We start from the raw sequence: 72,089 nt of genomic DNA on the forward strand, positions 1-72,089 counted from the left end.
AGAGTATTTGCATAGTATACTTGTTATGTTCTATTTGGGAATTTTTTAAAAATTGGGAATTATTAGTTTTAGCTTTTGCAAATTATCCTCCTAAATGAGGAATTTCTACCAAGCCAAAAGACTTAGATATAGAAAGAGGGCTTCCCATCTGGCTTCCCAAGTGGCATAGTTGTAAAGAATCCATCTGCCAGTATCAGAGATGCAAGAGATGCAGGTTTGATCCCTGGGTTGGGAAGATCTCCTGGAGTAGGAATTAGCATTCCATTCCTGTATTCTTGCCTGGAAAATTCCATGGACAGAGATGCCTAGCAGGATACAGTTCATGGGACCACAAAGAATCAGCACAATGACTGAGCACTCACTCACTCCTAGAAAGACAAGTTTGTGACTTGACCAATCATGATTTGTGGGAAGGAAGATAGGTTCTATTTTTGTAAAAGCTTATTCTGAATACTTCTGGCCCATTTAAAATCTCACAGCACACTGGTGCAGGCCTGTAGCAGCTGCACATTCATGGCCAATTCAGCATAATCTCTGAAAGGTATCATCTAGGAGTAACCAAGTCACCAGTCAACTGCTTCTTTCGGTGGCATGATGAGGGCAGACACCAGATTTCATAGAATTAAGATGGCCATTGGGAGAAAATCCTGAGTTGAAGAGATTCACTTTACAGATTTCATCAATGAAAAGAAAAGAATGAAAAGATAAAATCAGTGGTTCTTCTAAATTATGTGAATATTTTATATTGAGAATGTAGATATATGCTGTTTATACCTGTGAAAAAGTTAGATATATAGCTGATGGAGTCATTTTCTTATAGAATGATAAATGTTTGGGGACAAAACAGAAAGAATACCAGAAAAGAAGGTAGATATTGAAATACTGAAGAGAAGGGAGATTTTTATGGGAATAAGACCCTAAGGAAGGGGCTCCTCGTGCTGGGTCATTAGATTTGAAAGGTATGGAGAGCCTGTAATTTGTGCATATCAGTTAAGATTGTTGCTTTGCTTATGTAACAAAAAACCTACTCCAGTGCCTCAATCTAGTGACTTTTTTTTCTCCCTCACATAAGACAAAGTATGTAATTAATCACCTAGGGCTGGCGTCTTGACCACACATCAGCCAAGCCTTATCCACCTTCTCTCACTCCACTTTGCTGTTTTTTACTTGTGGCTTCTCCCCTCACATTTGTCACCATAAAAACAAGAAAGAAGAGGAAGGATAAACAACTTCATCAAAGAAGCAACATAACTGGCTGATTTTTGCTTAAATTTCACTACTTGAACTATATAACATCACCATCTCCCAGGGAATCTGGGAAGACAACTGTATGGTTTTGCGCATTATTGATCTTCCCTCCAAAATTGAGGTGCTTTTAAAGAGAAAATGAGTGAGTATGTATACTGATCAGACAAATAATATCTGACATATTTTAAACCTTTGTCTACTCAACACTGATATATACATTTACTCCTTTTCCCCAACTAACATAATCCCAAATTCTTATACAAGCTGGTATATACCCAGTTCAAATTCCAGGTTCTTTTGGTACTGTAGCAGGTCTGCATGTCTGATAACCTCGAATGCATAAAACTGTTATCTGCTTTCAACATACCCAGTAAGAAAAGTACAGACAAATGAAAACTTTCATCCATAAACAGGGATGTAGCTAGGAAGCACATCAAGTGGGCAACCCCCTGGTCCTGGGGTTACACTTCTTCACTATCTCTGCCTCTGGACCCCCTTTGTCCCTTGCCCTGGGGACCGGTCATCCTTAGAATCTTCCTTCTATCATCCTTCATGACCGCATCGGATGTGAGCATTTTGGAGGAAGAAGCCACTTCCTGGAGGCTACAGAGGTTTAGCAGAGGACTTCCTCCTGGTGCCTGTTCAGGTACCTAAGGACTGCCTGCCCGGGTTGAATAGTTAGACGCCAATGACAACTGCAAAGAGCTTTTTCAGCCACAGTTTGAGGACTATGATCTTTCCATCTCGGTGGCAGAAGTGACTAGCTCTAGTTCAAGTTCATCCTTTTTGTTGGGCTTTCCTAAGAGTGTTAAGAACAAGCAGCATCCAGAAACACACATTTTTCTACCATTTCTTCTAAAACTATAGTCTTGGTCAGCCCATGGTAAGTTTCCTAAGGAAAAACAGGCAGCAGTTTGGTCAAATAATGAACAAGGATTACCAGCTCTGTCCAACATGCAATGTGGACAAATAGCTTGTAGCCCTGTCCTCTCCCCTTTTCTACCCTATTCAATCCATTGTTTGTTTTTTTTTTTTTTTTCAGTAAACTTTCAAAACCTTAAATACAGGAACCCACTCCTATACATATTGGAGCTTTTCAGGGATTACATGGCACAAAATCCCAACTGTGTATATGTGTATATGTGTGTGTGTGTTTGTGTGTGTGTGTATGTATATGTATATATATATATATATATAATCTAGAGAAGATGAATGTATTCTGTATATTTTTCTTCCAAGTTTATTTTTTCTCCACAACACATTTTGCTTATATAACAAGAGCTATCCTCAGGTAGACAGTCCAGGTTTGGAGCTCTGGCTTCGTAATATCATCAGTGTTCCAGGCCATTTCCCTGCTTTCTACTCTGCCATCATTATAGACTGTTTTTATGCTGCCACCTCATTGTCACAATGGCTATTCCATTTCAGGCAAGAAGAAAGGTGGAGAAGAAATGGATAGCACTTAAAAGAAAGAAAAACCTTTCCCAGAAATTTCCAGAAGATTCTTACTGACACTGCAAAGGTCAGAATACTGCACAGCGGTCTATCTCTAGGAAAACTCTGGTAAGGCAAGGCTTTCAACCAGACACATTGCTGCTCCAAACAAAATGTGAGCTCTCTAATGAAGACAGGAGGAAAGAATGGTTATTAGGTTAACAATTAGTGGTGTCTGTCATATTCTGTCTGCCCCTCAATAGGGCTGGGACATATAAGAAGCACATGTCAGCATTTGTGGAACTGAATGGAAGCCTTAAAGAAAATTCCCAAAGCCATACTTGTAGGGAGGACGAATGATGAAAGGATAGCTTCAGGCCATTAATAATTCAATGAGAAGGTGAATGTTTATGAAGAAACGCTCTGTATAACTTCAGTTATCTCCATGAATTAAAAGGTAAGGAGATTTTTGAATAGACAAACCAGGTTGAAGTATGGAATGTCCAGTGATGTGAATATGAAGTAACTTCAAAACGCAATGAACAAAAGTATAAGAATTTGTCCCCAAGTATTAACATCTTCCAAGCTTGACAGTTCCCTTCAATAGCAACTGTCTCTTCTCAGAACAAAAATGTGTCCAGTGGTACTTCCTGGTACCAGTGGAAATAGAAGATCATCCAGTATCTCTGGTCTGCTTATCATGTCCCCAAACATTCGCTGCTCACTCTCCGCAACTCTCTTTGGTTTTTGTTCTCTTTCATTTAAAAAAAAAAAAAAAAAAGGAAAGTACCTTAGTCATGTTTTACTCTTTGAGACCCCATGGACTGTATCCTGGCAGGCTCTTCTGTTCATGGAATTCTGCACACAAGAATAGATATTATTTTCTGTAGCCGGCCCTCCATTCTATTGTATTGCTCATGCTTTTTCCTGAAGTCACTTCAATTATCCTCCCTTCCTTATATCTCAGTGTGGCTCAGGCTTATGTTGCTATGTTGCTAAGGTGGTCATGAAAAAAATAATGTCAGTCTAATTTGGATAATACCATGGTCAAAAGCAACAGCATGATATAAGTAAGTTGATTAAAAATTAATTGGGTTAAAAATTCTGATGTCAGGACCCCCAGATTAAAAATTTGAGCTGATAAAGACATCTTGCCTCATTACATCTTAAAATACTATGTTACTAACAATCTAGTTAGATTTGTAAAGCATGTGATTTACAAAGATAGTACTTCCCTTTTGAGAAAATCTTTCACATATGTAAGTTATCTCTCACATATTTGACAGATGATTTCATCTGGATCTGAATCTTTTTCTTGGTAAAGAAGAATCACTATATTTTCATTATGGCATTGGATTCTTCCTCTTACCTCTCAATCATATTACACTTTACATTCTAATCATATTAAAATGATTAATCTCCATAGGCCCATAATGTTTTAAAAAACTGGACCTTGCCTAATGCTCTTTCTTCTGCTTTCAATGTCTTCAACCAGCTTGATTCTCACCAGCAAGTTAATCCTTAGAATTTGTTCTCTAATAAGGAGATGGCTCTGACTGAGAGATGAGGATCCTGTGCAAACCTGCCTAAACTTCTCACATTTTTATTTTCAAGCAAGAAATAACCTTTGCATGAAGGTTTCACAATTTTCTTATACCGAGAGATAAAGAACAAAGAGACAATTTTATTACCATACAATTTCCATGGGGGAGCTTTTTGGACATTTGCTGTGACCTTACTGTTAGAGCAAAGAAGAAGCATTGCTCTTGAGCCTGGGTTCAACCAACAACCCACAGTCTCTGAAGCTGATGAGACAGTGACTAATTTTTGAATCATATTTATTAAAATGTAGATGCCCTTTTTCAATGCCTTAAGTCAGTCTTAAGTCACAGAAATTCATCTTTGCCTTCAGTGTGATCAATCTTCCTGAAGACACCTTAATCCCTTTCCAGTTCACAAAGATATTATTACATGGCGGCTGGGGTAGGGGAATCCTCTGGGGAGTAAAAGACTTCAAAAGTGCATATCTCTTTTTCCCTCCTATAAATCTAAGATCATTTCCTTTCCACAATTATTAAGCAACTCATCTGTCAAGCAAATGCAGAGAAATCATACTCCTTAAAAGTCTAAAGTTTCTTTAGTCTTTTTTAAAAAGTTACATGATTCTGCTCATTTCACATTCTTTAGTTCCAAAGTAAATACCAAAATGTCTTCAAAAGAAAAAAAAATAATAAAGAAAAATAAAATATCCTCAGTGGTACTCCATGACTATACACACACTTTAGAAGAGAAAAACTTGATTATGTAGTTTTAATATTCAAACCAATTACTATTTGCTGTTAACTTCTCTGCAAACCAAAACTGTAAGCAAAATAAACAGGTTTCAAGAGAACTAAATAAGGCAGAACAAAGTATCTGATCCAGAGGCTCATTCATTAATTCAAAAAATACTTGGAAATAGGAGTTGACATATATACACTGCCACTGCTGCTGCTGCTAAGTCGCTTCAGTCGTGTCTGACTCTGTGTGACCCCATAGATGGCAGCCCACCAGGCTCCTCTGTCCCTGGGATTCTCCAGGCAATAATACTGGAGTGGGTTGCCATTTCTTTCTCCAATGCATGCATGCTAAGTCGCTTCAGTCGTGTCCGACTCTGTGCGACCCCAGAGACAGCAGCCCACCAGGCTCCGCTGTCCCTGGGATTCTCCAGGCAAGAACTCTGGAGTGGGTTGCCATTTCCTTCTCATATATACACTATTGTGTATCAAATAGCTAGTGGGAACCTGCTGTATAGCACAGGGAGTTCAGCTTGGTGCTCTAGATGACCTAAATGAGGGTTGATGGAGGGTAGATGGGCAGGAGGTTCAAGAGGGAAGATATATGTATACAAAGAGTTGATTCACTTAGCTGTAAAGCAGAAACTAACACAACATTGTAAAGAAACTATACTCCAATTAAAAAAAAAATTGGGGGCACCAAATATATTTCAGCTACTGAATAAAGTATTAGGAACACAAAAGATTTATAAGGTGCTATCCTGTTTCTCAAGGTTCTTTATCATTCTCTTTTCCTTCTCTCACATCTTCCTCTCTCTCATTCTCTTACAGGGAAAACTACTTCTTGGAAACAGGACATCAAAACCAGGACCAGTACTCATTACTGTTTTCTGAGTAGATCTTGTTAAAGAACAATCTGATTACCTCACATTCCAAAAAGACTGAAAAATTTATGACCTCAAAATTAGTTTTAAAAGACAAATTTCTTTTGATGTGGCTTTTATTAAGTTGTACCCTTTTCAGAATACTACAGTACAAAACAAAATAATCATTAATATTTAAGGTGACAATTTGACACAGCTTAAAGTAGATTCTCTTCAAGGACACTTAAAGCCTTAAAATGACAAGTGAAGATATGATAAAATCTTTACAAGAAAAAAATGCCATCAGTATTAATCGGCAAAGTCAATTATTTATAGTGACATAATAGCGAGCAAAGGTAAAGAGTACACACACATACTAAACTCTTGAAGACTATCAAAAACATGGTCTTATAAAACTCACTATCACAACAAATAATTTTGTATGAAAGGAATCAGACTTAGGCACCTGGCTTCTTATGCATATGAGTTCTTTGGGAGCAATCTTGAAGATGTATTATGCAACCCTTTCCTTGGCACTGCTCATCAAGTTGACCACCACCATTTATCAAGCCCATTTTCCTACAGTGACTGACGCTGTACATGAAAAACCACACATGGACAATTGTGTATCCTTTTTTTTTTAAGTTTGAAATAAGAGACGAGCAGTGTAAATCAAAGGCATCTCTAGCCTTCTCTATATATATATTTTAAATGAGACTGCATTTTTACTTTACTTGTGTTATCAGTCCTGAATATTCATTGGATGGACAGATGCTGAAGCTGAAGCTCCAGTACTTTTGCCACCTGATGCAAAGAACTGACTCATTGGAAAAGACCCTGATGCTGGGAAAGATCGAAGACAGGAGGGGAAAGGGACAACAGATGATAAGATGGTTGGATGGCATCTCTGACTCAATGGACATGAGTTTGAGCAAGCTCCGGGAGTTGGTGATGGACAGGGAAGCCTTGTGTGCTGCAGTCCATGGGGTTGCAAAGAGGTGGACATGACTGAGCAACTGCACTGAACATGTATACAATGAAACATTACTCAGATATGAAAAGGAATGAATTTGAGTTGGTTGAAATTAAGTGGATAAACCTAGAGCCTGTTATACAGGGTAAAGTAAGTAAAAAAGAAAGACAAATATTGTATATTAATGCATATATATGGAATCTAGAAAAATGGTACTGATGAACCTATTTGTACGGTAGGATAGAGACCCAGATGTAGAGAATGGATTTGTGGACACAGTGCAGGAAGGAGACAGTAGATGAATTGAGAGAGTAGCATTGACCTATACACACTACCATGTATAAAATAGATAGCTAGTGGGAAGTTTCCATACAGCACAGGGAGATCAACCTAGTGCTCTATGTTGAACTAGATGGGTGAGAAGGTGGATAGGAGGCAGGGAGACTCAAGAGGGAGAGGATATATGTACACTTACAGCTGATCCATGTTTTGTAAGGCAGAAACCAACACAACATTGTAAAGCAATAATCATCCAATTAAAAATAAAGTTTAAAAACAAGGAAAAAAAAGAAACTTGGTGGGTTGAGAGAGGCAGTTTGTCTCCCAATGTTGGTGCTGGGTATCATCCAGCCTGTGGAGGGCCTGAATAGAACAAAAAAAGTAGAGGAAAGTTGAATTCTTTCTCTAACTGCAGGAGCTGAAACACAGATCTTCTCCTGTGCTTGACCTGGGACTTAAATCTTATTATAATATCAGGGCTCCTGGTTCTCTGTCCTTGGGAATCAGACTAGAATTTACAGCACAGCTTTCCTGGATCACTGGTTTCCATCCTGACCACAGATTGGGAGACTTCTCTGCCTCCATAATTGTGGGAGCCAACTTCTTACAATAAATCTCACATATGTATTCTATTGGGTCTGTAGAACCCAACTGAAGAACAGTAACTAATATAGACATTGATATTGAGAAGTGGGGTGCAATTATAGCAAATACCTAAAAACATGGAAGCAGTTTTGGAACAGGGTAACAAAAAGATGAAAGAATTTCGAGGTACATACTAGAAAAAGCTGATATTGCTATGAAACAACAGCTAAGACCATTCTGGTGAGAACACAGGAAAAAAAAAAAAGAATTGTAGAGGAAGCATCTATCTTCTTAGAAAATATATCAATCATCAACAGAATGGTGGTAGAAATATGGACAGTAAAGGCCATTCTGAGGAGACCTCAGGTAGAAATGAGGAAGATATTATTGGATAATGGAGAAAAGGTAATCCATGTCACAAACTGGCAAAGAACTTGGCCAAATTGTGTTTGTTTTACACTGTTTTTGTAAGGTACAAGTTTCAATTAAAGATTTTGGATATTTAGCTGAGATTTCTAAGCAACGTGTTGAAAGAGCACTCTAGTTGCTTCTAATTCCTTGAAGTGCAAGAAGAGAGAAATGAATTGAAGACAGAACTGCCAAACAAAAAGAGCCAGAATGTAAAGTCTTGGAAAATTGCTAGCCTATCTAGAATGCTGAGAACACTAAAGATGTGGTAAGGGAGTGAGTAAGGGACTGGTAAGGAAGTCAATATTGGTAAGAACCAGGGACATAATCAGCCACCCAAGTAGAAACACTGATAGCTTGAGCTGAAGAGATTAGAAACTAGATGAAATGAATGAGGGCTGAAGGACTTCTTAGATCCTACAGGACTGGAATATATTGCTGCTTAGCTGTGCACTATATCAAAAGGAAGGATCCCAAAGATAATCCAGAGATCACCAAGGCTGCCACTCCCACCACAGGCCCAGTGAGAAAGGTTGTCTCTGCTTTTGTTTCAAAGGGCAGGATCACTGCCCAGCAGAGCTGTGGAGATATGACCCCAACCCCAGTGGGTCCTGAAGGTGGGACTGCCACCTCAGTGGGCCCAGAGGGAAGATCATCAAGCCAAAGAGGATTATTTTCAAGCCTCAAGGTCCAAAGGAGTTTGTTTTGCTTGAGACTCACTCTTTTCTACATTCTGATTTCTCTCTTTTAGAAAGCCTATCTCACCATTTGGAGAAGGAAATGGCAACCCACCCCAGTATTCTTGCCTGGAAAATTCCATGGACAGAAGAGCCTGGCAGGCTACAGTCCATGAGGTCACAAAGAGTCAGACATGACTGAGCAGGTACACATCTTACCATTGTATTTTAGAAGCACACATCTACTTTCATAGGTTTGCAGGAGAGGAATTTTGCCTCAGGAAGGATATCTGATTTAGATGCTATTTAGATAAGACTAAGGACTTCCCTGGTGTGGCTCAGACAAAGTGTCTGTCTACAATGTGAGAGACCTGGGTTCAATCCCTGGGTTGGGAAGATGCCCTGGAGAAGGAAATGGCAATCCACTCCAGTACTATTTCCTGGAAAATCCCATGGACAGAGGAGCCTGGTAGGCTACAGTCCATGGGGTCGCAAAGAGTAGGAAACAACTGAGCACTTTCACTTTAGATAAGACTCTGGACTTTAGAGTTGATGCTGAATGAGCTAAGACTCTTGAGGCCATTCAGTTCAGTTCAGTTCAGTTGCTCAGTCGTTAGGGTGTACTAAATATATTTCACAGGTGAGAAAGACATGAATTTTGGGGCTGAATGCTATGGACTGAATGTTTTAGTCCCTTCAAAATTCATATGTTGAAATTCTAATCTTCAATGTGATGTTATTTGGAGGTGGAAAGTCTGGGATACTAATTAGGGTTCAGTTCAGTTCAGTTCAGTCACTCAGTCGTGTCCAACTCTTTGTGACCCCATGAATCGCAGCACGCCAGGCCTCCCTGTCCATCACCAACTCCTGGAGTTCACCCAGACTCACATCCATCGAGTCAGTGATGCCATCCAGCCATCTCATCCTCTGTCGTCCCCTTCTCCTCCTGCCCACAATCCCTCCCAGCATCAGAGTCTTTTCCAATGAGTCAACTCTTCTCATGAGGTGGCCAAAGTACTGGAGTTTCAGCTTTAGCATCATTCCTTCCAAAGAAATCCCAGGGCTGATCTCCTTCAGAATGGACTGGTTGGATCTCCTTGCAGTCCAGGGGACTCTCAAGAGTCTTCTCCAACACCACAGTTCAAAAGCATCAATTCTTCGGCACTCAGCTTTCTTCACAGTCGAACTGTCACATCCATACATGACCACTGGAAAAACCATAGCCTTGACTAGATGGACCTTTGTTGGCAAAGTAATATCTCTGCTTTTGAATATTCTATCTAGGTTGGTCATAACTTTCCTTCCAAGGAGTAAGCATCTTTTAATTTCATGGCTGCAGTCACCATCTGCAGTGATTTTGGAGCCCCCAAAAATAAAGTCTGACACTGTTTCCACTGTTTCCCCAATCTATTTCCCATGAAGTGATGGGACCAGATGCCATGATCTTAGTTTTCTGAATGTTGAGTTTTAAGCCAACTTTTTCACTCTCCTCTTTCACTTTCATCAAGAGGCTTTTTAGTTCCTCTTCACTTTCTGCCATAAGGGTGGTGTCATCTGCATATCTGAGGTTATTGAGATTTCTCCTGGCAATCTTGGTTCCAGCTTGGCCTTCTTCCAGCCCAGCGTTTCTCATGATGTACTCTGCATATAAGTTAAATAAACAGGGTGACAATATGCAGGCTTGATGTACTTCTTTTCCTATTTGGAACCAGTCTGTTGTTCCATGTCCAGTTCTAACTGTTGCTTCCTGACCTGCATACAAATTTCTCAAGAGGCAGGTCAGGTGGTCTGGTATTCCCATCTCTTTCAGAATTTTCCACAGTTGATTGTGATCCACACAGTCAAAGGCTTTGGCATAGTCAATAAAGCAGAAATAGATGTTTTTTTGGAACTCTCTTGCCTTTTTGATGATCCAGCAGTTGTTGGCAATTTGGTCTCTGGTTCCTCTGCCTAATTAGAGTTGAGTGAGTGAGTGAAGTCGCTCAGTCATGTCCGACTCTTTGTGACCCCATGGACTGTAGCCCGCCAGTCTCCTCTGTCCATGGGATTCTCCAGGCAAGAATACTGGAGTGGGTTGCCATTTCCTTCTCCAGGGGATCTTCCTGAACCAGGGTCGAACCCCGGTCTCCCACATTGCAGGCAGACACTTTACCCTCTGAGCCACCAGGGAAGAAGCAAGTCCTCATCATGATGGGATTAATTCCTTATAAAACAGGAAGAGACATGAAATTCTGTGTCATATGAGGATATAGCAAGAAGGTGTCCATTTACAAACCAGAAAAAAGGACCCTTACCTTAACCAAATTGACCAGTGCCTTAATCTTGGACTTCCTAGTGTCTAGACTTGTGAAAAATAAATGTCTGCTGTTTAAGCCACTCAGTCTATTTGTTATAGCAATTCAAGCTGACTAACATAGGTCCCTATCATAGTGATATTTATAAACTGTGTTAATCCACTAGAGGGTGTTAGTGTGTGTAGGTTACTTAGTTATGTCTGACTCTTTGTGACCCCATGGACTGTAGCCCATCAGGCTCCTCTGCCATGGGATTTTCCAAGCAAGAATACTGGAGTGGGTAACCATTCTCTTCTTCAGGGGATCTTCCTGACCCAGGGATCAAACTGAGGTCTCCTGCATTTCAGGTGGGTTCTTTACCATTTTAGCCACCAGGGAAAGTTATGCACACTATTTTATGCTCCTTAGGAATCCTTAGAAGGATTTTAGCGAGTCTTTTGATCAAATTTAGAGTTGACACTGATTACTTTGCCAACAATGTAGATGAACAAAACAGGAGGAATCAAGATGAATCAAAGCTATTTTAATAGTTTGGGTAAAAGTTGACAAAGCTCTGAAATAGAATAGCAGCTGTAGAAATGAAAATAAAATAAAATAAAATAAAATAAAATAAAAAATAGGACTTGGTTCTGTGTAGGAGTAAAGAGGGAGAGGGGAATGTAAAAAAATCCCAAGTTTTCCAGCTAGTGTGACTAGATAGTGGAATTAAGTGAACTCTCAAACAAGAGGAGCAACAGTTCTAAAAGAGGAAGTCCATTAGGCTCTTGAGACCAGAGAATATGTCTTGCACACCATTTTATCCCCAGCCTCTGCTATAGTGCTAAGTATGCAGAAGCATCATAGGCAAAGATCATTAGAAAAGTGAGGATATTGGAGGAAGTGAAATTCAAGGATTTCCCCTGGAATTAGTGCATTATGCATTAAATAAGTGAGTCCTGCATACTATAGTACTCTAGTCCTCTGAAATCACTTCTTGCAAACACATCTGTAGTGCACAGCACTTTAGAAAAAATGATCAGGGGACATATTATAGAGACCTTTCAAAACTACAGAGATGCCCACAACTTCTGCAAAGACTTGATTCCAATAGCATTTGTCAAATGTATTTTAACCATTTTTAAAGCTTTACTTCAAAACACACACTAAACTGTGAACTAGACTCGTATCTGAGCCCTTGAGAGATCACAAATATTAATATAGTGCTTTGTGTTTTTGACAGAGAATAAATGTTACAAATTTTTAGTAAAATGCGAATCTACAATAACACAATAATTTCTTTCTTTATTTTTTACTATCTTAGGGTTTATTTGAGAATTTATATAAAAACTGTTATGTTGCTTTAAAAGATACCAATTTAGCCTTACCTCTTGTTCTTACAGATAAAGAAGTTTAGGCCTAGAAAGGCAAATTAATACTCCGGGGAGACTGAGTATATCACTGGAAGAAAAAGCTAGAAACCAATTGCCTCAAAAAAGAGTACTCTTTCCATGGTAACGCACTGCTGGGACGAGATGGAACTTTCACTCAGAGAACTCCTTGTTCCCGCTGCTGTGCAGTTACCTTTTGTGTGTAAGTGCTAAGTTGCTTTAGTTGTGTCTGACTCTTTGCAACTCCACCAGGGTCCACTGTTCATGGGATTATCCAGGCAAGAATACTGGAGTGGGTTGCCATGCCCTCCTCCAAGGAATCTTCTCAACCTAGGGGTCCCGTTGTAAATAACATTATTGAGTGTTCAAAAAGCACTTATGTGACATATAATGGTCAAGAAAAATCCTTTCATTTATCTAGGAAGCAAAAACTAAAGTCTATAAAATAAACAAAGTAATGACTCTGATATAAACAAGAGTCACAGTAAATGAATTAAAATCCATGAGTCTGTAGAAAGAGATTGATGACAAACTTGTTGCTGAGCTAAAGGCCAGGCTGGTGAATAAATGGGGGGAAAAGGTTTTCTGCTTCTTCTGTTTTCTAAGGAAAATACCTCTTACTTTTTGTTTCTCTTTCAGCCTTTCTTCAGGGATTGAACCTTCAGAGGTTCTTCTCAACCTTTCAGGGGCCAGCCAAATGGCATTCACCAAAATGTTCATTGCAGAGTATTCAGCTAAGGACCTAGTGCTAAACACTAGGCCCTGAAGTCACAGGGAGAAAGAGGCAGACCCTCCCCTTACAGAGCTCACACCTCCGAGACAAAGATAAGGTTCACTTTTACCCCCTAATTATTAGACTGTTTCTATTTGCTCCTGCATTTTTTTTTTGCGAAATATAATGGGAATAAAAAATAGTGAATTGATTGCTTCATGAGGCACAGCCAATATAAACATATTCATTTTCACCTTTCCATGTTTCTTAAATATCTATCCATGGTTTTTATTTTCAATTTTGCTAAACTAATTTTCCTAACTGCTTCCTCCACAGAATGCCATAATCACAATAGACCATGTGTTAATTTGATTCTTCTTCACCTTAAAATGACATACTATTTTTCTCTCTTCACAGTAGAATATGTGGTGAATAAGACAGAGAACAGACTTGTGTTGCCAAAGGAAAGGGGGGGTGGGGGAGGAATGGAGTGGGTACTTTGGGATTAGCAGATGTAAACTATTATATGCAGGATGGATAAACAGCAAGGTCCTAGTGTATAGCACAGGGAACTGTACTCAGTATCCAGTGATAAGCCAGAATGGAAAAGAATATGAAAAAGAATATGTGTGTGTATGTGCATGTGTATGTACAATGGAGTCTGTTTGCTGTATATTAGAAATTAAAACATTATGAATCAACTATATTTCAATAATATAAATTTAAAAATAAAAACAAAATAGGGTGAGTATACTTTTCCTATAGAAATTCAGATAGTGAATGTTTCAAGCTTTGCAAATCATGGTCTCTATAGTTTCTACTCAACTCAGACACTGCTCCATGAAAGCAGCCAAAGATAATATGTAAATAAGTGTCTATAGTTGAATAAAACAATTATGAATACTAAAATTTGAATTTCAAATAATTTCCATGTGTCACAAAATATTAATCCTTTTCCTGATTGCTTTCATCCATTGAAAAATATTAACCCATTCTTAGTTTACAGCTTGCATAAAGCAGGCCAGATTTGATGTGTGGGATATAGTTTGCCCAACACTAAATTAGAATTTTAACTTTATTAACAAACTCTACCTTAGAGATTAATTTTGATTGAAAAAGCTTTCAGAGAAAGGATAATATCTCAGAATATAAATTTGGCTTCATGGAAAGTTTGAAATCATTTCCTGTCTGGGCATGAGTTGGTCAAGAAATAACATCTTTGGAAGAGTAGTCCTATTAGGGAAGAGCCCAGTACAACCAGAAAAAGATGCTGATTATGTTAAAAGTAACACACAGTGCTTCAGCCTTTGTTCACATTTTGTTGTTAGTGGAAAAGCAGCCAAATCTTGTTCATGAGCTTGCCAGCCCTATCGAGATATTATAAATCATTCCAAGCTTACTGGGAAAAGGCTCCCTAAAAATATTTATTTGAGCATTTCCTGGTCATCAATTCTTGGATGGACTCTGTGAGAGAGGGAGAGGGTGGGAAGATTTGGGAGAATGGCATTGAAACATGTAAAATATCATGTATGAAATGAGTTGCCAGTCCAGGTTCTATGCACGATACTGGATGCTTGGGGCTGGTGCACTGGGACGACCCAGAGGGATGGAATGGGGAGGGAGGAGGGAGGAGGGTTCAGGATGGGGAACACATGTATACCTGTGGCGGATTCATTTTGATATTTGGCAAAACTAATACAGTTATGTAAAGTTTAAAAATAAAATAAAATTAAAAAAAAACAACCACCACCACCACCACCAACAACAAAAAAACCTCACCTACAAATTAAACACACTTATTTATCACTCATCTAATACCTTGGTTATACCAATAAGAAAATTATACTATGGGAATTCAAATCAAAATTCTGTCTTGGTTCACATAACTAGAACTCACAGAGAGGACAGCTCATAATTTGACCGAAAGCTGTCCAAGTTTTAATTTCATAAGTCATGCAAACATCTTTAAGTGTTATCTAAATTCACACATTTAGGGAAGCCAGTAGGAAAATGAAGCCATGCCTACATCGTGGCTAGGCTCCAAACTCCAACTAAAGGCAAAATATTTTTATCACTTCACACATCAATGAAAATTCTTGTATCTTAGAGGAACTAACAGAAATCTGTTTTACCATTCTCTTTAATTAGTACTTTGAAGAACCAGGTGTTATTAGCACTTAGAAAGACACATCTTCTCAAGCCCTGCTAATAAACCAGCACTCTATTGGCTCTTGAAAGATTTAACATCAACCAGCTGTTCAACAGTAATGTCATCTGTTTATCTCATCCTTGGCTGGAATTTCAATTTCAATTATAGCATCAATTATAGAGATTAATTTTTAAAATTTAGAATCAATTCACATTAGGGTAACTGTGATTTTTCCTTTATAGCTGCTGCATCAAAAGAAATAGTCCTCTGCTTCAAATAAACTAAAACCACCACAAAGCTTATAAGTGGCAGAGCTAGAATATGAACTCAAGGAGACTGCCCATTCCAATGCTCTTAGTCATGCTGCTACCCTGCCTGCCTCTCTGCAGAGCCGGTTATCTATGCGTAAGAAAGCAAGAACATCATGTAGGAAGCTCTAACAGTCTAAGACACAGATTGATGAGGACCTCAGGTTGGACTGTGACTGTAGAAATAAGAGATAAAGCTGATAAATATTCCTGTGGATGAATCAACCAAACTTGCTAGGTAGATTTAAAGGCCTGAAAAAGAGAGATTATAGAGACTAAATATCTGTATTTTATCCTGTAAATATTTACTGAACGTAATCTACTATGAGCCTGGGACTGTGTTATATGTTGGGGAAGAAACAGTGAACAAAATAGACCATGCCCTGATCTCTTGAAGCAAGATCATGTTATTAATATAAGACAGTCCATACACTATGCACTATGAATAAAAGGGTTATGCTATTAAGTCAAGTCGAGTCTGACTCTTTTGTGACCCCACAGACTATAGCCTGCCAGGCTTCTCTGTCCATGGGATTTCCCAAGCAAGAATACTGGTGTGGGTTGCCATGCCCTCCCCCAGGGGATGTTCCTGACACAGGGATTGAGCCCACATCTCCTGCATTGGCAAGCAGATTCTTTACCACTGAGCCACCTGGGAAGCCCTTTAGAAGGGTATATTGGGAACTTAAGTTTTACATGTGAATATGTTATCTATTTAAAAGTTCGTTTTAAAATCAGGCACTTAAAAAAAAGAGAGACCTCATTCATATTCAGAGTTTCTTAGGAAAGTATGTCATTCTGGGCATTCTTTCACCTGAATGAGGATGATCTTAAATTTATATTTTCAAGCACATTTGCAAAAATATTTCAAATATTTTTGAAATATTGTAATAGTTGGGGCATTTACAAATTGTCACTTCACTTTTTAATTTTGTAGAGTATTTTCTGGCCAGTTTTCTTTAATTTGGTAAAGAGTGTGAAATGACAAGGCTCTGGTCAGCTCAGACTGGGGGAAAAATAAAATCTATATATAGAGAGGTATTTATGTCTCACTGTCTCTCATATGGCCAGAGAGAGGTTTTAACTACTGGGGCCAGTAAAAGAAGGTGAAGTTAATACTAGCAAGACTGTTGCCTAGAGCCAGAGAACTAAAAAAGCAAGGTGGGTTTGGTACAGAACAGAACAGAGCTGAAAAACAGACCAAGGCTGATACAAAGACCAGGAGGCAGTGGCAAGCTACAAATTCAAGTATCTACAGACACAAGGTCAAGAGCAGACAGAGAATGAGAAAATGGGTAAAGTGATTTCCCTGAACACAGCTAGATACTAGATGTCCACAGCTATCTTTAAGCACTGATATGCATATATTTACATGGTGAGTTCAGTTCAGTTCCTCAGTTATGTCCAATTCTTTGCAAACCCATGGACTGCAGCAAATCAGGCTACTCTGCCCATCACTGACTCCTGGAGCTTGCTCAAACTCATATGCATCGAGTTGGTGATGCCATCCAACCACCTCATCCTTTGTTGTCCCCTTCTCCTGCCTTCAATCTTTCCCAGCATCAGGGTCTTTTCCAGTGAGTCAGTTCTTTGCATCAGGTACTCAAAGTATTGGAGTTTCAGCTTCAGTCCTTCCAATGAATATTCAGGGTTGTTTTCCTTTAAGATTGACTGCTTTGATCTCCTTGCAGTCCAAGGGACTCTCAAGAGTCTTCTCCAACACCATAGTTCAAAAGCATCAATTCTTCAGTGCTCAGTCTTCTTTATGGTCCAACTCTCATATCCAAACATGACTACTGGAAAAAACATAGCTTTGACTATACACTGGGGCAAAAAAGACAGTGTGGTTCCCAGAGACCTCAGGTTTCAAAGAGAAGAACACTATCCAAGATCCTGAGGACCACTGGGAACAATTTGCTCAACTTGCACTTCACTGGAATTACTTACATGTGCTATATGCTATGCTGCATGGTTTTATCTCTATTCTAAGTTCAGTTTTAAATTTTTAAAATATGTTTTATACCTCCCACTGGGCTTCCCCCATGGCTCAGTGGTAAAGAATCTGCCTGCAATGCAGGTGATGCAAGATATATAGGTTCAATCTCTGGGTTGGGAAGATCCTCTGGAGGAGAGCATGGCAACCCACTCCAGTGTTCTTGCTGGAAAAATCCATGGACAGAGGGCCCTGGTGGGCTACAACCCATGGGGTCACGAAGAATTGGATACAACAGAGCAACTGAGCATGCAAGTTTACCTCCCAATAGCTAGTTGTAAAATTATTGGACACCACAGAACATCTCAGACAGTATGCCAAATGATATTAGGACTATAAATATATTAAGAGTAAGAAACACAAAACCTCTTTGCCCTGTTAAGCACATAATGTTTTTTAAAATATTTTATTTTTCTAACTTGAGTATAATTTTTTTAAAGCTTTTGTATCGACCATGACTAAATACAGGCCCATCAGTAATCAGTAGGGGGAGCAAAAGGAAGCAAAGAGGAAGAAAGAGGGGAGGGAATGAAGGAGGGAGAGAGACAAAACATCTTAACTGGTCAAGTTATGGTTATCTCATGTTTCTGTTTTTTAATTTTTTATATTCATGTGCATGATTTACATGGATAGAGGGATGAAATGCTAGGTAATTATGCATCTGAGAGTTTTTTTTTCACTACACCTAGATACTTTTCTATTTTACCATAAACTTTTCCTTAAAATAATTTTAAATTCTACATTAGAATCCACTAATTATAGGTTTTTTGTAGGTTGTACATATCCATGGCAGATTGGATTCTCTAGGAAGCTGACGCAGACTCAGTTTAGGGTGTAGAATATTTTGGAAGGAGGGTTTTAGGGTCCACACCTAGGGGAGGAAGAAAGCAGGTTGAGCAGAGAAAAAAAATCAGGCTTCAGTGCTCGCACCGCAACCAGCATGGTCGACAGCACACTGAGTTCTGTCTAACATTTGTCCCGTTATAACCCCAATTCTATTCTACAAGTCATAGTATATGGGCTGCCTCGGGAATGGTGGCTTTCTGCAGCCATCTGAACTCCATTTATTTGTCAAAGTCACTGTCACCTGCAACTGTTGAGAGCAACCCCTCAGCTGAGTCAACAAGTTCTTCCTCGTATGAGATTTCAATGCATATTGCCGTGGCTATACCCCAATACAAAATAAAAATGTTGAGAAAAGTCAGAGCAGGGAATGATTGAACAGTGATAATATATAAAACATTTTAATTTGAAAAAATAAAAAAGTTAAAATGACTATCTCACAGGTTAATATATTAGTTCTTTTACAACTTTCTTTGTATAGATTATTAATGAATTTTAACATCAATTTATATTTCTCCAATCAGTAATATAACTTCTGTCACAAATTGTGAGTTCACTCACTTTGTTTATGTTCCTACTGGTCTATTAGTATCACTATTATTAGATAGGATTTAAAAGTGTTCTCCATTAAAATATTCTAGTTTCAAAATTTGAAGTTGATTACTTCAATATAATCAATTCTTCTCTCCTACCCAGACCACTTCATTCACTCACCTATATTATTTGAGACTATATTTTTCTATCTGGCAAACAGAAGGAGATGAAGATGATGATGCAAAATGTACAACAGCAGTAGAACACAGTACCACAGCATGTATTCCAGAAAAAGCCTTAGAGAGATCCTCAATGAAGTTCACAGAAACACCATTCATTGAAAAAGAAAAAAGAAAAGCAGCATTCATTGACTATATAAATAAAATATACCACCTACCAATACAGTACTTATCAGCAGCTAAGATATAAACTGAAGAATTGAATGATTTTCTTTTAAAATATATGAGCAATTTTGGGATTATTATTAACTGACACTTTCAGCATGCTTTGGAAACCAGGAATAAAAAGTCATTAGTAAATGTTTATTTTCTCCCTGGAAGCTTTTCATTTTGTCACAAGAGCCTATCTTCTTGAAGCCTTTCCATTTTAATTCAATCAGTTGCAAATTAATTTTCTAAGGAACAAAAAGTATTCCTGACAGATGTTGTATGATTTCCATATTGCTTTCATTTTTATCTTTAGGTTTAAAAAATAAAAGCTAATGAAGTCAATAGTAATAATCTTCCTTTCATGCAGTTTTCTTAGGTGTCATTATGAATTTTCTACAGTTTTCTTTTTTTTTTTTTTAATAGTCAAGATTCACTGCTATTCAAATGAACACCAATATGTTAATCATGGCATAATCAAATGATGTGATAAACTCTAGGCATCAAAGTGAGTTAGTTGTAATCAGCAGTTTCTATATGGAATCTGCTTTACAAATATTAAATGCAACACTGGTTTCTTTTCTTTAGGTGTCCAAGTTTCATTTGTGTTTATATTTTGTTTCATTTCCTACTCTTCCAAACTTTGGTTAACTTTTACTTCTTATCAATTTTTCAGAAGCAAAAGAGTTCATCCCAAGTATGTCACTTAATTAGAGGGTTATACAATTCAAAAGTAGCCAATTTCAAGACAACTGAAATACTTATTAGCAAAGTAGGGACTGTTTGTGTAGACTTAGCAGGTTATAATGGTCTTAATGAGTTCTCACCTTCTTGTCATTGGTGCACATTGGTCAATGATTCAGAATCTGTCTACTTAAGGCACAGCTAAAAATGAGAATTCAGAGGCCAGGCATCTCCACTCCTAACAACAATAATTTCAAACAGGTTTGAGGGGTTTGTCTTTACAGAAGTGTAAAATGCTCATTTAAAACATTTATGCACACTTACTTATAGCTCAACTGATACAATTGTTCATTTAACCTCTGGTATCAATAACCTCAGATATGCAGATGACACCACCCTTATGGCTGAAAGTGAAGAGGAACTAAAAAGCCTCTTGATGAAAGTGAAAGAGGAGAGTGAAAAAGTTGGCTTAAAGCTCAACATTCAGAAAACGAAGATCATGGCATCTGGTCCCATCACTTCATGGGAAATAGATGGGGAAACAGTGGAAACAGTGTCAGACTTTATTTTTTGGGGCTCCAAAATCACTGCAGATGGTGATTGCAGCCATGAAATTAAAAGATGCTTACTCCTTGGAAGGAAAGTTATGACCAACCTAGATAGCATATTCAAAAGCAGAGACATTACTTTGCCAACAAAGGTCTGTCTAGTCAAGGCTACGGAGAAGGCAATGGCACCCCACTCCAGTACTCTTGCCTGGAAAATCCCATGGACGGCGGAACCTGGTAGGCTGCAGTCCATGGGGTCGCTAAGCGTCGGACGTGAGTGAGCAACTTCACTTTCACTTTTCACTTTCCTGCATTGGAGAAGGAAATGGCAACCTACTCCAATGTTCTTGCCTGGAGAATCCCAGGGACGGGGGAGCCTGGTGGGCTGCCGTCTATGGGGTCGCACAGAGTCAGACATGACTGAAGTGACTTAGCAGTCAAGGCTATGGTTTTTCCACTGGTCATGTGTGGATGTGAGATTTGGACTATAAAGAAAGCTGAGCGCTGAAGAATTGATGCTTTTGAACTGTGGTGTTGGAGAAGACTCTTGAGAGTCCCTTGGACTGCAAGGAGATCCAACTAGTCCATTCTGAAGGAGATCAGTCCTGGGTGTTCATTGGAAGGACTGATGCTAAAGCTGAAACTCCAATACTTTGACCACCTCATGTGAAAAGTTGACTCATTGGAAAAGACCCTGAAGCTGGGAGGGATTGGGGGCAGGAGAAGAAGGGGACGACAGAAGATGAGATGGCTGGATGGCATCATCGACTTGATGGACGTGAGTTTGGGTGAACTACAGGAGTTGGTGGTGGACAGGGAGGCCTGGCGTGCTGCAATTCATGGGGTCACAGAGAGTCAGACACGAATGAGTGACTGAACTGAACTGAAGCAAGACGGGGCAATGCAGTTAGCTATTAGGAGAGTGGGAAGTTCTGATATTCTGTAACCATTGCTATATCACAGTTATCACAGTGGTAGTAAAACATAAATCATAAGACAAAGATTTAATATTGTTTGGGGAAACATGGACAGAAACCACATGCCCTGGCCAGACAAGATCATAGTCACATGCATGAGTTATCTTACAATAGGAGGTCCTGGTAAGGAATGCAGAACTAACAAGCCACTACCAATTGGAAGAATACCAGAAAGGTCAAAAGCAGAGAGAAGCCAGTCTGTAAGTCCTACCAACCTCCCAGAATCCTTCTCGCTGGAATCTATCTTTACTGAGTGATGCAAGCACCACCAGGAAGGACCCTGAGTCAGAATGATTGGCCAGAGACAACCCAGAAACTAATTCCATCATCATAAACCCCAGGACTGTGAGCCACGTGGCAAAGCAGTCCTAGTTTCCCTTACCCTACTGCTCTCTGCCTGGATGCCCCTTCCCAGCAAAGTCTCTTGCTTTCTCAGTATGTGTTTTTCCTCAGACAACTCATTTCTGGGTGTTAGATAAGAGTCCACTCTTGGGCCCTGGGAAGGGTCCCCTTTCCTGCAACAGTATCATCAAAACCAAAAAATCTCAGGGGAACAACACACACACACTCTCTCCAAAACCTCTGTCCAATTTTTCTTTAGCCTAGAAATGGAAGTGCTTTTCCTGGTTTCAAAGACACATTGGTACTAGGACAGAAAGCAGCCTTCCTGCTCCGCCTGAGAAGTTTATATGACAAACACTGTGTATGCCCACATGCCACAAGTGTGTCTCTAATGCGTTCGTTCCCAGGCTTCACTTGCCTGACTTCCCAGATCATCATGGTTATGCTGAACTTGTGGTATGACAGTCCTGTGGCAGGAGACTCTTCATTTCTCAGCTTCAGTCTTGGAGAAGCTGCCTCCAACAGCCTTAAATGAGAGTGTATGCTTGGCATCCTTGGAAGTAAACCAGGTCTGTCTTCTTTAAAATCACAGATCATTAAGACTATTTGAATAGTGGTCCCAGAAACTCAGCAATTCTTTTTTTTTTTTTTTTTTTTGAACATGGCACTTTTACTGGCTGCTTAGCATTAGCATTCTATAATAGAAAGCAGTTAAAAAGCATTCAAGATTATCCTTGATATTCAGAACCTTTTTCCTAACCATATATATATCCCTCGGACATCTAAAGGGCATAAACCACATTTATAGGGTTCTTTCTTGCTGAACCAGTCAGAGCACTGGTAAGGAGGGAGGGAGAGCTCCTCTGAGGACCTTATGACCCATACCAACTTATCTAATAAGTGAGTGTTAGGAACAAAGCAATTCATTCCTCAGGATACAAGCACAAAAAGCATGTCAGGCTAAAACAAATATCCTTTTTTTTTTTTTTTTTTGCCTTAGAAAATACAGAAGGCACAAGGTTGATTTCAGAAATAAAACAAGTCCATGAATATTTTATACACACACACACACACACACACACACAATCCATGGGGTCACAGTCGGACATGAATGAGCAACTAAATACACACACACACACACATATACATATACTGTGTTTAGTCACTTCAATTGTGTCTGAGTGTTTGCAACCCTATTGACCATAGCCTGGCAGGTTCCTCTGTCCATGGGGTTCTCCAGGCAAGAATAATGGAGTGGATTGCAATTTCCTCCTCCAGGGGATCTTCCTGACCCAGGGATCCAACCCATGACTCTTAAGTTTCCTGCATTGGTAGGCAGGTTCTTCACCACTAGTGCCACCTGGGAAGCCCAAATCTGTATCTATCTATTTATCTATCTGTCTGTCTGTCTGTCTGTCTATCTATAATACATGGATAAGAGAGAGAGCTCTATATTCTGGGGATACATTTATGGCTTGTAATTCCATGGACAAGGGGATTTGCATGAGAAAGGAAAGACATCAAAGGCAAACCATTAATCTCAGTTTTTTGGAGCAGCCAAGACCCAACTGCTTTCAAACTGAGGTGTTGGAAAAGACTGTTGAGAGTCTCTTGGACTGCAAGGAGATCAATTCTAAAGGAAATCAAGCCTGAATATTCATTGGAAGGACTGATGCTGAAGCTTCAATACTTTGGCCACATGATGTGAAAAAACTGACTTTTTAGAAAATACTCTGTTGCTGGGAAAGATTGAGGACAGGAGGAGAAGGGGACAATAGAGAATGAGATGGTTGGATGGCATCATCAACTCAAAGGACATGAATTTGAGGAAATTCTAGGAGATGGTGGACAGGGAAGCCTGTCTTGCTGCAGTCCATCGGGTTGCAAAGAGTAGGACACGACTGAGCAACTGAACAACAGACCCAGATCATAAATTCTGAAATAGAACAACAAAATGGAGACTTCCTCTGAAAGTGAAAGTCGCTCAGTTATGTCCTACCCCATGGACTATATACAGTCCACAGAATTATCCAGGCCGAAATACAGGAGTGGGTAGCCTTTCCCTTCTCCAGGGGATCTTCCCAACCCAGGGATCGAACCCAGGTCTCCCACATAGCAGGTGGACTCTTTACCAGCTGAGCCACAAGGAAAGCCCAAGAATACTGGAGTGAGTAGCCTATCCCTTCTCCAGGGGATATTCCTGACCCAGGAATCAAACAGGGGTCTCCTGCATTGCAGGTGGATTCTTAACCAACTGAGCTACCATCACCAAATTCCTAGCAAATATGCTCAGTAGGTAACAGGTTTCTTTTTTATGTCTCATTGACCAAATGACAATGCACTAAATGCTCCTTGATGCCAAGCCATTAAATGTGTGTGCTTTGCATTTGGCGAGTGTTTCATGAGTGCTCCTAAGCAATTAGGCTCTTCTTTTCATGTAAATGTTCAGATAAGGGGATACTAGGAAGCGCTGTCAGCAACACGGTGAAGTGGGTGGACCCCCTTCTTTCCTCTGCCTTAGTTCCCGCTGTCACTTTAAGTGACTTTCATTTTCCGCTATCAAAACTGTTCCTTAGAAAATGATATGTGATAGAGGGACGTGAATCCCTGCAATTTCTCCTCAGAATGACTTCAATCAACATCAAGTGAGTATTTTTGGATCTAAAATCCAACTAGTTAAATTCTCTCTGATTAAATAATGTGAAAATGATTTCAGTGGTGATGAAACAGTCACCAGGTCATACCCTGTACTTCTTGTGTCAGGAAACATCAGCTTTTACCTAGTTTGAAATGCAAATCCAATTTGTCACCACACGCAAACGCACACACATATCCCACAGAATTCCCTTTAAACCCATGCTGAAAGCCCTTTAATGTGCTCCCTTTGGAAAGGGAAGCCTGGTGTGCTACAGTTCATGGGATCGCAGAGAATCAGACATGATTGAGAGGCTAAACAACTTGCTTGCTCGCGTGCTCAGTTGTGTCCAACTCTTTGCAACCCCATGGACTGTAGCCCACCAGACTCCTCAGTCCATGGGCAACAAGTTGCTTATGGCACGAAATTTAAAATCCTTAATGAAGCTACAAGATCTCACTTATCTTACCAGCTCATCTCAGCCCAAATGCCCTGGTTATCTGGGTTCCAGCCACACTAAGCTTTCCTAAAATTCTTCAGCGGAAGATTTGTTTCTCATCTCAGGCAAAACAAGGAGAGCCTTTTCCATCCTACTACTGCCTCTGCCTACTTATGCTATCAAGTCTGCTTTTAAATATCACTCTCAGAGCACATTGAACTCATTATAAGTAGAGGAACAGGATTAATAGGAAGATGTTACAAAAATTCTGGTTTGGGAAATCACAGTGTATTAGGTTTAGTTAATACAAAAAAAAAAAAAGAAGAAGAAGAATGAACAATGAACTTAAAGGAAATACTGAGAAAAACATACAAGGAGAAGATATTAAAATTTTTGAAACCTTAAGAGAGTTTGGTCAAGGACAAATAGCCAGGGGAGTGCAGAGTCCAGCCAAGACTGAACTATGTCTAAGAGCACCTACCCTGTCCAGGGCCCTCTCTGCAATGTAGATAATGAAAATGCAACATACAGATAAAGCCAATAGGAATTAAGGGCAGAATAACATGTGGACTAGCCACCTCCACTTTGAGGAAAGCTCAGAAGGGGCATTTGTGAAGGATTTATCAAACGCATAAAGTGTAAGTTGACAAAACGATGGACTTGGGCTATAAATAAGATCGAATGAGAGCTTTTGATGTTGTCATGGTCAGACTTATCCACAATGCCCCACCTATTCTGCCCAAGGCATTGTTTCCTAGAAGGAAAATCTATGGTTAAGTGATTATAGAAGTGATGTCGCTCAGTCCTGTCCAACTCTTTGAGATCCCATGGACAGTAGTCTGCACCAGGCTCCTCTTAAGTGATTGTAGAGAACATTAAAAAAAAAAAAAAATGTAGTGAATCAGCTTGGGCTACTAGAATGCTCTTAGCTTACTAAGAGACTTTACTTCCTCTTACTATCAACAAAGAACCCACCCAAAGGAACTGTCATGTTAGACTGGAGAGCAAATGAAGCATTGACCACAATTTTTATTAAATGGTAATGCTGAGATTTTTTAAGCTCTGTCTCACCAAGTAGACTGTAAATATCCAATGCTTGCTGCTGCTAAGCCACTTCAGTCGTGTCCGACTCTGTGCAACCCCATAGACGGCAGTCCACTAGGCTCCCCGTCCCTGGGATTCTCCAGGCAAGAACACTGGAGTGGGTTGGCATTTCCTTCTCCAATGCATGAAAGTGAAAAGTGAAAGTGAAGTCGCTCAGTCATGTCCGACTCTTCGCGATGCCATGGACTGCAGCCCACCAGGCTCCTCCATCCATGGGATTTTCCAGGCAAGAGTACTGGAGTGGGGTGCCATTGCCTTCAATGCTTAGAGTGTGTTTTAATCATTATTGTATCAATTGCTTATCATGCTGCCTGGAACATAATTGGGAGCCAATATATAATTGTGGCTATTTTCTTAACCAATTTATGCTAGTCACAGAGGCCTATCCTCAGTCCAAAATAAGCACAAAAAATGTGATGAGTGCCAGCAAGTAAATAGAAGATAATCTAGAAAAAATTTTCTACTTAATGGCAGTCATAGGTATAAGACTTCTATCTCATAAAAATGTCTACCCTCAACCATCATCAACATACCACCTTTTCTTAATATGTTTTGAGTATGGAATTTGTGCAGTGAGAAGGGATAGTTTTCTTTCATAAGTCTTATGTGGAATGACTGTTTTCGAGATGTGTGAGACATACACACTCCCTTGGTGCTGCAATAATCTAATATCAGTTAAGGGACTCAAAAAAAACACACCAAAACCCTCTAAAAATGGCTGCACTTTATTTTAACAAACCCTTCCAAATATCAGGGCAAGTGAAAATGGGTGTGTAGACAAAGGTCTTGAAAGGAAAAACTTCTTCTCTGTCTTTAAACAAAGAAAAAAAATTGCTTGATTTCAGAGTTTACCAAGCTGAGTAAAGGAAAAATATGGGAACAAGAAATCTGCCCTAAAGTTTCAAGGCCTATTCCAGCATCTAGGTCTGGCATTTTCTATCCATATAGTCACCTATTGCCTTGCAATAGATGTGGTTCACAGATTAGCAGCATCCACATCGCCAGGGAGCTTCGAAAATACAGAATCTGAAGCCTCACAACCAGATCTACTGAAATTAAATCTATGTTTTATCAGGCAATTCATGTGTCCATTAAAGCTTAGAAAGTACTGACCTGGAACCTATGGTATATGATGAAGACCTAGGGTTAATATGTTAAACTGTACGTTAGAGTATGTTTAAAGCTAAAATTTAAAATTGACGGAAAAGATGATTCTTGAGACACACATGATGAAAGAATTTCTTTTCATATAAAGATACTAAAATTCAGAATAGGTCAGAGACTACATCCTGCAGTTCCAAAAGGCAGATTCAAACTGGTTTAAGCAGAATGAACAACAAAAACATTAATCATCCCCTTCCAGGTTTCTACCTTTAGATCTGCTTACAGATAAGAAAGACAGAAGGAAAATGTTCTGTCCCCGGAGGAAAAGTCAAAAAGTCAGGCACAGCCTGGTGCTTAAATATGTTGGAAGAGAAACTCAGAAATTAGAAATTGTACCCCTGATAATATAAAAATAGTAATTCTATTTTCAATCCCTACTTTTTACCTTCCAATATGCTTTAAATTTCTCTATTTGTACATAGTTTTACATGTTTACTATCATTCCTCATTTTCTCCATTAGATTATTAATCCCATAAAGAAACTGACAGCTTCTCACCTGCTCAAAGTAATTTTCAATTGTTCATAAACACCTATTAAGTACTTTATGACCACTCACTGTCTAAAATACAAGGAACGATTAAATTTACCCAAGTGGAAGCATGTGATTCAATTTCTTTTGCAATATTCAACTAATTCCTTTATCTCCCTAAACCCTTCAGAACAAACTCAATGTGTTCTCACTTTAGAGAGATCTTCCCTGCCCTACCCCCAATTTCTTCCTTTCTCCTTCCCAAGCAATCTGCCCTTTCCTCCACTATAGACCTTATACCATGCTGTGAATTGCTTGGTGTCTTCATATTTAACTATGACATCTTTGGATTCAGCACCATAACTCAGATTTAACTAGAGCCTTCTGGCTGGAATCAAATTTAAATCAAATATCTCATTTTGCAACCTACATGAGTCCAATACTGTCCTCATTTTCAGTAAACTTCTGTTCTTTTTTCAGTGTTGCTTCAGCTTATGGGTTAACCTCTGAGGATGAGATCTCTATCCAGTGTTTATGCTAACTAGTACACACAGACCACAGTTTTATGGACATTTGCCAAAAGAACTCAAAACATATTCATGACTGTAGGAACTTTGCTCAAGATTTGATGACAGCAGAAGGATTTGATAAAAATCTAACTTTTCAACCCAGCAGTGCACAATTTTTCTCCATCGGGTGACTAGTCCCTTTTTATCCTTCCACTGTACACAGCCTGAGCTCAATTATATGATATAATCCACCACCTCCTGGATACACAATACAGACCCTGGCCCCAACACCAAAGCCCAGGTTAGTCCATCTTCCCCAGCATTCACAATATCTCTTAGATGTTCTTACTCTAACCCTTTGGAATGTAAATAAATCTCTCCATGGAGAGCTAAGACTTGAGCATTCAGCTTTGCAGTCTATGGATTGCTCCCTGATCCTGGGGTTATCCACTTTGAAATGTAACTATATAGCTCCTACCTCTGCAGAGCCAACTATCTCTGGAATCCTTATTATTTAATTAGTCATCAATTAACTTCCAGACTTATTTTTAGGGTGCTTCCCTGTTGGCTCAGTGGTAAAGAATTAGCCTGCAATGCAGAAGAGGCAGGAGATGCCACAGTTTGGATTCCTGAGTTGGTAAAATCCCCTGGAAGAGGAAATTGCAACTCACTCCAGTGTTCTTGCTGGGAGAATGCCATGGACATAGGAGCCTGGTGGGCTGCAGTCTGTAGGGTCACCATGAGTGGGACATGACTGAGCGACTGAGCACGCACATTTGTTGTCATAGTGCAGGTCTCAAGTTTCAGTAAAATTAAGATAGCCCTGTTGCTGCTACTGCTAAGTCGCTTCAGTTGTGTCTGACTCTGTGCGACCCCATAGACGGCAGCCCACCAGGCTCCGCCGTCCCTGGGATTCTCCAGGCAAGAACACTGGAGTGGGTTGCCATTTCCTTCTCCAATGCATGAAAGTGAAAAGTGAAAGTGAAGTCACTCAGTTGTGTCTGACTCAGCGACCCCATGGACTGCAGCCTTCCAGGCTCCTCCGTCCATGGGATTTTCCAGGCAAGAGTACTGGAGTGGGGTGCCAACTCTGCAGAAACAAAAAAAAAGTTTTTCCCTTGTCCGTATATGTATTTATTCTTTATTCACATGCCTTAAGAGGTTTCTCTGATTCTTAGAATTTAGAATTTTGTCAACCTACACTCAAGAATATATATATATATATATATATGTATATATGTACATATATATAAAATCAAATCTTACCAGAAGTTGCTGCAATCTCTTAATCTGCAGTTCAAGTATTTATGCAATATGAGAACTTTCTCCCCAATTATTTGTTTGAATAGTTGCCTCTCTTTCATCTGATCCTTTTTCTCTTTCTGGAATAGAGGTTATTCACACATTTGTTCTCCTAGATGCATCTTCTCAATCTTTCTTCCATCATGGCTTTGAACTATTTCTTCCACCTCATCTTCCAAAGTATTAGACAAATATCTAAACATTCACTAAAACAAAGCAATGTTTTAAATATAAAGAATTGGGTTCTTCTGCTATATGTCAGTCTTTTTTTGCATGCTTATGACCTTTCTTACTGTTAAATTGTTACTAGTCTCTTTTAGCAGATCTATTTGATGCTTTTATCTCTGGCTGTGAGTCTCCCCCGCTAAAGCTGTTGACATCTTCTTTGTCAGCTGTGTGTCAGGTATGGTAGCTGGAGCATTCTATATAGCAGAACATCTATAAGTGGGAAAAGGTTAAGTCTTTCATATCCCTATGGGCCAGCAATATGACTCCCAGCTCCTCAGTAGATCACATGAGTAATCCACCTTGTTGCCCAGATTCCCTGCACAGCCTCACCTCAAGTGTGGGAGAACTTGACTCATTCATTCCTCTCCTCCTGGATTCCTTGAGAACTTAAGAAACTAGGCAAGCACACATGGGGCTGATATTAACCTTCTATCCATGGTCTAAGACCTGTTACGTTCAGAATCTCTTTCGAGAGCTCACTGGCTTTGGCCCATGAAACAAAAAACATTTCAGCTATCCTGTCTGAATTCTCCCAGGGAATACGGCTCAATAACTACTAGCCCCAGTAGCTGTTTTGTCCAAGAGAAGAAACTGGATTAGAATTAGGGAGTATAAACAAAGCACCAAGGTATGATTTGAACCTATTTCCTGAATAAAGGGACCAGCAGTTGAGTCCAAGAAGCTAGAAAGTTTCCAAAGATATAAGGCAGGTGGCCAAATGAACAGTGTTTCCTGATGAGTATAGGTTGGGAGTGAGGAGGGGAGACCAAGGATAATCAAAGGGTTTTTTCTAGTTTAGAAAATTAGTCAGATAAAGTAATCAAGAGATCAGCTGTTTCAATATAGCAAAATTTCATTCCATCTCCTAGTTCATTGCCATTGAATTATCTGTGACTCACATATTCTTTGAAGGAAAAAAAACGACTGTCAAGAAGAAACAAAGGATATTTAAAAATACTTATACCCACAGGTCAACTTATGGTCATGATTGCCCTGACTCCATTTTCTAAATATATCCCATATCATCATCCTTATAATCTTGCTGCCATTAGACTGATGCCAGTTAAGGGCTAGACAATCCAATTCTTAGTATTAAAATCTGATCCCAGTTTGAAGTTCAGTGGTTGTTTTATTTTTTTAATTTCAAGTAAAGATGCAATGGCACCCCACTCCAGTACTTTTGCCTGGAAAATCCCATGGATAGAGGAGCCTGGTAGCCTGTAGTCCATGGGGTCGCTAAAAGTCGGACACGACTGAGTGACTTCACTTTCACTTTTCACTTTCATGCATTGGAGAAGGAAATGGCAACCCACTCCAATGTTCTTGCCTGGAGAATCCCAGGGACGGGGGAGCTTGGTGGGCTGCCGTCTATGGGGTCGCACAGAGTCGGACACGACTGAAGCGACTTAGCAGTAGCAGCAGCAAAGATATATACCATGACACACCATGATAAATTGCTTGGCATAGTGGTACTCAGGGTGAAATTTTATAAGCCTAATTCCAGTACTTCAAAGTGTACTTTCAAATAGGGTTAATAAAGTCAACTGGATTACTGATACTTCATCACAAAGAGGAGCCTTACTGTTCATGGTTTCATAATAGCCTGTTTTACCTTGTTATTTGTCACTATTTGCCTGAGAAAGCATGGAATTCATAGCACTTTTCACTCTGAAAATTACAAGACTACTCTATTAGCATACTTAAAAATTATATTCATCTATGTTCTTTGAACAGGAACTGTTTTTGAAGTGGAAATACATACTATGCTCTTTCCGGTAGTCAACTCTCAAAACATAATAATGACAACAACTACAACAAATAATAATAATGTTGTAACATCAAAAATGCTAAACAACACAGGAAAAGATTAAAGGCTGAGCACTAAGAGACTCAGCTGAAGGAGGGAAAGATAAAAGCAGAAAAAAGTAGCCAAACAGACAAAATTCATTGTTTACTGCAATGAATGCTGAGTTAGAGGAGAGCTGAATACTCTCAGTTATTTGCTTATTCTCCATGTTATTCCTGAAAGAATTTAAGACTTCTTACACAAACTGGGCACAATGACAAAGGAAAAAACAGATTAAAAAAGAACACAACATGGTTATGTGTGCAAAACTGAGTTAGAAATAAGTGTAATCTAAAAATGCCTGCTATAAAACCAACACACTTGCTATAGAAAGTTAGTCATAAATTTGACTCTAAGCTTTTCAGTAGTCAATTCTAAAAGGGAAACATTGTAATCAGTTGCACAATTCCCTGTACCTGTAGATACAAACTGTCCAATTGTTCAGGAGCCCCACCATGATTCTGGTGGGTGAAGTCAGATAGGAGTATTTCCTGGAAATCCCTGGAAATACAATGTCATGACCTACGTCTTCAACAGCATTCTTACAACAAAAGAAATAGGAAGATTCATAAAACTGTTTCTTATCTTGTCCCTCAGCCAGTGTAAGGCAAAAAAAAAAAAAAAAAAAAGCACATTTTACTTAAAAAAAAAAAAAATTGTTTACAGGGTGTGTGTGCATGTTACTGGCTTAGTCGTGCCTGACTCTTTGAGACTCCATGGACTGTAGTTTGCCAGACTCTTCTATACATGGAATTCTTCAGGCAAGAATACTGGAGTGGGTAGCTGTTCCCTTCTCCAAGGGAATCTTCCCAACTCAGGGATTGAACCCAGGTCTCCTGCATTGCAAGCAGATTCTTTCTCAGATTCATCTGAGCCACCTATTGAGTGGTAAAAGAAAGTTATAGTTCTTAAATGTTCAAAAATTCTTAGTAAAAACAATATAATGCTGTATTGTCCCAAAGCTTTCAGGTCTCTAGAGAGTTCTCTCCAGAAATAGCCCATAGACCCCACTGGGCACCAGTGGTTTGGAAATAGTAAGAATAGATGTTAAGGGGGCTCAAGAAAAAAAAAAATCTGATGATGAACTAATGACTTGACTAAACTTTCAGTTTCTTTGGACTCAGTGGGACATGTTTCTGACTTTCCTAAATTGTGAAAAAGCTTGGGGCTGGCACCAGGATTAAGGGTGAGGCAGACACTAACAGAGCCTCATGAAATGTTTATAACCTACAATCTCTAACTCAGAAAGAAGTTTCACCCTTTTTGAAGGAAAAGTCCTAGTTTGGGGTTCAGGATCATTTCATGAATATCTAATTATCTGTTATCCTTAAACTAGATAGTATAGGAACAGAGATTTCAAGTGAACAGGAAACAAAGATCAAGAAAACAAATGTTTCCTGGATCTGAAGGCAATTTTGAATGGTGGAGAATAAGCAAGAGGGGGTGATGATATAAAGAGGAGCTAATCTGTTTATTATGTACAAAAATCTTAACAACTCAATAACAATAGATCATCAATATTAAGCGAGAAAATTCATATTAGTAAATATCAAAATAGATTTGAGGTAGTATCTGAACATATTACTATGATTTGTTTGGTTGGTTGTTTGTTTCACTCTCAAGACTATTAACTGAGGACTTCTCTGGTGGTCCAGTGGTTGAAACTCCAGGCTTCCAAAGCCAGGGGGGTTGGGCTCAATCACTGATCGAGGAACTAAGACCTTAGTTTGGCCAATAGAAACTGCCAAAATAAGTAAAAGATATTAACAAAGTTCATTTACATTGATAGTGCATAAATGTTATCCAAGTTACAATCAAAGGTCATTTGCTTTAAAAAAAAAAGGCTATTGCTTGAGACTATATAAAGACTTGTTCGTGACAGTTGCATAACTCTTTCTTTTTTTCTAATTTTATGTGCTAAAAGCAGAAACCAGAGCCAAAGGAAAAATGGGCCATATGGGGACCTAAACATTTGTACATTGCTACTTGAAGCTTTGAAAGCTGAATGAATGGAGAGCAATTCATTTTGACTTCTTAGTCTCTCTGCTGTTACCCGAGCTTTACCAATTTTTTCAGTCATTAAATAATTCTTCCCAATGGCAAAAAATATTCATGAATCATATCTTAAAACCAATAGGCTGGAGAAGGAAATGGCAACCCACTCCAGTGTTCTTGCTTGGAGAATCCCAGGGATAGGGGAGCCTGTTGAGCTGCTGTCTCTGGGGTCGCACAGAGTCGGACACGACTGAAGCGACTTAGCAGCAGAAGTGACTATATAACATCCAGCTGAAGACTAGCCAGGGGGGTACTCTTTCTGCCCCCTTCTGATGCCTATGTCAGAAGCTTTCTCTGTCTCCTTTATAGTTTAATAAAACTTATTTACACACACACACACACACACAAAACCAATAGGCTAAAAAAGAAACAGTCTCACCATGACCCTAAGATCCACTCTCCATGAAGAGTAATATCAATCTCAATATAATCATGTTGAAGGCCAGACATCTTTTGATCAATGGTGTCTAGGTGACTATCAGTAGTTGTTCAGAACACACAGATAATAGCAATGACAAAGACCAATCTCAGAGCCAAGTTTTAAAGAGCATCAGTAGAGCAATGACAAAGATAAGATTTAAAATAATAATAAAAACAAAAACAGAGACTAGAGTCTGCAGAAATCTGAATTATGTAATTTGAGCATCTATTTCCTGAAACACATTTTCACTTAGGAAATTCAAAAAACAAAAAAAGGAATACGTTAGCCTAGCTATTTGAAAAAAAAAAAAAAAAAAAGCTGTTTGCTGCATGACCTAGTATAAAGGTTTCAAAGTTTCCAAATGAGAAGTCTAAATATGAAGCATTGGAAGTCAAAATCACTTGCAAACCATTAAGAATGGTTTTCCAATACAAGAGCAGCAAGTTAGAAGCAGTTTCTGTTCCTTTGAGATCATGCTCTGTTATCCAACTCTGGCATTAAAGATTAAGAAACTTAAGAAATACCTAATAATTATATAAGCTTCTAATTGCACACATTGTTCTAATAAGATTATGTGGTCAATTTTGAGACTGGGTAAACATTTTGAAATTGCCTTACCAGAGTTCTGCATATAAAAAGGTTTTTTTTTTTTTTGTAATCCTAGTCCTAATCCTGTTTTAGAAAATCTCTTATTGAGAATTTGATGAGACCATTTCAGTATCAGTATGCTTCTATCCCTTTTTCTAAACAAAAGCCTTTTTGCAAGCAATCAATCCCAGCAAGCCAATCAGCTTTCCACCATGCATCCTCTTAAATATTTTCTCTGAAGCAATGTTTCTAAATCTGTATGCTTTCAATAGGATGCTAATAAATGTTCTGTGAGGGAAAAAAAAAATAAGTTTACATAGTTGACTAAGCTTGAGGCTGGCTGGTAAAACACACTTAAATAGATTTCTTAATTACAGGAATTCTCTTGAGCATTTAGTCTCCTCTTTAAAGAGTCAACATTTAGCATCAGTTAAGCTCCTCTTTCCTTTCTTTTTCCCCAGAACACTATTTTTATCTTTTAGACTTCATTCCCATGGAACTTAGGAAGAACATCTTTGAAAGACAGTAATAAGGAAAACTGTAGGTGGGATTAGTGAGTCTCACAGAGTGGACTTTACCTGTGTTACAGAAATATGTCGCTTGAGGCTTTATTCCACAAGCCAGTTCTACTTAATGACCAGCTTCTCCCATCCATCCTGGATGGAAAAGCCTGATTTGGGGTCTCTGAAGCCCTGTGACCCAGGAATCAAGCATGTTTTATGCCTCTATTGAATATCTGTCACCTTTACATGTCACCAATCTCAGTGAAGAGATGGGATTACCAACTGACTTCATCTGGCTGTGGGTATTAGAGCCTAAATCTATATAGGTGCAGAGGGAGGTAACCTGGCAGGTAATACAGCCTTGCCTCATTGGGTTGAATAACTCCCCCCAAGCATTAGGCTTTCTTATGTTACTTTTCAATGAGAATGAGACAATGAGCCTGGCTGAGAAGACAGCCCTGTTTGTTCTCTCTCAAGCTGTTCTAAGATCTCTACCAATGGAAACTCACCAGGATTTCAACACTGATTTAAAGATGCCCATTAACAATCCACTTTAGAAACATTTGGCTTGTGAAAACTTGTCCAGTGAAGATAAAATTTGATTAGAACTTAATCTAGGGAGATTGGGATTGACATATATACACTATATGTATAAAACAGATACTGAAATTGAAGTCGTTCAGTTGTGTCCGACTCTTTGCAACCCCATAGAATGTAGCCTTCCAGGCTCCTCCATCCATGGGATTTTCCAGGCAAGAGTACTGGAATGGGTTGCCATTTCCTTCTCCAGAGGGTCTTCCCAACCCAGGGATCAAACCTGGGTCTCCTGCATTGTAGGCAGACGCTTTACCATCTGAGCCACCAGGGAAGCCTATGAGAACCTCCTGTATAGCACAAGAAACTTTACTAAGTGCTCTGTGGTGATCTAAATGGTAAGGAAATCCAAAAAAGGGTATATACGTATATGTATAATTGACTCCCTTTGCTATATAACAGTAACTAACACACCATTACAATGGTGTGTCAGTTATAATCTAATACAATGTTTAAAAAATAACAAGAAAGAATGTTATTAAATCATTAAAAAAAAAACACCCAAAACAAAAAACTTAATCTTACTGGATTGCCAAAAAGTCTGTGTTACGGCTTTTCAGTGACCTCTTCCAGAAAACCCCAAACAAACTCTTTAGCCAGCCCAGTACTAACAAAGACATATGCTGGCTAATAGAACCAATAAATGGTAATCACAGAGGTTAACAAGTTTACCCAAGGTCATACCTCTGGAATTCTTTCCATTATACCATGTAGTTTAGTCCATTCAATCTTTCTTTTTATTAAGATATGTATCAGCCTGATATCCTTCCCTCACAGAGCCACACCTAACCAATTTATCTAAAGCATCTCTGTCCCTATCAATCTATGCTTTTATTTAATAAAAATTATCACAGTTTGAAATTATTTCACTTGTTTATGTCTTTGTTATCTATTTCACCCTATTGGAGTGAAAGTTTAAGATGCAAGTATCTTATCCTTTTATGTTCCACTTTATCACAAACACCAAAATCAAGTACCTGGAGCTTATCAGAATTAAATCAAAATGGGGGATCAAGGAAGAGAAATCTATGCTTTCAAGTTAGTAAAAATCCTAAGTCCCATGATAGACTTTCTTTCATAGCCATGTTCAGTCTATAAAGGGAAAGTGGGATATCGTGTGCCATGGGAACTTTTAAGGGGATAATCACCTGCCTGAAATGATTAAAGGAGTCTTCAACTTGGATGCAGGAGGCTGAACCTCATGGCTCTCTAGGGGGCCATCTGTTTACATCTATACTAACAAATCATTTCCACTCACCTTTTTTGACCCCAGTCTTCGATCTCTCTGGTTTCTAGTTGTTAAAAGAACCCGGACATTTCCAAATTTCTATACCTGTCATATCTCATAATATTAATGCTTGTGATTTTAGTTGACAACAATTCTGGCGCAATATATTAATTACTGTTAGATCGCTCACCTGATTGGTTTCATTATTTTTTTTATGATGAGATATATAGTAAGAAAATAATTTAAATAAAATAAAGTGAAATAAATATTCAACTAATTTCTATGATTTTTAAGAGTTGGAGGACATCCTAGAGTTATGTCTATACAGCAAACTAAAACCACAAAATGCTATAAGCTCTTAGCTATCCTGCATTCCCAATATGAAATTTTTGGATACTGACAGATTTTCATCTCTTTTACTTTTAACCTATGAGAAAAGTCAATATGAAGGAAAAGACAATCTTTAAAATCAAGTTTGCTAAACATAATGACCAAAGAAATGTAATAGGGGGAAGGAGTTAGGGCCTGTAAGAGTTAAGAAAGGAGGACCGAATTTGAAAAGACAGAACATATCTCATGATTTAAGTTAATGGATGTATACTGATGTTGCCATTCAAGCCATCTCCCTCAGCTAATAAGGACTAAATCCATAAGATTTACCATACACATTTCCCTCAGCCATTAGACTTCAGACATGTACTTTTTTCCCTAAAGGTTAATTCAACTTCTTCCAAATTATTAAGAAAACTAACATTATATATTCACCTCTGGAAGATAAACCACTCTCTCAAAAGTTACCTGAGTGGACATATTTTAAGCTGTATCACAATGCTTCATGATTACAATAGCAAGAGTTTAGATATTACAAATGCATATTTTATCTTTTAAAATAGCTTTTCAACCATGAAAACACATTATTTCTTTTATTCTTTAAGTACTCAATATACTCATGGTCAGTACTACATATCTTATTGTCCAACTTTTCCCTTATCATTTCAGAAGACTTGATCTTAGAAAACTGCAAACTTTTTGAGTTAAGGTTTCACCAAAATTCTGACAAGTTATTTTATTGAAATTGACAAAAGGTTTCTAAATTTATATGAAGGGGTAAAAGGCCCACTATAGTCAACATGATATTTAAGGTGAAGAACAATGTTGGAGAACTTACACAACCTGTCTTCAATATTTATATAAGTCCACTGTGATCAAGACAGTGTGGTATTAGCAAAGAAGAAACAAATGTATCAATGGAACAGAATAGAGGGTTCAGAAATAGACTCCTATAGATATAGTTATCTTTGACAAAGGTGAGAAGTCAATACAATGGAACAAAGAGTCTTTTAAACAAATAGAACTAAAACAACTGAACATCCGCAAGCAAAAAATAAAAACAACCAAAAATATATCTATACGCAGACCTTACCCTTTTCGTAAAATTAGACCAAAATCACAGATCTAAAGGTAAAATGCAAAACTATAAAAGTACTAGAAGATAACATAGGAGAACATCTAAATGATCTTGGGTATGGTGATGTCTTTTTATAAGCAACACTGAAGTCATAACTATGAATGAAATTATTAATAACATGGACCTAACAAAAATTAAAAACTGTTCTCTCTGTAAAAGACTACATCAAGAAGATTAGAAGACAAGCCACAGACTGAAAACAAACATTCTCAAGTGGCACATCTAAGAAAGAACAGTTATCCAAAATATAAAAAGAGCTTTTAACACTTAACGATAAGTGAACTAACAACTTGATTAAAAAATGGGCCAGATACTACACCAAAGATAAACAGATAGCAACAAGCACATGAAAAGATGCTCACTTCATTTGTCAGAGAAATAAAAATTAAAACAACAATCAGATACCACTACACATATTAGAATGGTCAAAATCCATGACGCTAATAATACCAAATCCTGGCAAGAATATTTTGGTAATTTCTTATGAAACTAAACACACGATCTCCCAATAATGCTTTTGGTATTTACCCAAAGGAATTGAAAATTCTGTTCTCACAAATTTACACACAGTGCTTGCTGTTGTTGTTTAGTCATCAAGTCATGTCCAGCTCTTGTGACCCCCTGTGGACTATAGCCAGCCAGGCTCCTCTGTCCATGGGATTCTCCAGGCAAGTACACTGGAGTGGGTTGCCATTTCCTCCTCCAGGGAATCTTCCAGACCCAGGGAGTGAACCCACATCTCCTGCATTGGCAGGTGGATTCTTTACCACTGAACCACCAGGGAAGCCCACATACAGTATTTACAACAGCTTTATTCATAATTGCCAGAACTTAGAAGCAACCAAGATATCCTCAGATAAATAAACTCTGGTAAATCCAGACAATGGAATATCAATCAGTGCTAAAAAGAAATGAGCTATCAAGCCATGTAAAGACATGGAGAAACTTTAAATGTATATTACTAAGTGAAAGAATCCAATCTGAGAAAGCTATATACTGTAGTTCCACTATATAATATTTTGGAAAAGGCAAACTTATAGACAGCAAAAAAAAAAAAAAAAAAAAAAAAACGGAAATCAGTGATTGGCAGGGGTGACAGTTAGTGGGGAAGGAGATGAATAAGCAGAGCACAGAGAATTTTTCAGGCAATGAAAACACTCTGTATGATATAATAATGATTGAGACGTGTCACTATATCTTTGTATTCCAAACCCATAGAATGTATAATACCAAGAGTGAACCCTAAGATAAACTGCGGACTTTTGACAATTATGATTGATGACTTTGATGATTATGATGTATCATTGACATCATCCTTGGTTAAAAAAGGAAAAAAAAAATTGCCGTTCTAGTAAGTGATGCTGGGGAAGGTTATGCATGTGTGGAAGCATGGGGTGTGTAGAAAATCTCTATACCTTTCCTTCATTTCAGCTTAAAACTATTTTTAAAACTTTAATTAACTAGAAAGAAGAAGAAGGAAGGCAGCTATAAGGAAAAAGGGATGAAGGAGTAATCCTATTTTTGTTTGGAGTCTTTCCCCAATAGCAGAGGCCTGTCTGTCAGCCACAGATAAAACCCCACATCTCAGTTTCACTCCTTTTGACCTTCACACACTCTGCACCACTCCTTGCTTATCCAGCAACACTGAATCTATTTTACCTGTGACTCCACCTTGTAACATCAGGGGGGCCCGGGAGGAGACAGAGGCACTAACGCTGATGCATAGCCTCTGGATTCCCTGTGGAAGCAGATGTTATCAGTACCACTGACCTCCATAGGCAATTGCTCGGCTGATTAGGAGGAGAAATAGCAACCCCTGACTTGACAAAAGCAAGAAGGGAGAAGGAATCCTGAGTTAAAACAGGACAGTGAGCGGTTGCTACAGTAGGAAAGGAAATTATTCATTCTAGGATAACTCCCAGGAGAAGGAAAAAGAGAACTTAGGCAAAAAAGATTAGATCGTAGTTCTAATTCCACTATTAATTAGAAGTATCTGGAGGGAAACTATTTCACCTCTGGAATATCCATTAATAAGCAAGTTTTAATGGTAACAAGATAATATTTATGAAGCATTTATTATGGGCCAGAAAATGCACTAAGTGTCTTACATGTGTTCCTTCATTCTTTATAATTACACTTTGAGGCAAGTACTCCTATTATTATCCATATTTTACTCATGTGGCAACTTGAGGTTTTGATAGCATAGGAAAATTATTTAAGCCACTGAGTGCTGGAGCTCTGGTTCTCAGAACAGCTAATGACATCATCCTTGCATTCCTATGAAGACTGTGGACAGGACCCAAGGAGATAATGGATATATAGTGTTTGGAAATCCTCCCAAATGAAGGAATAGCTATCATCATAGAGTCATATGGAAACTTTAAAATGACACCCAACATCTTTCATGCCTACTATTGCTCCAGTATTTTTTTCACACCTCCCTACTCTATCCCTGGTATTTTGTACTTGTGCATGTCTCACACTTGATACTTCTCTGTAGTGCCGTCACTTTTGTGAAAATGTTGGCATCTCTTTTGCTTTTCTCCCAGTCATGAGGTTGAACAAACCAGTGGAGCTTAACACTGGCTCACTCAGCCCTCGATGTGTAGGTCAAACTTCTTCCAGGTAATAAATCTAGGACAGAGAGTATATAAGCATAGAAATAATTCTTTCTTAGGTCATGCCATCTGTCACTTGCTTTCAACAAAGATAACAGGAAGGGAGGAAAAAAGGCAAACAATGCAGAGGTTACTTTCCTCAAGGGGAGAATTATTTATCAGTAAGCAGTTACTTCTCATCAATTAGCAGTAAGGAATCTAGAAACATCTTGCCTTCAATTTCTTTCTACACTCAAATGCAAACTGCTAACATTACTATTCTCCCCCCACCCAAAATAATTTTGATAAAAATTTAGTAATATATTTAAAAAAAGAAAAAGTGCTTATCAGTCATTTTCACCTTAGTACAAGGTAGTTTATAGTACTTTATATCCGAAAGGGATCTTGCTATAATGATATTGGAAAGCATATGAAGTGCCTCATCATCAGAAAACAAGAGGCAGGATGTTAGTATAGGGCCACCTCTGCTCCTGTAGAGTGGTGTTCAGTGCTAGAAGTTATTAGACTAATGATGATCATATTACTCACTTATATTGATTTTTATAATACTACAGTCTTCATGTAGCACACATGATCCTATGCTCCTCTTACCACAGAATATTAGAATAAGAGAAAAAAATACCTGGGATGCCTTGTCTACAAAGAGGCTAAGACTATACATAAAAAGAGGCCTCCCGAATCAAGAGCCCTGACAGATGCCCAGTTATATGGTTGTGGCACAAGTGGCTACTTGGCTCAAAAATTTGAATATCTCATGGCCAACGTAGGGGAATAAAGTATAGGTCTTAGAAACCGTGGGGATGCAGTAGAAACACTGGCTCTGGCCTGGGTCCAATGAGCAACAAAAGTGCTCAGTTGTAAATTAGGATCTTGGGAGTAGACGAGTGATTTGATATTGGGTTGACCAAAATGTTCATTTGGGTTTTTTCATAGATGTTACAGAAAATCCTGAACTTTTAGGACAACACAATACTAACCCTCACTTCATTGTAGGCAACATAGAGAGAGTTCAGATGACTTACTGGAAAAAGTGACTCTCTTGTTTGGGAAACAGAAGACAGAAAATGGGATGGAGGTTGGCACCATTGTTAGAGGTCAACTCATTATTTTCTCTTAACATTTAAGTGGTGGGTAGAATAAAACAGAGTTTTGCTCTGGATTACCATTGATTCACTACCTAAACTAGATATATTGTTTACCTTTCATTTGTTCACCCCTATATTGGGATATTTCATCCTTATCTCCCTTAGGTTGTAATAAAAATATTTTCCATGTTTTTTTTGTAAATGAAAAGGATTCTAGATATATTTTAAATAATGAGCTTGCAAGTATATGAAATGTTTTAGAAGGAAACTGGATTTTTGAGGTTGGAATTTGAGATTAGAATAGGTCAAGTCTTAGGGATAGACCATTTGAGTCCTAATCTTTATTCTTCCACTTGAATTATTCTATGTCTTGGTTTTCTAACCTGTAGAATGAAGATAATAGTAGCTCCACTTCATACAAGGGTAATGTTATTGGATTTTAGTCCCAGAATTACTGTTAATTCACTATACGACACTGGCCAAGTTATTTCACTTCTTTGGGCTTCCTTGTACTCATATTTCAGAGAAGGCGATGGCACCCTACTCCAGTACTCTTGCCTGGAAAATCCCACGGACGGAGGAGCCTGGTAGGCTGCAGTCCATGGGGTTGCTCAGAGTTGGACACGACTGAGCAACTTCACTTTCACTTTTCACCTTCATGCATTGGAGAAGGAAATGGCAACCCATTCCAGTGTTCTTGCCTGGAGAATCCCAGGGACAGGGGGGCCTGGTGGGCTGCCGTCTATGGGGTCGCACAGAGTTGGACACGACTGAAGTGACTTAGCAGCAGCAGCAGTACTCATATTTAAAACAGATTTCAATCTCAAACAGATAATTTCTGAATCTTCCGTGGCTAAATTCCATGATTCCCTCATTATGTACATCATTTATAATGTGCATTGCATATACAGAAGTAAATATTGCAAACTTTTAAGTTGATAATGAAATACCATCAATGTCTTGGAGCCGAGTTAGAAACAGGAAAAGTAATGACTAGTAAAACTGATAATGCCCATAGCAAAAGGAAATGAGACATTTAAAAAAGTAATAGAGACATTCATTGTTCCATTAATAAAGGGAACAAAGCAAATATAAGTGGGCCTATCACTATAAGTCAGCCTGACTGATTGACTTAAAGAAATAAGACTGTAGTTAATGCACATCATTTACAAATATAGGGGAATGGAGACAATTCTTTAACCAGTGGTTACAAATCACAGTTTAAGAATGATACTCAATCATTTTAAGTGGATTGAAATCCTCACATGTGGGCCATGAAATTGGCCCTTGGAGCTCTCCCACTCACAGCTCCTACACAGGGAAAACAGCCAGACGGTTTTACAATCCCTGTATGCTGCTTCTGTGTTGCAATGGCAACGGTAGGGCTGTTTCATTGCCTTGCATGATTCCTGGGAAAGAGCTTGCACCAGATTGTTCAGAGTCTTCATGGACTCCTCAAAATCTTTAAACCCTACATATAATTTCAGCCTAGGTAATAGTATGGGTGCTAACTAGATCGTATCCCGGATCAGCTAGCATCTTTTGTACTGCCAGTTAAAGTTCTCAAAAATGTTAACAGGAAATGAATCGTAAAAATTCTCAGTGCTAAATGCAGAGCTGCATTTAACATTTGTTACTGGAGAAGAATTATTTTTTGACTCATAAAGCTCAAGGTGTTTCCAGGTTTCTGTTTCATTTGTTGACAGGCTTATCAGCAGGGTTCCTTCTACCACCCATCCTGAGCAAGAGCAAGCTGACATTCTATGCTATCCCAAGGCTATGCTCCACATCCCAGGTCTTACGCCTCTTCCCAAGTGCATGCTTTGTATGTTCTGAGTCAGGTGCCACTTTATTCAGTCCTGAAATATTTCTGAAACCTCGACCTGCTGATCTCTGGTCCCTCTGCTTTTTGCATTATTTTATTTCTGACATTAAATCTCTGACTTGTTTGATTTTAGAATGCAGTGTTCTCATTATTCCAGATGTATAGCCTCCTTTTTTATACCCACTGAGCTGTCCCTCATACCCCCTGCTAAAAGAAGCCCAAAGTGCTAAATTATCTTGAAATTCTTTGAAAATTTATATAATCAAAATGTGAAATGGATGTCTTTAGCCTGCAACAACAACAAAAAGTGAACTACTTCATTCAGCAAGTACTTGGGGCTCTCATCTAAAAAGAAAAACATTCTAGAAAAGGTCACAGTTGTATGGTCATAAGATCAAAGTTAACTTTAATTTCTAACGATTTAAAATAACCTATTATCAAAACCCAAAGCAAGCTTTTAGTAACTTTACTGCTTTTGTTTTAAAACAATAATGTTTAATGGGAATATTAATGTTTTTCTTGTACCTTCTGCCTAGGAGAGCACTTGTTTTCAGGCTTCCTACAACAAAACATTAAGAGTTTAGTTCACATCATGCTGAAACAATAAAGTTGAATCAAAACTGAAGGGAAATACATCTTCAGTGAGATTCCATCATCCCTTATTAATGCCATAATGGAGGGCTATAAATCTGTTTCTTATACAATTCATGCAATAAAATACTTAATGGATTGTGAATGACATGTTATAGAACTAGGCATTAAGTATCGCAATTTATATTTAAATGGGCTTCAGACATAAATAAATGCTCTATAAATAGCAGGCTTTCTCAAGTCAGAAGATATAACCTTCCATTTACTTCTAGCAGACTTGGGAGCAGAATCATTACAGAGTGTGTTGCTGTCACCAAATTGTTATTTTATCTTGAATTAGGTTGTTGTTGTTTTTTTCTTTACATTTAAAATAGTTTATGATTACAAAATTGTTCAAGGGCTCTTAAACCAAAATCAGCTCCAAGTACTGCCTTTATAAGCAATGCCCCCTAAAAGGATGTCAGAATGATCTTACCCCTAAAACTGGATTGTGTGGCATTGATATTGCTGCCTGATCCATAATGAACATATGATGAAAAGATGGAATACAGTAAGAATGAGGCACCTGGAATCATGAAAATATCTATTAGCCCAAACCTGCTTAGTCCCTTTGTATCACCTTCTCTCTAAATGGTCATTTCCCTAGGGGATATCACTGGGGCATTTACCACCAAGTAAACCTGCAAAGGAGACACAACCTCCTCACTCAAGAGACTGGGGAGCAAACCAGCACTCATGGCATATTTTAAGTGAACAGGGTGGCTCAGGCCATGCAATGTGAAGCTTATAGAAGTGCTGTGAGTGTGAAAACAAAGCCAAGTTTTAGATTCTGTCCAAAGTTTAAGTCCATATCTGCTTGGCATCTTGTAAGGCAAATCAAGGTTATAATATTGAAGCATCCCTCATTTCTGTTGTGAAGTCACACTTTACCTTCATAGTATGAATATGTGAGTGTGTGTGTGTATCTGAAATCTAGTCTTTAACTTCAGAAAATCTGACAAATTTGACTACTTCAATCTGTTCAAAGGACCAGTGGCTCACTAGATGAGAGGGAAGATAAGCATGGACTCACTAATGTTTGCAGATGAGAAATACCAATAAAATACTAGTCTTAACTACCTTGGGGAACTGAATGAGCCAGAAATGCCTACGCAACACTAGACATAATGAACCATCATTGCCGGAGTGCTGGATGGTGAGTCTAGGCCTAAGGTTTGATTCCATGTTAACCCCACTTGCTAATTTATTGGCCAGTGATTCCAGAACTATATTATCTTAAAAGTTGGAGAAGGCCAAGGCTAGGAAATGACCTCTAACATCCATTCTAATATTAACATACTCTGATCTGAGTCTGAATGTTTCAGTTCTATCCATGTCATCCATTATTTGTTACTTTACTGACCCCATACCAGTCTTATCATTCCCATCCAAATATAAAATTAACCACTTTGAAAGCTGCTCAGATGAAATTTCATATTTTCCAATAAAGAATTCCTGGAGACTGAGCTGAAAAATCTCTATCTCTGGCAATATTCTGCTCTGCTTTTCGAAAATATGACCAGGTGGTCTCTGAACAGAAGCCACTACACGGTGGTCACCTGATGAAAGCTGTGGTCTCCTCTACTGCTTCCCTTGTTTTCCTCAGTGCTTTTCTTTCATATCATTGAGTAATGCTTCATGCCAGGGGTGGTTCTTGGAAATCAGAGGGGAAACAGTATTTGGAAAGTGTATCTCAATTTATAACTGTGAAGTTCAGGTATAGTAACAGGTCCTGTGAATATTATACATCTCATTTTAGAAGTAATGAAACCACCTTAGATACATATATTGACTTGTCTCAGTTCTACCCACAGGAATACATGTCCTATAAAAGTAGGAATCTGTATCTTTTTAATCCTTTTCTATACCCTAGGCATCTAAAAGAGCAACTGGCACATAGTATTCACTTAAATACTAATAATACTTATAAATAAATAGTTGCTTTAATGAATCTCACAGCAAATATATGAGAGAGAATCCCAAATCTTGTGAAACTTGATGTATTCATAAAAATACCATTTCTCAGAAAAGTACCAAGTCACAAGATGGCCCTCAACTACAGATACCTAATAATTCTGTGCCCCAGTTTTATTATCTATAAAATGGGTATGATATTTGTTGAAAGAATAAAAAGAGTTCAAGATTTTAAGAGTGCTACCATGGTACTAGGCACATCAAAAAAGGCTTATAAAATCTCAGATTTGTTTCCTTTTTTTTTCTTCTCTTTTTTGTGTACTGTTCCCTCTTTTCCCCTCTACCCTCTTTTTTTTTTTTTTTTTTTTTCCTGACTTTATTCTTTCCAAGTCTCTTTTCCTCTCTCAGGGTCCTCCACTAGGCAGCTCAACTTTAAAGATAATTTAAAAAATAAAAAAGGCTCCTCCTACTCCCCATGGAGTAGGAAAAGAAATGCTATGACCAACCTAAATAGCCTATTAAAAGGCAGAGATTACTTTGCCAACAAAGGTCCATCTAGTCAAAGCTATGGTTTTTCCAGTAGTCATGTATGGATGTAAGGGTTGGAGTATAAAGAAAGCTGAGTGCCAAAGAATTGATGCTTTTGTACTGTGGTGTTGGAGAAGACTCTTAAGAGTCCCTTGAACAGCAAGATCCAACCAGTCCATCCTAAAGGAAATCAGTCCTGAATATTCATTGGAAGGACCGATGCTGAAGCTGAAACTCCAATACTTTGGCCACCTAATGTGAAGAACTGACTCATTGGAAAAGACCCTGACACTAGGAAAGATTGAAGGCGGGAGGAGAAGAGGACAACAGAGGATGAAATGGTTGGATGGCATCACTGACTCGATGAACATGAGTTTGAGTAAGCTCCAGGAGTTGGTGATGGACAGGGAAGTCTGGCATGCTGCAGTCCATGGGGTTGAAAAGAGTCGGACATGACTGAGCAACTGAACTGAACTCCCCATAGCTGCCATTTTTAGATATATCTCCTATACTCCAAAAGTAGAGAAAATTCCCAAGACAATCTAAGAGATTCACAGCGACCATTTTGTAAATATGAGATCTTGTTCTTACATTTGTTTTTTACAAACATTTGTTCTTTTTCAAACAATTGTTTCATAGTGAGGTTGTAATAGATTTCCTCAACAATGAAGAATTCCAGATCTCCCTATCTTTTCCTTGTGAAGTTCTTTGTGGATGTAGATTTCCCTTGCATTATTCCTAAGTTGCTTAGCCTTCTATTGGCCACCAGGTTCTCTGTCCCTTTCTTCTCTTCAATGATTTCTGGAGCCCTTAAAAGAGAAAGTGTTAGTCACTTCAGCTGTATCTGACTCTTTGCAACCCCATGGACTATAGCTTGCCAGGCTCCTCTGTCCATGGAATTCTCCAGACCAGAATACTGGAGTGAGTAGCCATTCCCTTCTCCAGGGGATCTTCTCGATCCTCTCAATCTTCTCCAGGGATTGAACTCAGGTCTCCTGCATTACAGGCAAATACTTTACCATCTGAGCTTCCAGAGAAGCCCATACAGCCTGTTCTTCAGAAAATTGTTGTTGCTGTTGGTTTTCCAGATGCTGTCATCCTTAGTGATCTTTTCTCTGCTCTACTGATTTATCTTTTTCATAATAATAGCTTTCACCTTTTTGCTAATTTTCAAAACTCATCTTTCTGTTTTATGTTTCTATATTTGTCCATTTTGACCTTTTTTTTACTGGTTGTCCTTTTATGAGCTAATAATCAGTTTGAGATGGTTAATCTGCTGCTGTTGATATTATACACGGATCAGCTATCCTTCCTTTTCCTCCCTGATTATTCTGTTTAATTATTTAATTTTCAAATGTTCAATGTTCTATTTAAAAAGTTCTTCTCCACATTGTAAATTCTGCATACTATACTCCTTTCCTTTCATCTAACCTATATTTTATGAGGCTAATTAACTGAATCTAAAGGATGTTCTCAAAGCCACACTCCACAAAAGAATATGAAAAACTTCCCATATGATGAATGTGCATCATTCTGGTTTCATCCAATCTAGAGCATCAGTTAGCAACTTCTCTGAGAAACTTCTATTGCCGGGCCAGTTTCATTAGGTACAGCAATATTTCTACTGTGATCCTTGCTGTGATCTGATCATAACTGTAAGAGGGGAAGTATTGAATTAAAATTCTCCACTTTAAAGTAAGTTTGAATCTCTTGACAAAATTGTAAGATAGACATACACACCTCAGTGTCTTTGCAGATTCTCTATCTCAGCCCACTTCAACCTTTATAAGTATTCCTTCACCTCTGGCTCCTATATGTTGTAAAACCTCATCCTTGACTCTGCCTCTCCCGCACATTCCACCATGGTGCCCCCAAGTCAAACCTGCCCTGCAGAGATAAAACTGCCTGATGGACAGCTTCCCTGACATCCTGTCCCCTCAAAGTTCATCACTGTCCTATTATTTTGTGCTTATCCTACTTGAGTCATTAAGATGACGCAAACTAAATCTCAATTTGATGTTAATGGCCATTAATGACTTAAAAGGTGACCCTTCTCAGGAGACTTAACTATATTTTCAGTGTGCTTCTAATACCATAACCTGAAATGTTGCAGAATGGTGGGAACTTCAAATTCCATGGCAGATGAGCAAGGGAAATACCACATGTGGATGATAACAGGGCTCATGTCACCTTCTAATCATACTAATACTACTTATAAAGCTTTTCCTCTGAACCTGAGCATGACGGCCCCTGCTTACTGAAGACTGCAACTGGATAATTATACAGTTTGAAGGGATTATATCTGGTGGAACCTTGATGAGTTAATCAATCTTCTTATCTTTGGAGGCAGAGTGATTATGAATTATTAGCTCAATTTCTGAATGCAAAAAGACGATGCTCTCTGAAGGGGAATCTGACCATTCGGATGTTAAGCAGAGTGTTTTGGTTTTTTTTTTCTTTTAATCAATTAAATGAAAGGTTTACATTTTTCATATAGTTTGAGGGCTTAAATTTTTAATTCAAACTAATATGTCAAGCAATGGCACTTACAAAAATGGAATGACGCAACGGGACTTTTATCAGTTGGTAAGTGGAGATGAGAGGAAAGTGCTGACAGATCAGCAGAGTTATCTAAAAGCCAAGGGACAAGCAGAGCCTTGCAGATATCCAAGCCTGGCCAGGAAACAGAGATAAATGAGAGCAGAGAGCAGAAACCTCATTGTTACCCTCCTGCCTGTGGTAAATGGAGACTCTCAGTATGTGAGTACCTGTCTCTAATCACATGTAAAACTGCAAAACTTGCAGGGTTACTTTGATATGAGCAAGGTTAATGTGCTACTCAAGATTAATTGTGACTTCACCAAGAAATTTATGGAGGATGAGGGAATCTGAAAGTGAAAAGAGAACCAAAAGCCTTGTTGGAGATTTATCATGAGAGGGTGATGAATGAATGCCTTCAGAAACCAATAATAGGATTTTAAAGATTCACAAAAGCAGCATTAAGGAGATCTCTGGTGCTTACCTTAGACAAACTAGAGCTGGTGGATGGATGACTACTCTGTTACAGCTGCGTGGGGAAGCTCAGCTGGTTATTTTAGACTGGGCCTCAAGAACTGTCTATGCTTGTGTAAGACAGACTAAAGTGGGAAGCCAGTGTACAGCACAGGTAGGTCAGCTTGGTGCTCTGCGATAACCTGGAGGGGTGGGATGGGAAGGTGGAAGGGAGACCCAAGAGGGAGAGCATACATGTATACCTATAGCCGATTCACATTACTGTACAGCAGAAATGACTACAACATTGTAAAGCAATTATATGTCAATTAAAAGTTAAATAATAAAGGCTGAGAGTAATAGTTTAAAAAATGACAATTTAGAAAACAAATCTTAAAGAGTGAATACTACAGAAAGTAAGAGAGAATGTCTGCTTGTGGCAACATGGATGTTCCTTGGGTGCATTGTGCTAAGTGAAATAAATCAGATAGAAGGACAAAAAAAAAAAAAAAAAAGATATTCTATACTTTTCCCCCCCTCACTGTTCCTGAGGTAAAATGCTAAATAAAAATTGTATGCATATCATATAATGTGTGCAAGTATCTAATGTGATGTTTGATATACATTATATTGTGAAATAATCATCCCATTCCACCTATTAAACATACCTATCACATGCACACAAAAGCTATGCTTTATAGAGAACAGACTTGTGGTTGCCAAGGGGGAAGAGAGGTGGGGGAAAGAAGGCTTGGGAATTTGGGATTAGCAGATACAAACTAGTATATATAGGATGGATCAACAACAAGGACCTAATATATAGCACAGAGCTATACTCAATATCCGGTGATAAATCAGAATGAAAAAGAACATGAAAAAGAATATATATATATAAAACTGAGTCACGGTGTTGTACAGCAGAAATTAACATTGTAAATCAACTATAATTCAATAACATTTAAAAAAATGTGCTTTGGTGAAGTTTTGAATTCTGGATCTAGTCCTCTGTATGATATTTTAATAGACTTATGTTGACCATTCCACAAAGAAAGAAAACAAAATGACCATCTGATGATTCATAGACTAATCACACAAGAGATCTCAGTTTCATCTCTGTCACTCATTAGTTACACAATTTTGGATAATTCACCTAATTTCTCAAATCCTCTACTTCATCATAAGAATGACAGGAAAACAATTGTGTCAACTTACATTTTTGTTGTGAGTGTTAAGTGCGATAATGATTAGCAGAGTCCTTTAGCACTTCAGACAAAGAGCTACCCTTGTCAGAACCTCTGTCATTCTTAGCGGTAGTAGTAATAGAAACAAAATAAAGGGTCTGTGGAATCAAACCGCTGTGGTACCCAGTGCAACCACCTCCACCCTAAGCATAGTCCGTGCTCTAACTAGAAAATCTATCTTGGTTTTTCTCTCCCATAGATAAAGAAGAGGCAGGTAATTATTTGACTGTTTATCAATAAGCTTTTCAGTCACAGAAAGTGTTTGTCATGACATTATTACTTCATGTAGAACATGTTACAATTAACTAGCCCAAGCTTATCTTACTTTTGGATTCACTACAGTTTTACAGGAACTTCAGGAGGCAACCAGGACTCACTTGGCTATATGAATAGTGTAGTCCTTCAGAGGAAATTTTCTGGAAAGATTTCCACAGATGGCTGATACATATGTGGATTTGTGTTACCTTCAGTTTCAGCAGGGAATGTAGTTTAATTTTGTTCATAAATTTTTATTTATTATTATTATTATTTTTTTTTTTAGATTGCATACGGTTAAGTCCTGAAGTTCTCCATGCATTTACTGAACAGCCCATTTCTTTCTGTGTTTGTATTTCAGAGAAAGGCAAATTAAAAACTTTAAAGGAAACTTTGGTTGGGACAACTAAAGTAGAAGATTGTGATCACCTGTGATTACCTGGTGTTTGTGCATGAAAAGCTATTATTTTGGTTTCCAGGTGTTAGGCTAACCGTTTTCCACTGTTAGGTAAGATCCTTTATTCAGTTTTTCTTAGTTTACCTGTGCTTCCTCTTTTCTTTGACTTTCTTCTAATTTCACTCTACACTCCACTGGTGATTTCATCATCTTGAAGGTGAGTATCTGCAATCAATTCTTTTCCTACCTCCAGACACATCTATGTCCAACAAAAAGTTGGCACTCAAAATTCTCAAGTAGTTCACGTCTCAATGGCAACACACATTTATCCACTCAACCATTATAACCAGCCTACCATGTTCCATGTTCTAAGCCAGGAAAATAAAATAAAGCTTGTGGTCTATTGAAGGAGAAGGTTATTAATCAAATAATAACACATCAAAATGAAATTTCAGTTTCTAATAGAGGATGTAAAGGGAAAGCAAAGATTATCATAAAACATTTTAAAGGGGAATAAGGCCAAGCCAGGAAAAGCTCCCCATCTTCCTCTAATGCTTCCAATCTCAGCAGATTGCATTACCAAACCCTCAGATGCTCAAGACAAAAATCTAGAGGAGAATGTTCATTCCTCCTACTCTCACTGTCCTTATATCCAATTTGTGAGTAAATACTCCCAAGTACATATCTCAAATGCTTGCATATTGATCCATTTCTTTCCATCTTCCAGTTCAAGCTAAAGTTATCTTTCCTAACTGGTTTCCCTGCACTGACTTGGCTCTGAAACCAAGCAGGACCCAGCAGACACTAAAGACTTTCCGTGTCCCTGTTTGTTATTTGTAGAAAAAGAAGTTAGTCTCCTACACATTCCCTGGTTCCAAAGAGCCAATTCAAGCACTTATTAATTAGGGAAGTGAGAGAATTCAGAAACAAAGGAAATGAAAGCCCAGCATAACCTTTTTCATGATCACTAGCTTAAACCAATACCTTGATTTATGACCCCAAATTGTTGAGATAATGTCCTGTGACTTTAAACAGCTGGCCCCAAGCAGACTTAGAAATGAATGACACTGGAAGGGTCAACTGAGAACTGAAACTCCTGGACCATCTGCTGCTGCCGCCAAGTTGCTTTAGTCGTGTCCGACTCTTTGTGACCCCATGGACTGCAGCCTACCAGGCTCCTCCGTCCATGGGATTTTCCAGGCAAGAGTACTGGAGTGGGGTGCCATTGCCTTCTCCGCCTGGACCATCATCTAAGCCCTAAACAAATCATAAATGCCTCCTAGAGGAAAGGTAAAGGATCACCAGACATTGACCACTGAGCTTGTTTTACAGGAACATATAGAATAATCACAGCCACCCGAGACAAGCAAAATCATACAGTGATGCCAAAAAGCCCACAGCTAAGATTTTATCACAAAACGAGAATCCCATAGAATGTCCTCCCCTCTCCCTCTTTGCTGTTAAACTTCTTATCTCCTGGCCAGCCAGCAAGATGGATTTGAGACAAGTCTAACTTTCCTGTCTTCCAGGTTGGCGCCTCCTCGACTAATAAATGTTTCTCATCCAAACTCCAATGTTTCAGCTTGCTTGTGCTTGCTGTTCCAAAATGGCCACCTGCAATATAGGCTCCACAGAGCAACCAGAGTAATGCTTAAATTTTTTTTTTTAAGTTTTTAGCCAGTTCAAGATGGTGACATAAGAGGTTCTTGGGCTCTCCTCCTCTCGTGGAAACATCAAATCTGCAGCTACATATGGAACAACTTCCTCTGAAAAAACTCTAAAAGCAACCACTAAGCAATCTCTACAACCAGAGGGAGGAGGAAAGGCCCACATTAGAGTGGATAGGAAAGGCTGGAACAATCTCACCACAAAGTACAACCCCCACCTTGGCCGGTGATCCGCATTCGGGAGGGAATGAAATACCCCAAGCTTCTCCCTGAGGAGCAAAGAATACCCACAGCAGTCACCCCAGCTTTTAAGACCTTCCCCTGAGAGACAAGTCTCCCAAATGTTTAGCTTTGAAAACCAATGGAGCTTGCATACCCGAGACCCAGAGGCTGTAGTGACCTGAGAAATGGCTCTTCTAGGCCTGGTGCTGGGCCTTACCTGCTCCAGGGTCCTGTGTGAAACAATTGGTTGCTGGGTGTCCAGACTTCATGTTGGGGGAGGCTGGTCTGCTTGTCCTGGAGCTTCAGCCTGAGGAGCAGGCCTCTGAGGAAGCCTGCCACCAGTTGGGCACCATCTCTGGGTCTCTCTCCCAGCCTGGCTGTCACCCGGGCTCCATCTTCTTTCTTTTACCTTTTTCCTGAGACCCCATCTATAAGCCCTTCCTTTGCTTTCTTCCAACGCGCAGGCAGGCCCATCTTCATGTTCTGGTGGCATCTCTTTCTCTTTTAACATTAGGGCTTTTTGTTTCTTTTTCCTCAGCAGGTGCCATCTTCATGCTTGCCCTCTGCTGTGGGCAGCAGGATCTTGGGGCCTGGGGAGGGGGCTTGTTCTCCAGTTTGCTTCCTCTGTTTTGCAGCCCCACTTATAACTGAGCATGGCCCTCCACTTGCCTTTTGCCTGTAGAAAAACACTAGTCTAAGAATAAATTTAACCAGAGAAGGGAGAAAACTCAAAAAGGAAAACAAGCAAGCTCTGAGCCATGGCTTTTGAGCTGTTTGGCAGACTAAAACCACCACCAGGTGGAAGAAGTTACCCAGACCAGATGGAATTAATTATCTCCCCACCAACCTATCAGAAGTATGTCCATGAGCTGATTCTATAACTGAAAGTGGGATCCAGCTTCTTGCAATACCAAACCCAATAAAAAGGCAAGGTTGGTGGAAAGGAAAGTTTGCTTTATTTTGGATGCAGGCAACCAGGGGAAGGGTGGATTCCTGTCCAAAGGCTGACACCCACTACAAGTGGGTAAGAGCTTTTATAGGAAGAGGGAGGGAGCTCCAAACAGAGTCAGCTCTGACAGTCATCTTGAAACTAGTTATCAGTGGTCTGACTAGCTTCATCTTGATTGTTTTAAGTGCAAATGATTGCAATTAATCTTTACTTCCAGGGTTGGTTTGTTCCCATTTCCTTGAGGCCAGTTCTCAGAATTGTGGCAGTTTAGGTCATGGCTACAGTCTGGTCATCATGTAGTTAACTTCTTCTGTCTGGTGAGGGTTCAGTATCTACAAGACAGTTCACAGGATATGGTTCAGAATACTATCTATAGTCCTTGAAGTGAAGAAAGTAAAAGTGTTAGTCACTCAGTAGTGTCTGACTCTTTGCAACCCCTGCAAAGGACTATGGCCTACCAGGCTCCTCTGTCCATGGAATTCTCCAGGCAAAAATACTGGAGAAAAATACTGGAGTTGGTAGCTATTCCCATCTCCAGGGGGTCTTCCTGACCCTGGGATCAAACCCAGGTCTCCTGCATTATCGGCAGATTCTTTACTGTCTGAGCCACCAGGGAAGCCTCTAGAGCTCTTGAGGAGGAACTAAAAGTCCCTGACTTTGCTTACTATTATTGTTTTGTCCCGACTGACAGCTTTTGTCTCTGCTTCTCTATTTTCTCATTTCTCTGATTAAACTTATACATTGCGAAAGTTTTTTTCACAAACAAAACACAGGTGGAGGACACAGGACACAAAGACCATAGGATCCTGCTTCATTTCAATCCCACGTCTCACAAACCCCCACCCCTGGCCCCGCGACCCCGCCCCCCGCCCCCCCCCACCCCACCCTATCTTTAAAACATTCTTCTGAAAGCCTTTGGGGAGTTCAGGTTTTTGAAGCACTAGCTGCCTTGGACTCCTTTCTTGGCCTCCTACAATAAAAAAGCTGGATTTTCCTTCACAACACTCTGGTGTCAGTAGCTGACTTTACTGACTGTGGGCAAGCAGAACCAAGTTTGATTTAATGATAACCCGGCTCTGGAGGCCTGAGTGGGGATGGTTGCAATTCCGGTACAATCAGAGAGAGAGACTATCAACCCCAGGGCTCTGCACAGATTACCCGCTGAGACAAACCGCCAGTCTTCCCATGAAAAAGGCCTATTTGCTGGTTCTGGATCTTTGGCCAGCCTTCTGGTCTGGCAAGGCGGGGCAGCCTTCTGGTCTGGCACTAGGGGTCTTTGAAATGGAGGCCAGCAAGCAAAATCTTTGCGTTGCCCTGCAGGGGCTCCAACACTAACATAGCTGAGGGGAATCTGGTCCTCTTGGAGCCTAAGTCTTCTCTGCCAGTTGCTGCCTGGAGTAAAATGAGAACAACATAATGAAGTCTCTGAGGAACCACAGCTATTAGGATCCAATTACATAGTTGTATTCTCCATAGTTAGCACTGCCTACAGCATACCTTAACTTCTACAGCAGCCTGGGATCTTATTGTGAGAAATGAAGTAGGTAGGGGAAGAAAAAATTGTTTTCAAAAATATTTTCTATTATTTAGAAGACCATGTAATGTACTTCAGATTAAATATGGCTGTACATGTATATGGCTTCCCTGGTGGCTCAGATGATAGAGAATCTGCCTAAATGCGGGGGACCTTGGTTCAATCCCTGGGTTGGGAAAATACCCTGGAGGAGGGTATGGCAACCCACTCCAGTATTCTTGCCTGGAAAATCCCCATGGACAGAGGAGCCTGGTGAGCTACAGTCCATGGGGTTTCAAAGAGTCAGACACGACTGAGCAGAATTTTGCTTTCATATGTGTATGGGGCTTCCCAGGTGGTGCCAGTGGTAAAGAAAATGCCTCCTAATGTAGAAGACTTAAGAGACATATGTTCAATCCTTAGATGGGGAAGATACCCTTGAGAAGGAAATAGCAGCCCACTCCAATATTCTTACCTGGAGAATTTCATGGACAGAGAAGCTATAGTCCATAGGGTCATAAAGAGTCAGACATGACTGAAGTGACTTACCATGCATGCACATATGTATATATGTATGTGTATGTGATAGTCACTCAATCGTGTCTTGACTCTTTGCAACCCCATGGACTGTAGCCCACCAGGCTCCTCTGTCCTTGGGATTCTCTAGGCAAGAATATTGGAGCCATGCCCTCCTCCAGGGCATCTTCCCAACCCAGGTATGCCTGGCAACTCACTCCAGTATTCTTGCATGGAGAATTCCATGGACAGAGGAGCATGGGAAGCTATGATCCATAGGGTTGCAAAGATTTTTTTCCTTATTATTTTAGGCCAAGAACTAATAACTATTTTTGAATGTTTTCTTTATATCTAAAAATTTACTGCCACTCATTTTGAAGAATAGCTGTTTATTAACAATAAATTATTTAAATTGCTTGAGACTTCAAATTAAACAGAAACCTAAATAACGTATTAGATGAGGTCTGGAAGAATTTCTAAAAAGTAATTGTACATATGACTGAAATAAGAACCAACCAAAGAGGTCCAAGTCAGCTTCACTGGCAAACTCATTTTCTCTTAGCAGAGAAGTTAGGGGTTTGGGTGGAGGGGATGCGCAGTGAAAGCTAACACTCTGTTTCCACCCAAGCTGCCTCTGTTAGTTGCATGTGTGTGTACGTGTTAATCACTCAGTCATGTCTGACTCATTGTGATCCCATAGACTGTAGCCCACCAGGCTCCTCTGTCCATGGAATTCTTCACGCAAGAATACTGGAGTATCCATTCCCTTCTCCAGGGGATCTTTCAGACCCAGATATCGAAACCAGGTCTCCCACATTGCAGGCAGAGTCTTTGCCATCTGGGCCACCAGGGAAGCTTCTATTAGTTAAATTGGGTCTAATCTTCTCCCAAATAAAGGTAGATCCACACCATTGAACTAAATCTCAACAGACTGAAAATCTGAACAAATGTGAGTAGTGGAACTAGTGGTGAAGTTCTCATGAAAGCTTGAGAGACTTGAAAGATTGATAACAAATTCTGTTCTCAATATTTTTACTTTCTAGAAAAAAAAGTGGCTACAGTTAACTGAGACTTACATTGACCTTTTAAAAAGTTCATCTATTTATTATGATCTTGGATATGTTTAGTAATACAGTTATATAAACTTACTTTTCCTTTGTAAACTGAAAAATTCTAATTTGTTGCTAGATATTTTATGTGGATATCATAGGCTGGTCCACAGATCATTGTTTGAGAAGGGTAGATAGTAGTAAATAATTTTCACCTCTGACTGTGAGAATCTCCCTATAGTTTTAAAAAATACAGATGGGTCTTACCTGAGATCTTCTGAATCAACATGCTTGAGCATAAGGCTCAGATATGCATATTTCTTTAAGAGCCAATGGTAATTTTGACAAACAACTGCCATTAAGAACTTATGAACTATGGGAGGGAGTTTGGGGGAGAATGGATATACATATATGTACTGTTGAGTTCCTTTGCTGTCCACCTGAAATGATCACAACATTGATAATCAGCTATATGCCAAAATAAAATTAAAAGTTTAAAAAGTGTAAAAAATAAAAATAATTTATGAATTAGATGATCTCTAAGGTCCTTTCCAACTCTAAATCTCACAATTTCATTGAACTACATCTTGAAAAACCAATATATATATATATATTTTTCATGCAATCCTATACATTCCTGGAGCAATCAATTTTGATGAAGTATCTAAAGAAGTGTGTTTCAAAAGCAGCTGAAAAATTAGCAGAGTTTGTGTTAGCCTTCAAATCTATTTTAGATTTTAGCCTTCAAATCTATTAAGACCAAAGTGATCAGTAATTTTAAGTAAATAGGAGAGCTTTTTCCTCATATAATTATACATCTGGCAGTGGGCAGTTGTTGTATTAACTCAGAAGTTCATTGAAGTTGATGAGATTTTCTAGTCACAAGAGACTTTTGTACTTTCAACCATCTTGGCTTTATTCAAAGCAGGCAGAAGAGAGGAGAGCAAGAAAGGGTGGACAGCTATAACCATCTCTAATCAAGAAAGCAAAAGCCGTAGCAAGCACCCTCTTAGTAGACTTCTTATCAAATCTTATTAGCAGAACAGGTTCTTAAGAGTAGGTCTTGTTGTAAGACATTCTGAGAAATGGTTCGAACCAGCCTAAATGTTCTAGGGCCAAACACACTGCAGCCACACCAGATGAAAATAAGAAAGAAAGAAAGGAAGAGATTCTGATTAAGATAGAAATTGGACATTGAGTAGGAAAAATATTGCAAACAGTTTACTTTAGGTCAACTCTTATGACAAATTTGAGATACTTTTCAATTATATTTTGATATAGATAATAATCATAACCATAACATGAAAAATGTTTATGGGTTTATTCAATAGCTAAAGAATAATCTCAAAGATATTTTCAAGTGTAAGTATAAGTGAGATCCTAGGTTTTTTTTGAAAAACAAAATTTATTAGATGAATAAGTTCTTGTATTATTTATCAGTTAGTTCAACTTAGTTGTTCAGTCATGTCTGACTCTCTGCGACCCCATGGACTGCAGCATGCCAGGCTTCCCTGTCCATCACCAACTCCTTGTTCAAACTTATGTTCATCAAGTCAGTGATGCCATCCAACCATCTCATTTTCTGCCATCGCCTTCTCCTCCCACCTTTAATCTTTCCCAGCATTTTCTTTTCCAAAGAAAAGTGGTATTTTCCACTTCACATTAGGTGGCCAAAGCATTGGCACCTCAGTTTCATCATCATCAGTCCTTCCAAAGAATATTCAGGATTGATTTTCTTTAGAGTTGACTGGTTTGATCTCCTAGCTGTCCAAGGGACTCTCAAGAGTCTTACCCAACACCACAGTTAAAAAGCATAAATTCTTTGGTGTTCAGCTTTATTTATAGTCCATCTCTCACATCCATGCATGACTACTGGAAAAACCATAGCTTGGACTTATATGGAAATTATAGGCAAAGTAATGTCTCTGCTTTTTAAGATGCTGTCTAGGTTGGTCATAGCTTTTTGTCCAAGGAGCAAGGATCTTTTAATTTCATGGCTGAAGTCACCATTCGCAGTGATTTTAAGAAATAAAATAGTCTGTCACTGTTTTCATTGTTTCCCCATCTATTTGCCATGAAGTGATGGGACAAGATGCCATAATCTTAGTTTTTTGAATGCTGAGTTTTAAGCCAGCTTTTCCACTCTCCTCTTTCACTTTCATCAAGAGGCTCTTTATTTTCTCTTCCCTTTCTGCCATTAGGGCGGTGTCATCTGCATATCTGAGGTTATTGATATTTCTCCCAGCAATCTTGATTCCAGCTTGTGCTTCCTCCAGCCTGGCATTTTGTATGATGTACTCTGCATCATACAAATAAGTTAAATAAGCAGGATGACAATATACAGCCTTGGCGTACTCCTTTCCCAATTTGGAACCAGTCCGTTGTTCCTTGTCCAGTTCTAACTATTGCTTCTTGACCTGCATACAGATTCCTCATGAGGCAGGTCAGATGGTCTGGTATTCCCATCTCTTTAAGAATTTTCCACGGTTGGTTGTGATCCACACAGTCAAAGACTTTAGTGTAGTCAATGAAGCAGAAGTAGATGTTTTTCTGGAATTCTCTTGCTTTTTCTATGACCTAATGGATGTTGGCAATTTGGTTTCTGGTTCCTTTGTGCTTTCTAAATCCAGCTTGAACATCTGGAAGTTCTCAGTTTACATTCTGTTGAAGCCTAGCCTAGAGAATTTTCAGCATTGCTTTGCTAGCATGTGAGATGAGAGCAATTGTACAGTAGTCTGAACATTCTCTGGCATTGCCTTTCTTTGGGATTGGAATGGAAACTGACCTTTTTCAGTCCTGTGGCCACTGCTGAGTCTTCCAAATTCACTGGCATATTGAGTGCAGCACTTTCACAGCATCACCTCTTAGGATTTGAAATAGCTCAGCCTGCATTCCATCACTTCCACTAGCTTTGTTTGTAGTGATGATTCCTAAGGCCCACCTGACTTCACACTCCAGGATCACCTGGCTCTAGGTAAGTGATCACACTATCATGATTATCTGAGTCATTAAAATCTCTTTTGTATAGTTCTTCTTTGTATTCTTGCCACCTCTTCTTAATATCCTCTATTTCTGTTAGGTCCATCATTTATACCACATATGTAATCTGTGACAATTATTGGTTTTGAATGTTAAATATTTTCATCCAATAAGAAATAAATCAGGAATAGATACAAATCATTTTATTTAAAATAACTGAAAGAATTTTAAAAATAGGAATTTTGAAATCCATTAAATCCCATTGTTCAATTTGGAAACATGTATCAAAATCCTTGGGCTTCCCTGGTGGCTCAGAAGGTAAAGAATCTGCCTGCAATGAGGGAGACCTGGGTTTGATCCCTAGGTTGGGAAGATCCCTTGGAGGAGGGCATGGTAACCCACTCCAGTATTCTTGCCTGGAGAATCCCCATGAACAGAGGAGCCTGGTGGGCTACAGTCCATGGGATCATAGGGAGTCTGACAGAACTGAGTGACTAAGCACAGCATAACACATCAAAATCCTTAATGTGGAGCACATATTATTGACGTTAGCCATTCAATTTTTAAAAAACAGAAAATAATACAGAAATTATCTATAAATCTGTTATTCTCAAGAGCATAACATTTTAACTAGTTTAACTGCCTAAGAATAATGGATTGTTACATGAAATATGTAATACATCACCTGATGATACAATGAAATACTATTTTTTTATAAAAATTAATTAAGGAGACTATCTTAATGACCTGGGGCTCATCATAACATACTAAATGAGTAAAGAAGGTACCTAATTATGTGCATTATGTTCTAAATTGTTTACATAATTTATTGAGTACATACTGTATGCAAGACTTAATGACTTGCATCTATTTATATTACTAGATTCTCACAACTCTAGGAGGGATGTTCAACCACCATCCCACCTTATAAGTGAAGAAACTGAGGTTTACAATGCTCATGAAACTTAAAATACACAGCTTACAAATAGAACTAGTATTTGAACTGAGAAAGTCTGGTTTCAGAAGTCAGGCTTACATATCTACAATAATATATAACTAGAAAAAATATTGAAAGAAATGCACCCAAAGGAAAACAAAAGTTATATCTGCATGGTATGAAATGCACTCTTTATTCCCACATATTTTAAAATAAATATTTATGAACTATAATAAAAATACAATAATTATTTGACAGTCTTTCAAATCTAGTAATCACTCAATAAGCTTTCAGCCGAGTTTGCTAGGCTGTCAAATAAACCAGTACTCTACTCAACACCTACTGATAATATGAACACTACAAAATGTTTTTACTAAGAGCTATGACCTTTCTAAAGTCACAAACCATGCACAGTATCCCCTTTCCAGTCCTCTTTAAGATCCATAATCATATTACACAGACATCATAAAGTTGATTTATTGAAAGGAAACATATTCATGACAATTCATCATTTGTTTCACAAAATCGAGGAGGAGGAAGGAAAAGACTAAAAATGAATTTTAGACACATTCCACTCAACACACTACTATATAATCAGTAAAAGAACCATGGAAATATATGAACAGTGGTTTATAAAGAGAGTCTCAATACATTATCAAGTTAAAAGTCCAAGAATAAAAACAACAAAAGGAGAAAATTCCCATGCATTTTTTAAAACTTCTAAATGTATCAGTTCAGTCGCTCAGTCGTGTCTGACTCTCTGTGACCCCATGGACTGCAGCACACCAGGCCTCCCTATCCATCATACGTCTAAATGTATAAATTGTTGTTATTTTTGCTATATCATGTCCAATTTTTTGTGACCCCATGGACTGTAGCATGCCAGGCTCCTCTGACCTCCACTATCTCCCAGAGTTTGCTCAAATTAATGTCCATTGAGACAGTGTTGCTATATCATCCTCAGCTACCTTCTATCATTTTGCCTCATTTTGGACCCAGTCCATTGTTCCATGTCCGGTTCTAACTGTTGCTTCCTGGCCTGCATACAGGTTTCTCAGGAAACAGGTAAGGTGGTCTGGTATTCCCATATCTTTAAGAAATTTCCTTAGTTGTTGTGATCCACAGTCAAAGACTTCAGCATAGTCAGTGAAGCAGAGGTAGATGTTTTCCTGGAATTCCCTTACTTTCTCCATGAGAGAACAAATGTCAGCAACTTGATCTCTGATTCCTCTGCCTTTTCTAAATCCAGTTGGTACATCTGGAATTTCTCAGATCATGTACTACTGAAGCCTAAATTGAAGAATTTTGAATACAACCTTGTTGGCATGTGAAATGCACAATTATACAGGAGGTTGAACATTCTTTGGCACTGCCATTTTGGGGGACTGGAATGAAAACTGACATTTTCCAGTCCTATGGCCACTGCTGTTTTTCAAACTTGCTGACATATTGAGTGCAGCACTTTAACAGCATCATCCTTTAGGATTTGAAATAGCTCACTGGATTTCCATCACCTCCACTAGCTTTGTTCCTTGTAATGCTTCCTAAGGCCCACTTGACTTCCCTCTCCAGAATGTCTGGCTCTAAGTGAGTGACCACTTCATCATGGTTATCTGGGTCATTATGACCTTTCTTATATAGTTCTTTTATATATTCTTATCACCTCATCTTAATCTTTTCTGCTCCTGTTAGGTCCTTACCACTTCTGTCCTTTATCTTGTCCATCCTTGCTTGAATTGTTCCCAAATCTTGTGTTCATTCTAGAAGGTGTTGTAGGTCTTCATAGAACCAGTCCATTTTAGATTCTTTAGCATCAGTGATGGGGCATAGTCTTGGATTACTCTGATGTTAAGTGGTTTGCCTTGGAAATGAACTGAAATCATTCTGCTGACAGAAATCATTCTGCCGATTTTGAGATTGCACCCAAGTACTGCATTTTGGACTCTTCTGTTGCCTGTGAAGGCTACTTCATTTCTTCTAATGGATTCTTGCCCTCAATAGTAGATATAAGGTCATCTGAATTAAATTTGCCCATTCCCATTCATTTTAGTTCACTGATTCCTAGAATGTTGATGTTCAATCTTACCATCTCCTGCTTGACCACATCCAGTTCACCTTGATTTATGGACCTAACATTCTAGGTTCCTATATAATATTGTTCTTTACAGCATCAGCCTTTACTTTCGCCACCAGACCATCCACAGCTGAACATCATTTCTGCTTGGGCCCAGCCTCTTCATTCCTACTGGAGCTACTTCTCTGCTCTTCCCCTATAGCATGTTGGACACCTTTCAACCTGAGGGGATCACCTTGGGGTGTCATATCTTTTTGTCTTTTCACACTGTACATGGGGTTCTCCAGGCAAGAATACTGCAGTGGGTTGTCATTTCCTCCTCCAGTGGACCGTACTTTGTCAGAACTCTTCACTATGACCAATGTGTCTTGGGTGGTCCTTTACAGCATGGCTCATAGCTTCATTGAGTTACACAAGCTCCTTTGCCATGACAAGGATGTGATCATGAAGGGGAATATATATAAAAACATACATATAAATGAATAGAAAGTGGCTTGAAGATACATTTTCAAAAGCTTGCATTAATGTGTCTCTTCGAGGAGGGGAATGGAAATGATGTGGAAAGAGAAAGAAACGAATAGGCGGCCAGTTTTTTATGTAGGACTGTTTTAGAGTTTCTCAGGTGGTGCTAGTGGTAAAGAACCTGCCTTCAATGAAGAGACATAAGAGATACTGGTTCAATTCCTGAGTTGGGAAGATACCCTGGAGGAAGGTATGACAACCCACTCCTGTATTCTTGTGTGGAGAATTCCCATGGACAGAGGAGGCTGGTGGGCTACAGTCCATTATTTGTAGCAAAATCAAAGCACTTTGTTAAAATCATATCTTTAACATTGTTAAAACTTAAGCATGAGCAATCAATGTATAAGATCTGTTTAGTAATTAAATACTGTATGTCCTGGGAGAAGGCAATGGCACCCCACTCCAGTACTCTTGCCTGGAAAATCCCATGGACGGAGGAGCCTGGTGGGCTGCAGTCCACGGGGTTGTAAAGAGTTGGATACAACTGAGCGACTTCACTTTCACTTTTCACTTTCATGCATTGGAGAAGGAAATGGCAACCCACTCTAGTGTTCTTGCCTGGAAAATCCCAGGGACAGGGGAGCCTGGTGGGCTGTCGTCTATGGGGTCACACAGAGTTGGGCACGACTGATGCGACTTAGCAGCAGCAGCAGCATTGTAAGTTCTATTGGAAATATTTTTAAGGAAATCAATACTTCAAAATATGTTGGTCTATATTGATACCTGACTTTAATAAGTTTCTTATCAAATAAAATCTTACAATAACAATAAATTATATATCAATTCCATTGAGAATGTTGTGATGTTACTGGTTAAACTGATTTCTAACTATTTTTATGTATGTGAGTATTTGGGGTTTGAAAAAAGTTTATAAATGTAGGTTGATTTAATGTTCAGAATCACAATAAACTGTGGAAAATTCTGAAAGAAATGGGAATATCAGACCACCTGACCTACCTCTTGATAAACCTATATGCAGGTTAGGAAGCAACAGTTAGAACTGGACATGGAACAACAGACTGGTTCCAAATAGGAAAAGGAGTATGTCAAGGCTGTATATTGTCACCCTGCTTATTTAACTTCTTTGCAGAGTACATCATGAGAAACGCTGGGCTGGAAGAAGCACAAGCTGGAATCAAGATTGCCGGGAGAAATATCAATAACCTCAGATATGCAGATGACACCACCCTTATGGCAGAAAGTGAAGAGGAACTCAAAAGCCTCTTGATGAAAGTGAAAGAGGAGAGTGAAAAAGTTGGCTTAAAGCTCAACATTCAGAAAATGAAGATCATGGCATCTGGTCCCATCACTTCATGGGAAATAGATGGGGAAACAGTGGAAACAGTGTTAGACTATTTGGGGGGCTCCAAAATCACTGCAGATGGTGACTGCAGCCATGAAATTAAAAGACGCTTACTCCTTGGAAGGAAAGTTATGACCAACCTACATAGCATATTCAAAAGCAGAGACATTACTTTGCCAACAAAGGTCCGTCTAGTCAAGGCTATAGTTTTTCCAGTGGTCATGTATGGATGTGAGAGTTGGACCGTGAAGAAAGTGGAGTGCAGAAGAATTGATGCTTTGAACTATGGTGTTGGAGAAGACTCTTGAGAGTCCCTTGGACTTCAAGGAGATCCAACCAGTCCATTCTGAAGGAGATCAGCCCTGGGATTTCTTTGGAGGGAATGACGCTAAAGCTGAAACTCCAGTACTTTGACCACTTCATGAGACGAGTTGACTCATTGGAAAAGACTCTGATGCTGGGAGGGATTGGGGGCAGGAGGAGAAGGGGACAACAGAGGATGAGATGGCTGGATGGCATCACTGACTTGATGGACGTGAGTCTGAGTGAACTCCAGGAGTTGGTGATGGACAGGGAGGCCTGGTGTGCTGAGATTCATGGGGTCTCAAAGAGTCGGACATGACTGAGTGACTGAACTGAACTAAACTAAACTGAAGCAATTGTTATATTTTCACTTCATAGTTTAGTGGCAAATCTTGCTTTCAATATTAATGGGGATGCTTATTCTTATAGAAATGTGATAATATATGACAACAATTCTAAGATGATGGTACTCTTGAAATAAAGAGAATCTAAAAGTCCAATGACAAACAGTACATGATTTAGTATTTTGTCTCAATAAATACTTAGTTTCTGCTTTTCATAATTACCTTCAATTCCAGAAGGAAAATAAATTAACTTGAGAGGAATATCACTGAAGGCATTTCAAAGAACATAGGATTAAGTAGTCTTCTTGATGACACTTTCTATGGTATTTGATATGGCTATATCCTACTAAACAGTTAATTCATTCAGAACATATTTACTGAGTGCTTATCATTTTATACACACTATTCTAAGCTTTGGGGATATAGTAGCAAACAAACAGATCAAACAGAACAAAACCCTTACCCTCATGGAGCTTACATTTCCAGTTGAAGGAGACAGACATAAACAAAATAAAATGTGTATTACATAGTTCATTAGATAGTAATAGATACTAAAAAGAAACATGTTTATTTCCAACTACCTCTTTGATCCCATCAGTGATGCTGATGAATCTAAAGTTGACTGGTTCTATGAAGACCTACAACACCTTCTAGAATGAACACAAGATTTGGGAACAATTCAAGCAAGGATGGGCAAAATAAAGGACAGAAGTGGTAAGGACCTAACAGAAGCAGAAAAGATTAAGATGAGGTGATAAGAATATACAGAACTATATAAGAAAGGTCATAATGACCCAGATAACCATGATGGTGTGGTCACTCACTTAGAGCCAGACATTCTGGAGAGGGAAGTCAAGTGGACCTTAGGAAGCATTACAAGGAACAAAGCTAATGGAGGTGATGGAAATCCAGTGAGTCAATTGAAATCCTAAAAGATGATACTGTTAAAGTCCTGCACTCAATATGTCAGCAAGTTTGGAAAACAGCAATGGTCATAGGACTGGAAAATGTCAGTTTTCATGGAGAATGCAGCACTTCTTAATCATGGGTTTTGTTTGTTAATTTGATAAAATAATGATTGTATTCTAAATCTTTCCATTTCTGAGCTAATCTGATTTGTCATTTCTTAACATTTTCTGTCCATTTATATTCCTGTTGTCGTTCAGTGGCCCAGTCCTGTCTGAGTCCTTGTGACCCAAGGACTGCAGGAACCCCATGGATTGCATATTCCTGTTATGGCTTAATCAGGGGCTTACATGATTCAGATTCTCCAAAACTTCATAGAAGAGTAAGAAGGTGCTTCAAAATGTCTTTCATATAAATTCATTACTGTCATCCCCTTGCCTCCCACAGTTGCACTGGTACACTTTCATGCCCTCTTGAAAGGCTCAGAAAAAAATGATACAGTCTGTCTTGGATGCCCCTCTGAGCTTGCCAATAAACTTCAGTTGGAAGAAGTCAAGTTAAATAATGGCTTAACTCCATCAATTAAGCAATACACTACACCCATGAACAGGGCCACCCACTGGGCACATGCCACAATTATGGGAGGGTGCTGTCCCCCTTGGTGGGGGGAGACACTCAGGCTGATTCAATAAGCCCCTTGAATCAGGAGACTCCTATTGTTAAAGCAGCCCCTATAAATTAGGTGACTCCAAGATTCAGTCTGTACTGCCTTGTCACCAGGCTCCCTTATGTCAAATTAGCCCCTTAAATCATGTGACTCCAATTGATTAAATCAGTCCTGTTACATATCCTGATCCCCCATTAAATCAATCACCCTTCTTAAATCCTGACACTTATTATAGCGATCAAACCCTTAAGGTTTCCTAATCCCATTACGGGAAATAGGTGGGGAAACAGTGGAAACAGTGTCAGACTTTATTTTTTTGGGCTCCAAAATCACTGCAGATGGTGATTGCAGCCATGAAATTAAAAGACGCTTACTCCTTGGAAGGAAAGTTATGACCAACCTACATAGCATATTGAAAAGCAGAGACATTACTTTGCCAAAAAAGGTCCGTCTAGTCAAGGCTATGGTTTTTCCAGTGGTCATGTATGGATGTGAGAGTTGGACCGTGAAGAAAGCTGAGCGCTGAAGAATTGATGCTTTTGAACTGCGGTGTTGGAGAAGACTCTTGAGAGTCTCTTGGACTGCAAGGAGATCCGACCAGTCCATTCTGAAGGAGATCATTCCTGGATGTTCTTTGGAAGGAATGGTACTAAAGCTGAAACTCCAATACTTTGGCCACCTCATGGGAAGAGTTGACTCATTGGAAAAGACTCTGATGCTGGGAGGGATTGGGGGCAGGAGGAGAAGGAGATGACAGAGGATGAGATGGCTGGATGGCATCACCGACTTGAGGGACGTGAGTTTGAGTGAACTCCAGGAGTTGGTGATGGACAGGGAGGCCTGGCGTGCTGCGATTCATGGGGTCGCAAAGAGTCAGACATGACTGAGCGACTTCACTTTCACTTTCTTCAACAGTGGGATTAACAGATTAGGAAAGCTGATTAATTTAATGGGGTTAAGGAGAATTCAGAAGGCAGATTGCTTTAACAGGATTTAATTCAGTTCAGTTGCTCAGTCGTGTCTGACTCTCTGCAACCCCATGGACTGTAGCCTACCAGGCTCCTCTGTCCGTGGGATTCTCCAGGCAAGAGTACTGGAGTAGGTTGCCGTTTCCTTCTACAGGAGATCTTCCCAACCCAAGGATCCAACCCAGTTCTCCTGCATTCCCATAAAGGCAGAGGCTTTACCATCTGAGCCAAATTAATCAGCTTTCCTAATCTGTTAATCCCACTGTTAATCCCACTTAAATCATTGGATTGCCTTTTATTCCATCAGTCCCCTTAAAATATGGGACTACCAACATTTCAATCTGGCTGCTTGTAATCACATGACTGCAATGATTTAATCAGCACCCTAAATCATGTGACCCCTGCCTTCTCCGATTGATTAAGTCAGTCCCCATTAATTAAGTGAATCGTATTGATTAAAACAACTCCCTTAAATATCATGACCCCTTTAAATCTATTGTCTTTCCTAAATCTCCTGTCATTCATTAGACCACCAAAATTCCTTAGGTTTCTTGACCCCAATTAAATCAATCCCCTTAGGTTTCCTGACTCCCATTAAATCAATCTGCTTTAGGAAGAATGGGTTGGTTGCCTTAATCATCTGACCCATTAAGAAGGATGATTGATTTAATTAGGATCACAGAGATTTAAGAAGGCAGATTGTATCAAGAGAGTCGCTAACTACCCTCTCAGGGTCCAGCCTCACTACTACAGACATGGGTGTGATTCTTCAAAGTATGTCCTTTGTGGGGGATTCTATAAAGACAACCCTTTGAGCAAAAGAAATGCTGAACAATTTGTGCATAAAAGCAAGCTATCAATAACACTGAAGTGCCAATAGATCTAATCCATTACTGACAAACTCATGATTTCACTGAGAGTGAGACTATTGGTGACCCACACATTTACTCAGCCCATGTGTGAAAAACACACTTTTTTTCTTCCTCTGACTCCTAAGAGCCAGGAAGAATTCTAGATGCTGAGTCAATAGGGCACAATGCTTTTTCTTCCAGGGGTTCACATAAGCATCAGATCAGATCAGTTGCTCAATCATGTCTGACTCTTTGCGACCCCATGAAGTGCAGCACGCCAGGCCTCCCTGTCCCTCACCATTTCCCAGAGTTCACTCAAACTCACGTCCATTGAGTCAGTCATGCCATCCAGCCATCTCATCTTCTGTCGTCCCCTTTTCCTCCTGCCCCCAATCCCTCCCAGCATCAGAGTCACAGAAACATATAGACACCTAAATAGAGAACCACAGTGTCCTATCAGAAGTATTTTACTAAATGTACTTTAGAAACTATATTTGATTAAATCATGATTTTATTCACCAGTTTTAAATTGGATTTCAGGTAAAATTTCATCTGACAAGAAGAAATTTAGCTTAACACAAACAGTAACAATGGGTTTTAAAAACATTAAAAATATATTTTTCTTTTGCAAATTATGCTTTCTCATTATTAATTTGGACTGAATTACATAACAAGACTTATAATTCATTCCTGTACAGTTAGGAATGTTCTCAAATACAAACTACTCTGAAAGCTAAAGGTGACTTCATTTACTGTTTTTTGGTTTTAGTACATTTATGTTTTTAGTGTTGCTCATCTCAACATAAATTATAAATCTGAAGCTTTTAATTCTAGTTGATTGAATTTTTATGATTCAATCTCCCTATGGGCACAAGTTTAATAACTTTTCTACTTTCCATAATACATAACACTTAGAAAGATTTAAGAGTCCAATAGTTGCTGATAGATTTTGTGAGGCGCCTTACCAAAGGAAAATACTGCTATATGAAAACAGACATTTCCCCCCTGACATTTGGTATCATTCACGGGAGGACATTCATCAAACTAGATACTGACTATAGCATTTTACTCACTTTGTCCTTAATTGTCTAGAAAACAAACTAGGTTATTCAAGAATGTTCAAAAAAAAAAAAAAAAGAGAGAGAGAGAGAAAATGTAAAATGTAAGAATATTCACTTGAGTCAACTGCAACACTAAGAATCTGTTCACCTTGTAAAGGTTGTATTCCAAGGCAGTTACAGTACATGGTGATGGTGGCTTGCCTGTCAAATGATTTGAAAGCTATCTTGATTTTAGAATTAATTTAAGAACATTTGAAATCATGTGGCTGAAGTTTTACGCAATATCTCTTGTGACTCCAGCCAAATCCAAGGCTTTTAAAAGGCAGAAATGGTTCTTTCCAAACATAAGAATGGCAGAAGCAGTGCCCTGCAGGTGGTGAAGGAGCGATTGACAATAATTTGTTTATATGATTTATTTTAAAATAAATAAAATATTTAATTTATTTATCAGGGAAAACCTCTGAGGCTAGAAGACCTGGGAGTAGCCTAAAGTCAGCCACACTTTGGCAGTCTGGCATTGATTCGAGCTCGTTACAGCTTTAACAAATCTGAGCTTCCTTCTTTGTCGTTTCAAAAGTCTATTGTGGTCCTGCCACGTAATACTCAAGCCACTTCAAAATCAGAGCCCAACAGACAGGCAGTCTTTTAGGGACTCGCATTCCATTTCTTCATTCAGTTCTTTTTATGCTGTCTTAGTAAAGTGTCTGTCACTTTCTCTTAAAGGACAGTGGGATGAAGGAACATGTGGAATTGATGTCAGGAGCTGCTGTCTTCTGTCTAGCTCCTAGCTCTGATCACCCAGGTAGAGGAAGAAAAGCAGGGAATTAATCTGGAGTGAACAAAACTGTGTGGACAAAAAATACAGAAAAGCTTGGGGAAGCCTGAAATATACAGAGGAAAGAAAAAGACCATTTTGATAATACCAACAAAATAGCCTTCTGTGGACTGTTGTTATCACCAAATGCCCTCAGCTATCTCTGGGAAACTCCACCTCTGGAAATTTATATCCCTTCCCTCAGAAACAATACAACACAAAATGGTGTGGGAAGATGGAGGTGGGAGGTGCCTCCTGTCTCTCTAGGTGTCCTGAACAAAGAAACTCTAAGATGCTGAGATATGCATGCAGAAGGCTTAATGGGATGTGTTCTCAGGAACAGCTCTTAGGAAGCAACAGAAACAGGGTTGAACAGAAGGAGAAGACAAAAGGAGATGCAGTTGCAACTTGCCTCAGTCAATCAATCAAAAAGTTCTAAAACTTGGAAGTCTTCCAAGGGTGTTTTTATTGAGGCAAGGAATATGGGCTTTAGTACTGCCCAATAGTGACCAATTTCTGGATAAGG

General features: G+C 39.0%; 1 long non-coding RNA gene and 1 other non-coding gene across 2 annotated transcripts; both read right to left on the bottom strand.

Annotated features, from left to right (window-relative positions):
• Positions 1-17,944: 17,944 nt before the first annotated feature.
• LOC123333432 lies at positions 17,945-56,255 on the bottom strand. Its single transcript, XR_006550807.1, has 4 exons — positions 55,915-56,255; positions 54,655-55,088; positions 54,025-54,483; positions 17,945-18,437 (listed from the first exon to the last, which is right to left on the bottom strand). It is a non-coding gene; the product is annotated as an uncharacterized LOC123333432 (long non-coding RNA).
• TRNAC-ACA lies at positions 35,941-36,012 on the bottom strand. Its single transcript has one exon. It is a non-coding gene; the product is annotated as a tRNA-Cys (tRNA).
• Positions 56,256-72,089: the final 15,834 nt, after the last annotated feature.

The sequence above is a fragment of the Bubalus bubalis genome, chromosome 4, assembly GCF_019923935.1.
Source record: "Bubalus bubalis isolate 160015118507 breed Murrah chromosome 4, NDDB_SH_1, whole genome shotgun sequence".
Classification (NCBI taxonomy): Eukaryota; Metazoa; Chordata; class Mammalia; order Artiodactyla; family Bovidae; genus Bubalus; species Bubalus bubalis.